This window comes from Pinus tabuliformis, chromosome 5_2 (genome assembly GCF_031772625.1).
Source record: "Pinus tabuliformis cultivar Carrire ecotype Pingquan chromosome 5_2, CPIR1, whole genome shotgun sequence".
NCBI classification, from domain to species: domain Eukaryota; kingdom Viridiplantae; phylum Streptophyta; class Pinopsida; order Pinales; family Pinaceae; genus Pinus; species Pinus tabuliformis.
Window position 1 is genome coordinate 318,127,138 of NC_142306.1, and position 72,089 is coordinate 318,199,226.

Genomic DNA, 72,089 nt, shown 5'->3' on the forward strand with positions numbered 1-72,089 from the left:
AGCAATTTATGGTTCCTCCACTTAGAACCGTCACTTGACACTCTGGTGCTGAATCTGGGAAGCAATTCAAGTCCTTGGCTATCTTACAATTAATAAAATTATGGGTACTACCTGAATCAATCAACACTATTACCTTTTTCTTCTTGATATGTCCTTCTATCTTTACCATTTGAGGAGTGGTAATTCCGACGAATGCATTACAAGATATGGTCAGATTCATTTCTTCTTTCTCTGGGGGTGGTTCCTGGTGAGTATCATTTTCTTTTGATGTTTCTTGATACTTTTCTTCCTGATATTTCACGGTTTGAACCTTCTTCTTCTTGATATGTCCTTATATCTTGAGAGTTTGGGGAGTGGTAATTTCTTCAAATGCTTTACAAGATATGGTCGGATTCATTTCTTGATGCTCGATGTGATCTTTCACTTCTTGAACATTTTTGTTCTTGATATGTCCTTCTATCTTGATAGTTTGAGGAGTGGTAATTATGGCCAATGCATTGCAAGATATGATTGGATTCATTTCTTATTTCTCAATGTGATCTTTCACTTTTTCAACCTTTTTCTTCTTGATATGTCCTATCTTGAGAGTTTGAGGAGTGGTAATTCTTTGCAATGCTTTACAAGATATGGTTGGATTCATTTATTCTTTCTCTGGGGTTTGGTCCTGGTGTATATCCTCTTCTTTTTATGTTTCTTGATCCTTTTCTTCCTCCTCTTCATACTCTATGTAAAATAATTTATTCTTAGCACACTTATGACCCTTAGTGCATTTGCTATCACAATTGTAACAAAGCCCTTTTTCTCTTTTTTCTTCCAATTGTTGTGTTGTAACCCTTGTAGGTTGTGGAAGGCTAGGAGAAACAACACTTCCATCTTTATAGTTGTGAGGGGTAGACTTCCTTGTTGCCATAATTTTACTTTCCACTATGTAACAAAGCTCTTTTACTCTTTCCACTTGTTGTGGTGTTGCTCTTTGTATCCTCATATTGTGCTATCATTTCCTCCGTGAAAATTGACCACGTAATAAGTGGTTTACAAGAACAAAACCTTTATACCATAAAAATTGATCCGGTTCTAAATATGAAGATGCAATACATACCTTTTGTAACAGTGGTACACCATGTAGATCAAAATATTGCTCCATCTGAAGTATCAAATTTATCGGATCCTTGCCATCAAAATTCCTCATATTGCCTTTTCTTGATTTTAGGAGCTTGATCTTGAAACGACTATAACTCTGTAATTTCGGTTCTTCCAGTTCTAAAATTGCGACCTGCAGTAGCCCTCTGTGTCCTCTTTCTAATGCCACCAGTCTGATCGAATTTAGATTCTCCAAGAAAGAGTTATGCACAATCTCCCAAGATGACTTGATTATATACCTTTTCAGAAGAGCGAACTTGTATGAAGTGCCACGTGTCACTTTGTTAACCTTAGGATTTGAAAAATATACACAGGAAACTACAATCTGTCCTCTTTCTGCAACTTCTTACGAAATTTCAATCTGATGCTCAAAACAAAAGTTATGACGATTTTCCCCAGGTCACCTGTTTGGCATGTAATTCAGGAATCTGCAAAAAGGCCAACTTCCGCAGATCATATCTCCGCAAATGTAGCATGAAAAGATTTGAAATTCGGACCCAAGCTTCAGAACGATTTCAACCCAAATGGTGCTCATCCGAAGTTCGATAATTTTTACCGCTTGGACTAAAATGTATAAATTGTATATTATTTTATTTATTGTAAATAAATTAGTAATTAGTTGTAAATATTGAGTCTTGGCTAATTTTTACTAATTAATTCATTTTTTGCTAATGGTCCTACAAAATCACCATAGCCAAATTGTAGAACAATTAAAATTATGGGGTTTTTGGATTTTGTAACTCTATGATTAAATCAAAACTTTAAAGAAATTACGAGATCTGAAATCACTAAATTGCAATGTGGCTGTAGTTTATGGGTAGGTCCCACTCCATGTGGTCCTCCTCTCCCACTTCACAACATACCTTGACTCATTTTCGGCACATGTTTTATTCGATGGATTTTATATTGCAATATCATAACCTTAGGACGGTTGAATATCAGAAGCACATAACAAAAAACTTATGATATTCTATATCTCTGATGCTTGATATTATTAAAATCTCTTATGCCACCTTGAGACCTCATGACTCTTTCAAAAAACCTCCGATATTTTAAAATGTCGATATCCATACTCTCTCATATATCGAGACCTCAAAGAATAGTTATATCATAACTTTAATTTAATGAACCTTTGATATCCCAATTCTCCGATGCTCCAATATCGATTCGAGGTGTGAAGGGGCTAAAACACGGTGATTATTTTTTGAAAAAGGTTAAGTGTTTATGCAAGGAGTAATTGTATAAACTTGATGTTGTGGGTTTGTTTAATAAAAGGGCTTCTCTTTAATACCTCCACTTCATAATATGTAATAAAGCCTCCCACTTATCCATCATGGCCCATTCGTTGGGACCAAAAAAATCCACTCAAGGCCCCTTCGTTGGGACCAATAGCCACTCATTACTTGACACAAGCCCCATTGGTTATTTTTTTATTTTTAATTTATTTTTAATTAATTCGTTTAGTTTTGATAATTTGTAATTAATAATTTTTTTTTTTTATTAATCTATAATTAAATTAATTTGTAATTTATGTAAAGTTTTTAGTTAATTGTATATAACTAATTAATTTTATAATTGTAATTAAATAATAATTGTACAGTTAAACTTGATTATAAATTTTAAATAAATTTTCCAATTTTGGCCTAGGCAGATATTTTTTACAGAATTCTAGAAATTTTAACACTTCAACTTTGGAGGCTCATAAGTTGAGTTTTACTTGGCCAAATGAGGCCCATCATGACTTGTTAGATAGATAAAATAATGGAGAATATCTCTAAAGTGGTTGCATAACCAGATCCAGTCATTAACCGAATCTAAAATTTAGCAAAAAATTAAGCTCCGAATTTATAACTAAAACTAATTTTCTGAGTTTAGTTTTTGCATTTTCATTTGCCCAAAGCCTCTATTGATTGCAGATCCATTCAATTCTATTCTATTTGACCAACGAGATATTCACAAGGATCAAAGGGAAGCTTTGATTTATTTTTATTTATTTCTTTAATTAAATTTGATTGGAGAAGATTGGTATTTTGAGATTTGGCATTTTTGATTTTGATTTTCAATTTAATTTACTTTTGATTGGTTGTTGGTAGGCGAGAAGTTGGGAAGATGAGGAAGAGAAGATTTGAAACAATGGAATTTCTCCAGCAAAAAAAGAAAAGGAATTTTGGCCAATCAAAATTATTAGAGAAAATATGTTTCTCCCACAACTCTCTCATTTTGGTTTTCATTTTGTAATTATAAATATGAATTTCAGAGAAGGAACAAAGGGTTCCTCTTCTCTGCACCTAAGGAATTTTGAAGCACTATTCTAAGGGATTTCTAGCTGTAGATGAGGGGAGAAAACTCAGACCTGGGTTATTGAGATTTGTGTTTTTCAATTCTAGACTTTTTATTGGGAAAAGAGCTTGCACTATTGCATCTCTTTCTTTTAATGGCAAGGCTTATGATTTGAGAAAGATTTTTGGAGATTGAATCAAGGAACAAAGCAAGATACAAGATTTTAATCAATTTGTATTTTAAATACTATTATTTTTAATGCAAATTTCATATTTTTTAATGACAGATCTGTGTAAAATGTTTTTCATGTTGAGCACTATTTTTTAATGTGAAGATGAAGGTCTTTTGAATTAGCTATCTAGTTCATTAGCTTTGTAGATCTGTTGTTAATTTTCTCTTTTGCTCTTATACTCAAATCATATTTCTGAGTAACTATTTACTCAGAAATCTGCTATCTAAATTCGATTTAATTACCATTGACATTAAGTGAATTATTTCCTAATGTTATTGGTTAATCATTCACCGTTAATAGGTTTGACAAAGCATGTTTTGGTAATTATAATATCAACCAGTACAACTATTTCATTATTAAGATATTCACCTAAAACCAGGCATGTTAAAATCTCAATCATTTAATTACTTTCCTCTCGGTTGGGGTAGATTTACATATTCCTAATAGAGATAGGCTTAGGATTTCTTGCCTTTTTCTTACATTCTAGGATTATTTTGCATTTAGATTAATCATTACATTTCTAGAAGTCCTCTTATCAAAGAGGCAAACCTTAGTTGTGACTTGGCTGAGCCCTAGATCAGCTTAAAGATCGCTTCCTTGCCTGAGCCCTAGATCAGCTTAAAGATCACTTCCTTGCCTGAGCTCAGCAAGAGAGATGATCTGATGTGTCTTCTCTATTGGTAAGTAAAAGACATATTTTAAGTGAACAAAGATAGAGAGAAGGTAACTAGACCTAGTTTAACTAGTTGGAACCACCATTTGAAATAGAAAAGGAGCTACTTTAAGTTCTCGACTGGGTGGTCTCCCTTATAATGTTGAATGGTCATTTCGAGCCATCAACAAATCTTACAGACATAAGTTGTGTGAAGCAAGGATTACTATTTAAAAAAAAACTAATACCCTTGCATGAGGTGGTAGAAATGCGAGTGGAAATATTTCAGTCAAAGAATTCTATCATTATATCTCTGGTAGCCCCTAGACTAGCCCTTTCGAGGATTATAATATCCTGATGTGGAAGTGGGATGCTCCCTTGAATCTTAAATGCTTCTCCTGGTTGACCCTCTTTAACTGCATTCTCACCTAAAAAAACTTGATGAAAATGGGCCTAATTGGCTTGGGTAGATACCAACTGTGTGGTGCTGCCTTTGAAGATTGAGTACATTTGTTCCTAAATTTCCCTTTTGCCAGTGAAATTTGGGGGAGAGTTGCTGATATGATGCAAATTATGGTGGACAGGGATTGGTCTTCCATTATTTCTTATCTTAGATACTAGCCAACGAAGTATAGAACCTACAGAGCAGTCCCTTTGTATGTGTTCTAGGGGATCTGGCAAACTAGAAATGCAACTATTTTTCAGGGAAAAATTCCAGATGTTTCCTCCACAAGTCTTAGAATTTCTAGTCATTTTATTGAGACTAGCCCTTGGGTACCTAGGACCTTCCAACCCCCTGCATATTTGAAGGAATCGGGAAATTCTTATCCAGTTGGATTCTTTGATGGTGCCTCAAATGAAGACAACTGTGGATGTGGAGCACTCATCAAGCTATGCCCCAATTGCGAATACAATTTTCTATTGGCATGGAGGAGAGGGGACTAATTATTGGGCAGATATTGTATCTATGTGGGGGATCCTACAATGTGATAATTGGCTTGCAATTAACTCCATCAAGATTATTGGGGACTCAAAATTGGTAATTGAGTGGGTGCAGGGAAAGAACTCCCTTGAGGCCCCCCTCCTTCATCACTGGATGGAGAACATGCTGCATCTTATTCCTCCTTTTGGTGATATCTCTTTTGTTCATGTGTACTACGAACAAAACATGGTGGAATATGTCCTGTCCAAACGTGGTGTTTCCTCAGATAGAAGGATGTTTTTTAATTTTTTCTTGACGATTCTGTCATTGAGTTGGGCTCCTTCAAACTCTAATTCAGATATCTCCTTTATATGGTTTTTTGACCTTTTGTAAGCTTTGCGCTACTGTTCCTCTTTTTTTCTGCCCTCTGGATAGTTTCAGACAAGATTTTCTTGGCCTATAAGCTACACAAAGAACTCATTGGCCTATTTTGGTTTTGTGTTCCTCCAGATGTATTAGTTTGTTCCCACTCGATATGATGTCTGAACAAGGATCTTTATCCTCCCAAGTTGTATGAAAATCCTCTTTACATTAATTAAGGTAGTTATGTTTTTTTCTCTTGAAAATAAAATAAAATAAACCATATTTAGAGTTAGAATAATACACGTTTGTTAGATAAATTACTGATTGGTTGCTGCAAAGTCCAGGTTCTTCCATGGAAAAATTGTAACCCAGATTTTCAAGTGAATTGGGATCTAACTCTTCCCAAGGTAGTTGCTTTTAAAAACAAAAAAGATTTTTTTATTTATGGTGGATAAGTTGACCAAAATGGAATCATATTTTATCAACATCCTCTTTTCTATTGCAAATGTCAAGAATGTTTTAGAATTTTACTAATACCAAAGAAGTTGGTCAATTAATTAATTGTTATCCATATAATTCCAAATTATTCCAAAATCTACAATAGAGACAAGTCCAACACCAAGGTGATGAGATTCAAAATATCTAGTCTAACACCAGGATGGCTTCTCATCCAGGGATACCTTGACATTACTATACACTCTCTATTGGCGCAAGGGATGCCCTGGGGATTTGCGGCTTGTCCTCTATGTTCTAGAGTTTTTCCCTGCGTGTCGGGGATGTCACTATGATGCCCTCCATCCTTAGCAATGAATTGTAGAACATTGATACAATGTTTATGGTTTTAGAGTCCAATATTCAATGCTTTTGCAAAAAAAATGTTCAATTAGTTATCATCATAAAAATAAATGTGAATTTTAACGAAATACAAAAACCTACCTAACTTAATCACTAAATTTTTTTATTTTATCTTTTAGTTAAAATGATTTTATTTTTATTTTATTTTTTAGTTAAAATAAGATAATAATTTGTTGAAATTGTAAATTTAAACTTGTATAATTTGTAAAAAAAAATACATTTTAAATAACAAAAAAATTGCAATCTCACTAATAATTAAATCTCACAATTTAAATTAAAAAACTAAAATATCTAATTACTCCACCCAACTACACACTTAACTCGAGAGATTTCAATGCACCCAAAAATATTTCAATCATTAAATATGAATTTTAAAGGAATTGGAGATATTTCAATCAATGATTGAAATATGAATTTTAAAGGACTTCGAGATATTTCAATCCATGATTGAAAGATGAAATCATGAATTTTAAAAGACTTCGAGATATTTCAATCAAAAGGTGTTGGAGATGATTGAAATATGAATTTTAAATGACTTGGAGATATTTCAATCAAAAGGACTGGGGAGATAATTAATGTTGATGTAGGTTGATGCTTTTGTTGTCAACTTCAATTCTACGTACCAAAATGAATAGGGAAAACAACACAACTTCAATTATACGTACCAAAATGAATAGGGAAAACAACACAACTTCAATTCTACATTCCAAAATCAATAGGAAAAACCAAGAAAGGAAGTTGATGTAATGGAACACGTCATATTAACAACTTCACAAGAAACGACAAACTCTTTTAAATCAACGAGAACTGCCAAAGCCATGACGACATTAGTCTTGGACATTATTGTTGCTCCGACTGCACTACTGTGCTCACCCAAAGATAATCCTTGGAAGATGTTTTAAGCCCTTAAATAATTTAAGGCTTGACTTCCTCAAAGCTTATCTAAAAAGCTATCAAGTTACATGCTACGCATCAAGTTACATGCTACGTATCATCAAAGTTCAAAAGAAAAACTCAACCAGAGGTGATTTATGGATTCAACTTCAAACAATTTTGAACAAAAGACATGTGGCTCCAAAACAAGTTGAGTGCCGTGTTAGTTCTTTGTATCTGGTCGTGGTCATGAACAGGCCACGACTGGTTCTCACATACACTGTCTCGCGGGATTCATTTTCTTGTTGGGAGCTCTTGAAGTGGTCCATAACTTCCTTTAAGTTCTCTACCACGTTCATAGGGCAGTTGGAATGTTCCCCATGATCAACTAAAGTTGTGGAACACTTGACACGTAGCCACCGATCGCTTGATGGAAGCTTGGCTATAAAGACTTCAGTTTGGTCCCTAAACTCACCACTCAATTCCCTTTAGTCTTGCACCATAAAAACAGAGTGAGTAGAGTTTTGGAAGTGCCGAAACGAGAGAGAGAAACAATGGCAGAGTGTGAGCAAGTATCAATGGCCGGAGGTACGATTTCTTGGGCATTAAAGTTTTCAATTCTTTTTAAGTGTTTATTCCACATTATAGAATCGTTATTATGCTAACATTTGGTATCAGAGCCCATTTTATCTCTGCCTTGGTGTTTATGAACGACGTTTTGTCTCTGTTTGTCTCCGTGTTATTATGCTCTGTTTCATTAAGTTTTGAATTAGAAATCATGTAGAAACTATTTTCGGAGGTTTTATGCGTGCGGCCCAGATGGCCCAACCCTCTTTCTTTCCTTACATAAAAATTGAAGAGGTATTTCGTAGGGACTCGAACCAGCCCCCTAAATCAGGTTATGAAGGCACGCATTGAGCCATTGAGCCATCAATTTGGCTCAATGCCATATTTTTGAGAATTTTCTGAATTAAGAAATTTATTTGGAAATATGTCTAATTTTTGCTCAATTTTTATGCTTATAATATTTATTTGGTTTAATTATATTTATTTGGATAATTGTTGTGCAAATTTATTAACTATGCTTATATTTAATTTGCATGAACTGATTATTTCTGCTCTAATTAATACATGCTATTTTGGATGATTATACGAGACCCATCGTTGAATGTTATACATGAATATTATAGTTTTATTTAAGCAATTTATAATTATTCTCATATCAAGTTACCTTTTATGCATAAAAGAAATAATGTCTAGTGATCCATATAATTTTTAATTGATTAGAGAATAGCCATAACATCTCTAACTAAATAATATTATATATTATGATTGATTAGGATCACATAAAGATTATTTAAACATTAATTGTAGTTAATTATAGTTAATATAATAAAATTGTTCCCAAAGGAATTTTTATTATATTTATATAACTAATTAGGATAAAATATCAAATTATTCATAACTTACCCACAAGAATTATGAATAGTTTTATCATAAAGTTTAATCTAAGATAGAATTTATATCAAATTATAATCATAATATACCCTTTAGAATTATGAATTAAGTGAATAATTTGATAAATTCTATCATAAAGAATAATTGAATCTGCTTGAATTAAAAATTTAGCCCACAGACAATTTTTATGTCATTAGATTCAATTTTAAGCATGATTTACATTGGTAAGGCATGGAATTTTATTTAGGCCTCAATTTTAACATAAACATGTAATCTTTAATTTTATGCAGTTGTACAACCTACAAATTTCTCTGATATTCGTTGTGATATCCCTGAACTTAAGGGAGATAACTATAAGGTCTGGAAGGAGAGAGTTCTCCTTCATTTAGGGTGGATGGACATAGACTATGCTATTAGGAAAGATGAACCACCGACACTCACTGATACCAGCATTGCAGCAGACATCACACTTTATGAACGATGGGAGCGATCTAATCGCCTAAGCATGATGTTCATTAAGACTAAAATTTCTGCTGGTATTCGTGGTTCTGTTGATTAGCATGAAAAGGTTCGAGACTTGCTGAAAGCCATTGATGATCAATTCGTCACTTCAGACAAGGCACTAGCAAGCACCCTAATCATGAAGTTCTCATCCCTAAGGCTCACCAGTGTGAAAGGTGTGCGCGAGCACATCATGCAAATGAGGGACACTGTGGCTCAATTGAAGAAACTCGAGGTTGAAATATCGGAGTCCTTCCTGGTGCACTACATCCTAAACACCCTTCCGCACCAATACGGACCCTTCAAAATCTCATACAACACACATAAGAATAAATGGTCAATTAATGAACTCATGACCATGTGTGTTCAAGAGGAAGGGAGACTGGTGATGGAACTGGGAGAAAGTGCAATGTTGGCAATGCGTGGAAAGGACAAATCTCAAGCCAATCAGAAAGGGAAAGGTAAAGTACCTCCCCAAGTTGATATCAAGAAGGATTCCAAGTGTTTCTTCTGTAAAAAGAAGGGACACATGAAGTTTACAGAAGAGACACATGAAGAAGGAATGCGCAAAATTTCAAAAATGGCTTGCGGACAAAGGTAATCCAACCTCGTTTGTTTGTTATGAATCTAATATGGTTAATGTCAATATTAACACCTGGTGGATTGATTCTGGATCAACAATCCACATTTCGAATTCCTTGCAGGGTTTGCAAAACCTAAGGAAGCCAGTGGGAAGTGAGCAAAGCATCTTATCAGGAAACAAGATGGGATCGAATGTGGAAGCTATAGGAACATGCTATTTAACTTTAAGTAGTGGCTTTGTTTTAGAATTAGAAAAGACCTTTTATGTTCCAAGTTTTTCTAGAAACTTGATTTTAGTTTCAAGGCTTGTACCTTTTGGATATTCCTTTAACATTTCAGAAACATCTTTCAGTTTATTTTATAAATCTGATTGTGTTGGAAACGGTACTTTGTCTGATGGTCTTTACTGCATTAATTTACAAAACAATGTCACTTATGATTCAATTCATGTTCACACTGGCACTAAAAGATGTGTTATTAATGACGATTCCTCTAAATTATGGCATTGGAGATTAGGTCATATCTCCATAGAAATAATTAAAAGATTAGTAAATGAAGGGGTACTTAATACTCTAGATTTTACTGAATTTGAGACTTGTGTGGACTGCATAAAGGGAAAGCAGACCAACAAGTCAAAGAAAGGTGCCAATAGGAGTTTGGACATATTAGAGATCATCCATATTGATATATGTAGTCCAGACATGGACTCACATGGTCAGAGATACTTCATCTCTTTTATAGTTGATTACTCACGATATATGTATCTCTACATGCTTCATAACAAGAACGAAGCATCAGATGCCTTTAAGATCTTTAAGGCTGAAGTAGAGAAACAATGCAACAAGCAAATTAAGATCGTGAGATCAGATAGAGGTGGAGAATATTATGGTAGATACACAGAGGATGGACAAGCACCTGGGCCATTTGCAAAATTTCTTCAAGAGCATGGGATTGTTTCCCAATACACCATGCCTAGTTCACCCGGCCAGAATGGTGTAGCAGAAAGAAGAAACCGAACATTATTGGACATGGTGCAGAGTATGCTTAGCAGCTCCAATATTCCTAAATCCTTGTGGGCTGAAGCACTTAAGACAACAATGTATATATTAAACCGAGTTCCAACCAAGGCTATTCCTAAAGTGCCATTTGAATTATGGAAAGGTTCGAAACTGAGTTTGCGACATATGCACGTTTGGGGATGCTCGTCTGAAGTGAGAATTTATAATCCACAAGAGAAGAAGCTGGATCCAAGGACCATTAGTGGGTATTTCATTGGATATGCTGAAAGGTCTAAAGATTACAGATTTTATTGTCCATCTCACAACACTAGGATTGTGGAATCAAGAAATGTAAAGTTTCTTGAAAATGACTTGATCAGTGGGAGCGGTCAAACCAAGAACATAGTTTCTGAGAAGGATATTTCAGAATCTCAACCTTCCACCTCAAGTGATAGATTGGTTATTGTTCATAGCACCCCTCAAGTACAAAATGGTGTTGAACAACCAATCGTTGAAGTTCCACAAGCTGCTGACGACATTCCAGTAGATCAGGTAGTTCAAGAGTTTCCAAGAACTTTTGAACAACGAGTTGAACCACATACTTCTCAAGAAGATGATGGTACAACATTAAGAAGATCTATTAGACCAAAGAGATTAGCAATTCCTAATGATTATGTTGTGTATCTGCAAGAATCTGACTACAACATTGGAGCCGAAAATGATCCCGAGTCCTTTTCACAAACCATGAGTTGCAAAGAATCAGAATTATGGTACGATGCCATGAAGGAAGAGATGAATTCTATAAAGATTGATGAATTCTGGGATATTTTTGAGTTTCCTAATGGTGCGAAAGCCATTGGATGTAAATGGGTCTTTAAGACAAAGAAAGACTCATTGGGCAACATTGAGAGATACAAGGCAAGACTTGTTGCTAAGGGATTCACTCAGAAAGAAGGAATCGATTACACAAAGATTTTCTCTCCTGTATCTAAGAAAGATTCCTTGCGCGTTATTTTGGCATTAGTAGCCCATTTTGACTTGGAGTTGCAACAAATGGATGTGAAAACGACATTTCTCAATGGAGATCTAGAGGAGGAGGTTTACATGAAACAACATGAAGGATTCCCATCTAGTGATGGTGAGCAATTGGTTTGCAAGCTCAAGAAATCCTTATACGGTTTAAAACAAGCATCTCGCCAATGGTATTTGAAATTCCATAATGTAATTTCTTCATTCGATTTTGTAGAAAACATTATGGATCAATGTATATACCAGAAATTCAATGGGAGTAAAATCTGTTTTCTTGTTTTATATGTGGATGACATTTTGCTAGCAACCAATGATAAGGGTTTGCTGCATGAGGTGAAACAATTCTTCTCTAAAAATTTCGATATGAAGGATATGGGTGAGGCAACTTATGTCATTGGCATTAAGATCCATAGAGACAGATTTCGAGGCATCTTGGGTCTGTCTCAAGAAACCTATATTAATAAAGTTTTAGAGAGATTTCAGATGAAGGATTGTTCACCAAGTGTAGCTCCCATTGTGAAGGGTGATAGGTTCAATTTGAACCAATTCCTGAAGAACGACTTTGAAAGGGAACAAATGAAGAACATTCCATATGCTTCTGTTTTCGGAAGCCTAATGTATGCTTAGGTCTGCACAAGACCTGACATTGCATTTGTTGTGGGAATGTTGGGACGATATCAGAGTGATCTAGGTTTAGACCACTGGAGAGCTGCAAAGAAAGTAATGAGGTATCTTCAAGGAACCAAAGACTACATGCTTATGTATAAATGGATGGACAACTTGGAAGTAATTGGCTACTCAGATTCTGATTTTGCTGGATGTGTTGATTCACGCAAATCAACATCAGGATACATCTTTATGATGGCCGGTGGAGCTGTATCATGGAGGAGTGCCAAGCAAACCTTAACTGCCACTTCCACTATGGAAGCTGAGTTCTTCTCCTATTTTGAGGCTACTTTACATCGTGTATGGCTTAAGAGTTTCATTTCTGGGCTTAGAATTATGGATTCTATCTCTAAGCCATTGAGAATGTATTGCGACAATTCAGTGGCTGTTTTTATGGCTAAAAGCAAAAAAAGTGGGAGTCGAAGTAAACACATCGACATTAAGTATTTAGCTATAAGGGAACGTTTTAAAGAAAAGAAAGTGGTCAATGAGCACATCAGCACTGAGTTGATGATCGTTGATCCTTTGACTAAGGGCATGCCACCGTTGAAATTCAAGGATGATGTAGTGAATATGGGACTTGGTTCCATTATGTAGTTTCTCATTGTATGGACAATGTTATGAAATTCTTAATTATTGTGATGTTTTTCTCATATTTATGTGCACCTTAATTTGATTTGAGAAAATTCATCTGTGTAGGACCAAGAATAAACATAGGGTTTATTCATTAAGAAATTGTTGCCACATAAATTATAATAGAAATAAATACATAGTAATACATGGAAGATAATACTCGTCATTAGAGGACTTATCGCCATGATTCATGTCTTTATTACTTAATACAAATTATCTATGGGTTTTAAGATGAGACGTTAGATTAGAAGTATGGACCAAGTGGGAGAATGTTAGTTCCCTGTATCTGGTCGCGGCCATGAACAAGCCATGACCGGTTCTCACGAAAACCGTCTCGTGCGATTCCTTTTCTTGTTCGAAGCTCTTGAAGTGGTCCATAACTTCCCTTAAGTTCTCTACCACGTTCATAGGTCAGTTGGAACGTTCCCCATGATCAACTAAATTTGTGGAACACTTGACACGTAGCCACTGATTGCTTGATGGAAGCTTGGCTATAAATACTTCGGTTTAGTCCCCAAACTCACCACTCAATTCCCTTCAGTCTTACACCATCAAAACATAGTGAGTAGATGGAAGTGCCAAAAAAGAGAGAGAAATAGTGGCAGAGTGTGAGCAAGTATCAGATGGTCGGAGGTATGATTTCTTGGGCATTAAAGTTTTTGATTCTTTTTTAAGTGTTTATTCTGCATTATAGAATCGTTATTATGCTAACATGCCCATGTTACCAAGAAAGGAAGCTCTGATTTGTGAAACATGTTGAAATTTGGTTGATCTGCACAGAGTCCTTTAGGATGAAGAAGGTAAACATTGATCGAGCACTGATTGATAGAGTATTTGCCATCGGTAGTTTATAATGAAAGAAAACGATTTTCTCTCAGTTTTCTCATATTAAACTTCATTATGGCAATTATGTTTTTGTCCTCATGCTTGTGTCAACAAAGCCAGACCTGGTTGGGGATCTATCCATTTCCATGCGAGGACTATTCTAAAACCCTATCTATTTTGTTATTTGATATTGTTTGTGTATGATATATAATGCATGGTTATACGAGGTTAGTTAAAATGATTTTTAATTTGATATGATTTATATGTTAGAGTAGTTCAGGTAAATTTAACATTATTGGCTGGATTGAAGGTTCTGTAATACATCGTTTTTGCTAGTGGTATTCTCATGTTATTTGATATTGTTTGTGTATTATATATATAATTCATGGTTATATGAGGTTATTTAAAATTATTTTTAATTTGATATGATTTATATGTTAGAGTAGTCAGGGTGAATTTAACGTTATTGGTTGGATTGAAGGTTCTGTAATACATGGTTTTTGCTAGTGGTATTCTCATGTTATGTAACTTATTTAAAGGCATGATGAATTTGGGCCATTGTACAGACATAGGTAGAAGAAGGAGTCTGTAAAAATGTCAAAGAGTTTGTTGTTGATGACATAATAAAGGCTTGTTGCTCATAACATAATAAATGCCTAGCCATTTCTCAATGGACATAATCCATATTGGCTGAACCACTTAAATTTTGTCTCATTCATTATAATTTATGATTATGCGTACCTATTATATTTTTATTTCTTTCTCCTTTTATAACATTGGTATTAGAGATGGTAAGTTTGGAAAGTGGCATGGGCACTTCTTATATAATGGATAATGAGTTGTTATAAGTGGTAGAGGTAGATATACTACTTGGATATGCAAAGAAATGCATAGATGGAAATAGATGGGAAGATTTACTAGTTGGATATTTTAATCTACAAAGAGGAGGTGCAACCCTAAGTGAGTAAAGTAAGGGCCTATATAAAAATGGTAGAAATGATGATTAATGGCCACTGCGAGGTCATTGCTACGGATGGTGGTGGCTAAGGTTGAAGAAAAGAGACTAGAAGCAACATTATAGGAGCACTGAGTAGTGGTGTGGGAAAGCACCTTGAATCCCAAGATTTAGAACTTGATGAAATGTTGCTACTAAGAAGTTGAGAGTTGAGAAAAGTAGTTTAATGGTTATTAGGATGGATTTGTGTAACATTAGTTTTGAGAGCTAGGCTAATGAGAGATCTCACGGATTTAGTGAATCCAAATGATGCTGGAAGACAAATAGATGAGACGAGCATAGTAGATTATTAGAAGTGGAGGTTAAGGAGTATGTGAAAATTATGGGTCCACACACTTTGAAGATATAGTGAAAGAGGCGTCTCTCAGCTCCATGGATGAAAGAACATAGACGAAGTTAATAGTGCTAAGGCTTAGTGAAAGAGTCAACATGATGTGGAGAGTGGTAGTAGTGCATGAACACTCTAGGGTGTTTGGTCTAAGTTATAACACCTACCCATAGGTAGTGTAGTAGCATAGAATGTGATTCTTATCTTGCATAGAGAGGATGGAGGATCAAGTTGTGGAATGAAGAGGGTGGTAAGTATACTCATATGCTATCTTGATATTAGTTTATGTTAAGACCTATTATTTAGGCATATATGTTGCAGTGTGGTGGTACATGGAGTTATGTATGGTCAAGTTATGGAATGAATCACTTAAATATGTAGCAGGGTGGTATATGTACTCATATGCTAGTTTGAAGGGGGTGAATGTGAGATCTGAAATGTAAGATGATTGATGAACCATGTACAAGAAAAGTATCCTAGAAAACTTATGGATACAATGATTGGTTATCCACGTATTCTAGTGGATGATGACTTTTTTATATGGGCTTCAAGAAATATATTGGGACCAAGTTTATCTCCTCAAGTCAATTTTAAGGGAAGTTAATCTTCTCATCTCAAGTTTAAGGAGGGGATTGTTAGGGTAGTTAGGGTAAAATTAACTCAGTCATAGAGTCAATTTACAATTGGAAATTTTAGACTCGAAGTTTTAGTAACCCATGGTTTTGACATGGTATTCTCATGTTATGTAACCTATTTAAAGACATGATGAATCCGCATTGTAATATGCTTGTGGGTATTGTGAGAACATGGTTAAAAGGAGAGATTGTAAGACATAACCCAGATTGAGTGAACCAATTAAATTTTGTTTCATGTAAAAAAATTTTGTTTTTTGTAAAGCTTGGTAGGATCTTCTGTTTTTTATTTATAAAATACAAGTTTACACCACAGAGATGAGATAGGTGGCCTCATCTTTCCCAGTGGGAAACCAAGTCTGTTGGCCACCTATCCTCGTTATAAGCCATCCAAAAATAATATAGTTTCAAGTGATCAACCCAAGCTATATATACATCTATATCATGATATGAGTCTAAGTTTCTGTCTATCATAAGCATACATCAGTAAAAGTAAATGTTATCCGCTAAAAACCAAAAGACATTCTAGAACCTGACTATTCCTTCTGATCCTCTGAGGCTGAGTCCACCGAGGCGGGTCTTCGGTTGAGTCTCCTGGTGCATCTGCCAGCTCGATAATACAAGGGATATGCCTTTGAATATGATCTAGGCGAATGTCCTACTTGCACAACTGGAACTGGATGGTCTGCAGGTCTTTCTTGTAGTTTGGCATGTCCTGGAGGGTCATTGCCATCCCCATTGATAGTTGCTCCATGGCCTTCCCCAGAAGGCTCTTCATGAGCCAATACAAGTATAAAGTCTGCTTAAATTGTGTGAGTCTTCCCCTAGTATTCCCTAGGTCCGGGATTACCTCACGCCAGGCCTCCATTTCCTCTTCGGAATCTGCCTCCTCTTTTATCTGTTCCTCCCAATCTTCTAAGATCTTGCGGATGCCTGCATTTGTCCCTACCCTATACGTTGTTTCTGCTTCACTGATGAGCCTTTCTACCAGCTTTCTTCCATGCCTGGGTTCCGAGGTGCCTAGGTCAGCTGCACGAGGCAACTCCCTTCCCCTTCTGCCTCGTCCTCTTCCATGGGCTGGTCTAGCCATTTCTTCTGTTGTGCGAACCTGTTCACACACAATTCAGATTAGATCACAAAATGTATGTCCCGGTCGTTCCACAATGCTGCCGCTTCCCCTCTCCTCACATTTCCAGCCACACTTGCCTCTGCCCCGATGCCCCTCTACCCAAGGCTGCGGTGCCTCTCCTCTGCCGGAATTATCAGTGCCACTCACCTACCAAGCATTAGCCTCTCCACCTTTTTGGTGTTTGCATCTCTCTCCTCTGCTCCCGGGGTAATGCCCTGGTGCCCAGTTCGAATGATACTTACGGTACTAACCGCCTGCCCATCGAGCCAGATAACCACTACACTCATTTTCCTCCCCTTCCCTCGCCCCTCTGTCCTATGCATTTTCCACTCCTCTCTGCCATTCCCAATTACCTTCCCTCGCACTTGCTTGTCTACATGCTCCCCTCCCTCACTGGTAATCTGGCTGGCCAGCTTAATTGCAGGTGGTTCCTCATGGTCCCGTCCTTGATGGTCTCTCTCGTTGCTAGTTACTGGTTCGAACCCAGTTCCCTTCCCTCCCAGCATGCCGAGGTCTCTCCCACCTATTCCCCTATTCCCCTCCCTGGTCTGATCTCTCATTCCCCCGCCATGGAAACACACAGAAAGCATTGCAATAGATGAGTAGAGCCAGATAACATACCCAGTGTTGATGCGAAGGTGACTTTGCTGGTCTCTGCACTGGTATGCCTCGTCGTTTCTCCGTCTCCCCTCAACAACTATGCTCTCCCCATCACCCTTCCTACCTTCATAATCCCCTTCCTTCATTCTCTATCCCATCCATCCTCCTGTCCTGTCCTTCCCACCTCCGTCACTACCCTAGCACTGACTGCCACTTCTCCATTGCCCTTTGTACATTGTCATGCGGGAGGCCACCGCACCCATCGCCATGAGCGTGTGGGATGCGGTGGAATGTACCCGACCCTTAGTTGTCCTGACAACCATCTCTGTCATACGTCCTCAGGCACCCACCCCGATCGAAGGATGTAAAATTGTTTTTACTTATGGTTATGTAGGCCTATTATTATTTTTATTTCTCTATTTTTAATAATATTAGGGTATATCATGGATGATAATATTATATTTGGTACTAGAATAAAAGGGTATAAATTATTATTGTTATTATTTTTTCTAAATATATATATTTTTTTAAAACTTACATTTGAAAAGATTAATTTTTTTATAAATATATGATAAATTTAGAATTATTTATTTTAATATAATTCTAATTTTAATATTCATATTATTTATGTATATATCAATTATATTTATCTATTAATTTTTAAATTCTCACTTATAGGAAAAAAATTTCAGTAATCTTTAACTACATTACTAAAAAGATTATATTATTATTGTAATAAGTAATTCTATAGGTATACTCCATTACAATTTCATATTTACATTATATTGGCTTTTCCATATAGACCTATACTATGTTATTATTATTTATTAATTTTTTTTACTATAGTATGGAAATCTATTTTCCTTATTCAAAATCTCTTTAAAATATAGTAATTTTAGCTATTATAGTTTATTCTACTCTAAGTATTTGCAATAGTTAATATCCATAGAAGATATTTTTTGTGATTGATCTGGAGACTTTCACAGTGGCTAGGGTTTCGATCTAGCTAGACATCCCTCATCTGTTGTGTGAATCTCCCTTAGATGTCCACTCTATGTTTGTCACAATCTCTGAATAATAACAAACATTTGTGCCATAATGGAGAAGGTCATTTCCCTTGTAGGAATGACAACTGGTTTTGCAATTTTTTCTTCTCAAGAAGATCAAACCAAAATTTTTAATAGTGCCATGTTGAAACCAAGATCTGCTCTTTTGATAGTTCAAGAAGCTTGTGCCTTTAATGTTCCCTTGGAGGAGGAAGCCTTTAGCTTTGATTTTTTTTTCTAGATCAAGGTTTGGTCTGTAGATCTAACGGGTTTTGTCTGCGGTTTATTGATCTCCAGAAGTGGATTTTGATTCATTAAAACCTTTATTGCATGATGATCCAAATATTTACCCTATTGTTCCAGGTTTTGTTGTTGTTGTTGTATTTGATAAAATTAAGAATAATGAGATTATTTGTGATTTTGTGCACTAGTTTTGGGGTAGTGTTGGTCTCTTCATGTAGCCATGGACTCCTACTTTTGATGCATTTATGACGTCCATCTTCATACCTCTAGTTTGGGTAAGGATCTTGAACCTTCCCTTGCATCTTTGGAATCACTCATTGTTAAATTATATTAGAAATGAAATACGGAAATTTTATTGCAGTAGTTTAGAAACTGATTTTTTTTAAGACCACTTATGCTCGAATATGCGTGTAGATGGATTTTAATAAGGGTTTTCCTACCGAGATAAATCTAACACGTGTAGATGGATTTCAATAAGGGTTTTCCTACCGAGATAAATTTAATGACTCTAGACTATGTATGAGTTTAGAAGCTTGATTATGAAAATGTTTCATTTTGATGTTGAGCATGTTATGAAATAGGGCATGTGATGAAAAATTGCCCCAAGCGATTACAAAATAAAAGAGTGCGGAAAAGTAGTCAGAGGCCGAAATGGTGGGAAGAAACTTAGAGTGAGCATTATACAATATACAAAGAAGAAGAGACCTAGAATAAGGAAAGAGCAAAAGACAACTACAAAAATGTTCTTGTTAAAAAAAATTCATCGAAAAAAACAAAAATTAGTTAAGAAAAAATGCATGTCAAAAATCCTTAAAACTCAACAACAAAGAAAACCCATATTCGAAAAACAGTTATAAAAGCTGAAACCCCATCTAAATCCTCAGAATTTAAGACCAGAGAAATAATTTCTTAAATTTTTTTTATTAGACTTTAAATATTATTATTTATATATTATTAATATAATAAAACTACTTATAACATATAATTTTATATAATTTTGCGCATGTTCATTTTAATAGATAATCTATTTAAAATTTATATATAATTAATATAATAAAACTACTTATAACATATACTTTTCATTTTGATTTATTTTAGTATATAATCTATTTTCTTTTAAAGGATATTTAATGTGATTAATATAATATATATTTTTTATTTCAATTTCATTTTAATATATAATCTATTTTCTTTTAAAGGATATTTAATGTAATTAATATAATATATTGAATATGATAGGTTATTATATATATTTTTAGAAATTATAAGATTTTATTTTTAATTTTGAATTATTAAGTATAGAGATCAAATCTATTTAGGTGTCAATTTTTTTTTAGAGTGTAAAATTTGAAGAAATATTTGTATTTGAAGAGATTTGATCCTTTTAGATATTTGATAAATATAGAGTTGTCATGGATCTACGCTGGTTATATTCATATATATTCCATGTGTTAACTCTATGGTGAGTATGAAAGGACATATGTCAATTCCATGGTTAATATGGAAGGAATTACACATTTCATTACTTTTGAGCAACACACTAATAACATGTTTTAACCCTAAAATTTGTTTTTTATCATTTGCACTATATAATATATACATAGTTAACATTAAAATATTTTACCCCACGTGGACATTAAAATATTTTATTTATAGGTGACATTGTCCACATTAAAATATTTTTTTCCTATTAGTAAGTTGAGGGATTATTTTTTCAAACTTCTTGTGATAGTTTGATTCCCCCAAATGTGGCTCGCATCCTCACTCTTCCCCATGAGATTTGAACCTACGACCCCACACAAACCAATTGGTTTACACCTCATGGGTATTAGTAAATTAAGGGATATAGAAAGCATATATCCATGGAATAACTTTGTATTAAGAATTAAATAAATTACACATCTTTCTCTAAAATAATTTTATTTAAAATAAGCATTTACATATTTTATTTATGGTCTATTATTTTTTTTTTTGAAATTTCACTTTCTCTCTCTAAATATATATGTAGTTGATATTTAAATATATTAATTAAGATGGAAATTCAAATATTTTTATTGAAAATCAATGTTGAAATATTTTTAAATATTAAGAGAAATGCATATCTTTTTTTATACTAAAAGGCAATTTTTTTTTTTTTTTGTACATTCAATTACTTCATCTCTATATATGTAAAGTTGATATAAAACTATATTACTTAATATGAATATTGAAATATTTGATTTATGGTTAACATTGAACTTTTTGTTATTAACACACACATTATAAATAACGCACACTAAAAATACGTTGGATATATTCTTTTATAAAGTTAAGTCAATCACATGGTGAATGGCCACTTGCATGTTTGTACCACATTTAACGAATTACATAAAATAAAAAAATAGTAATAACAAAAAAAAAAAATATGGCGGCAAATAAAATATCTCAATTTCACCTTAATTCACATAATAATTAAAAGTAAACAAATTTTAATTTATTTATATATTTGCCATTAAAATATTTTATTATTTATATTTATATATATATATATATATATATATATTTGAATATCTCAACTAAACAATTACATATTTCCTTTGTAATAAGTTTTAATATCAATAATTTCAACTCCATATTGAATAGTAAAAGAGTTATATTTCTTCAAATAAATCTTCGGCTCTAATACCATGTTAAAATTTACAAGATAGGATCATGCTCGATGTGAAAAGCTGGCGAAGGGAAGAGCTAGGGTTTTCAGGCGTCTGCAGGAGTAGAAATCCATGGAAGGGCACAAAGGGGGGAGCTCCACTCCCTCCTATAGGCAGGCAGTAGCTAGCCGAGGCAAGAAACCATTAGAGAGTGTCAGAGGTCCTTCAGGAGAAGGGATAAGGAACATGGAAAAGGAGCAAGAATCTAACAAGTCAAGGGAGAATAACAGCAATAAAGAAAATGAGGAAGAAGACAAGGAACAGGGAGCAAAAAACAAAGCACAAAAGGGGCCATGTAAACCCAAAGCTGAGGTCACACCCAGAGTAGTTTTAAATGATCTAGCTCTGCAGGCGCACAGGGAACACATGGGGACATATGCTATCATTTGTAAATTCATGGGATTATGGCCCACTAAAAAGGCCTTACAGTCATGGATTAAATACAACTGGAAACCAAAAGGAAGCATTGACCTACATCTTGGGTCAAAGGGTTTCTTCACTGTGGTCTTCACAAATATTGAGGATAAAGATAGGGTGTTTGAAGGAGGGCCCTACTTCTATGCAGCAGCAGGCCTGTACATGCGACCGTGGATGATGAATTTTGTCCCTGAGCGAGAAACTTTCACTTCGGTCCCAGTCTGGGTAAGACTCTACTCTCTACCTCTTGATTACTGGCAACCGGAATCGTTATCTGCCATAGGAAACAAATTAGGGCGTTTTGTCAAAACTTCTGAGGCCACCAAAAGGGGAAAGTACACTTCCTTTGCACGAATATGTGTGGAGATGGATCTCTCTGGAGCTCTACCGGATGAGGTCATCTTGGAAGTTTTTGATGAAGAATGGGTGCAAATAGTAGACTATGAACACATTCCTTTCAGATGTCAGAGATGCCATGAGCATGGGCACCTATTTAGAGACTGCCCTCTCAGTAAAATAGAGAACAGAAGTAAAGTGACCACAATGAAAGATACTGAAGGCTTTCACAAAGTGGTTCATAGAGGAAAAGGGGGCAAGAGGGGGCCAAAGCAACATCAAACAGAAGGGCAACAGGCTAATCTGAATAAGTTCCAAGTACTCGAAGAAGAAGAAGAAATAACAAAAGAAGATCAGGTAATGGAGGGAAGCCCAATGGAGAAGGAGAAAGAAGAAGACAGAGTACAAACACAGGATATTAACAAACAGAAAGAGACTATGTTGAGCGATGTAGAACTGGAGATGGACCAAGAAATGACCCAGAGTGAGATGGAAATGGAGGATCATGAACTACAGGAGATTCTTGATAGGGAACACTTAGATCTGGAAGGGTTCTTGAAACAGGGGACCATGAGGGGGGTAGACTCTTTACCGCCAGAAGAGTTCAATAGAGTACAACAGTTGTTCCTATGGAAAACTTAGGATATAGGGCTGGACAGGCAGGGAAAAATGAAAGGCAGGGCAACGAAGGTGTGAAAACTATGAAAATCACACCTGGATTAGCACCCAGAAACCTAGGTAAGAAGAGAGGTAGGAAAAAGTAGAACGAGTTATTGATGGAATGTGGAAAGCTAATGATAGATTCAGGTAAGATGAAAGATCTAACCAGCTACTCCTTTACGAATCTTTAATAATGAAGTTTACATCTTGGAATATCAGAGGTCTAGGTAGTAAAAGGAAACAAAGAATTCTTAAGAACAGAATGAAACAAGAAGCTCCGGATATGATCTTTATCCAGGAAACTAAATGTTCCATTCAGAAAATAAAAGAAATTCACAACAAATGGCTCAATAGATTTGAGTTTCTAGAAGTCAAAGCAGATAACACAGCAGGGGGCATACTTACTCTTTGGAACCCCCAAAAGATTGGCATAATAGATGCTGAGGCATCTAGAAATTATTTGTCAGTGGTTATACAGCCGGTGGGAGATAGGGAGACCTATCTGGTCACAAATGTATATGACCCTCAAAGAATGGATGATAAACTCTGGTTACTAGATTCTCTTATGGAGCTTAGAGACAGACATGTAGATGTACCATGGATCTTGTGTGGGGACTTCAACATGATCAAATCACTTTCAGAGAAAAAGGGGGAACCAGAACATTAAGCAGAGACTCCACAGCTTTTCAAACTTTTATAGATAATATGAAGCTTGTTGATACTGACATGAGTAATGGTCTCTTCACTTGGAACAATAAAAGAGGAGGAGAATCTCAAGTAGCCTCAAAGTTAGACAGATTCATAATCTCAGAGGACCTTATGCTCAACAACAAGGAAATGATAGCGAGAATTCTCCCCTTTGGAGGTTCGGACCATTGGCCTGTTCAACTTGAGGTTCAGGGCATTGGTACCCCCAAGAACAGACCTTTCAGATTTGAGAATATCTAGCTCACACACCCCGACTTCATCAGTAACATTACAAAGTGGTGGACAGAAGATTTGCATATTCAGGGTACAAGTATGTTCCAACTACACAAAAGACTAAAGCACATCAAGCTAAGACTTAAAGATTGGAACAAGAATGAATTTGGCAATATTTTTGCAGCTAAAAAAGCTGTTGAAGATAAAATGCGGGAACTCAATCAAACCCTTATCTCAGAGGGCTTTGATAAAGATAGAAATGACCAAGTCACCAAACACCATCAAGACTGGGAGAATTTATGTAAACAAGAGGAAATATTTTGGAGACAAAAATCCAGAGTTCAATGGCTGAAAGAAGGGGAGCGTAACACTGGTTTTTTCCACAGATCAACCATAGCGAACAGATCTCATAATAGGATCTCTTTGATCAAGGATGAGGGTGGTCATCTTCTTAACTCCCATGAAGATATAGAAAATGTGTTAGTTCAACACTTTCATGGAATAGCACAGGAAACCATTTCAGATAGAGAGCATTTTATCAGGGATTTAACCGGGCATATTCCTAGACTGGTTACTAGAGAGGATAATTTCAATCTCAATAGGCCAGTGACAGAAGAGGAGGTTAGTGAGGTCATCAAAGAAATGCAGAATGGTAAAGCGCCAGGCCCTGATGGTTTCAATGTGGATTTCTTTAAAGCTTGTTGGAATATAGTTAAACAAGATATTCTGAAAGTAGTGGAAGATTCCAGGTTGAATAGAACTATTTTGAAGGTGCTCAATACTTCCTTCATCTCCCTGATCCCCAAACAGGACAATGCTCAGACTCCAGACAGGTTTAGACCCATAGCCTTGTGCAATGTGGTTTACAAGATCATATCCAAGGTTGTTGCTAACAGACTCAAACCACTTCTTCCTACTCTAGTTTCTGTAGAGCAATCTGGTTATGTGGAAGGTAGACAAATTCTCAATAACATCATTCAAGCGCATGAGGTGGTGCACTCATTGACAAGCAATAGGAAGGCTGGTATGATTATGCAATTGGACCTAGCCAAAGCTTATGATAAGCTGAATTGGTCCTATATAAGGAGGGTCCTTATTGCTTTTGGGTTTGACCATAACTGGGTTAGATGGGTCATGGCCCTGGTAACTTCTTCCAGCTTTTCAATTCTGGTTAATGGTTCTCCTTCCAAGACTTTTACTCCTTCTAGAGGCCTCAGGCAGGGTGATCCGCTCTCTCCCTTTCTCTTCATCCTCATGATGGAAGGTCTGGGTCGGTCTATCAAGCATGCGAAAGAAGTTGGTAATATCAAAGGCCTCCAACTTTCAGAGACTGGTCAGGCTTTGACCCATCAACAATTTGTTGATGATACTATGTTGCAGGGAATCCCCACAGTCAAAGAAGCTCTAGCGTACAAACATATCCTCTCTGACTTTGCCATGGCTATAGGTATGGAAGTTAATCTCTCCAAATCTAAGATTTTTTTCTTTAACACCAATATAGCTATTCAGAAAAATATCTCCAGGATTCTAGGCTTTCAAAGGGATGTCCTTCCCTCCAAATATTTGGGAGTTCCTCTTACTGATAAGCCTTTGCACAAGGGAATTTGGGAGCCAGTGATTAATAAGATGCAGGATAAAATCAGGAAATGGACCTTTAGATCTTTAAACCTAGCTGGTTGGTTAGTGCTTACAAAAGCTGTTCTCCAATCAATCCCCATCTTCATGTTATCAGCCCTTCCAGCTCCAAAAGGAGTTTTACAACTTTTTAGAACCATTCAAAGAGACTTTCTTTGGGGTAAGGGGGAGGAAAGAAAGAAATGGGCCTTGGTAGCTTGGGAGAAGATCTGCAAACCCAAAAATTATGGGGGTCTTGGACTAGATGATCCGGAAGTACTAAGTAAAGTTTTAGGGGCAAAATTATGGTGGCGTTGGGTGAAAGACCCAAAGGCATAGTGGGCTAGAATCTAGAAAGAAAAATATGCCAGCAATTGGCAAGATAATGATCTAATAAGGATGTCTGGCATTATAAAGGGCTCACACATATGGAATAAGGCCTGGGGGAATAGAGGATTAGTTCAAAAAAACAGCTTCTGGGAAATCAGAGAGGGTGATCTTGCTTTGTTTTGGGAGGAAAAATGGCAACAAGAACCTACACTGTTAAGAGAGAACCTTCTGGACCTCAAGAAAGAAACAGATACCAAAAGGTTATTCAAGGTAAAATATTTTTGGGATCAAACCAACAGTGAAGGAAAATGGAGAACTTGGAAGAATTTGGATCACAGGGAAGACAACCCACTGAAAGCCAAAGCAGAGGCACTTCTGAGAATATTGGAACAAAGGAAAATTTTAGTGATAGGGGGGCATGACCAACTTAGATGGGGCAACAACAATGCAGGCACCTTCAATCTTAAGGAGGCAAAACACATACTCCTTGAGCTGGTTTCCAATGATTCGGACAGGGTTTGGCAGAACATATGGAAACATCAAGGATGGATGAAGATTAAACTCTTCCTGTGGTTGGTTCATCATAGGAAAATTTTGACTTGGGATAACATTCAGAGGAGGGGTGTTCTGGGCCCTTCCAGATGCTAGCTCTGTGAAGCCCAAGAGGAAACAATGGAGCACCTTCTCAATGATTCATTTTCACCTCTTGGTTGTGGGATACATTTGCCACTATCTTCCAACAGACAGATAGGGACAAAGGAAGTATTATCAATACCCTAATCAATTGGAGAAGCAACTTCTCTGATTTTGAACTTCTAAGCTCTGCCTGGGCTTTAACACCAAGCTTCATAATTTGGACTGTCTGGAAAGAAAGGAACAACAGAATCTTCAAGAATGAAAAATGTTCCTCCCAACGCCTTTTTGAGCAAATCTTAAGACAACTTAAGGAGACGGTAAGTACCATAGTGCGAACTTTCCCTAAAAATCCACCTTCAGAAGCTAAAACACAGATTCTTCGCAAGTTAGGTATGCAGGGGCTTATTCCACAGGGCCTGGACAGGAAGGTTTTGAAAATGGATACTAAGCAGGATTATTGGCATCCTCCCCCTCAGGGTTTTTTGAAGTACAACATTGATGGGGCATCCAAAGATAACCCGGGTATTGCTGGCTGTGGAGGGGTGTTAAGAGATGAAAATGGCAGTCTCCTTTTTATTTTTCATTGCCATTTGGGAAGAGCCACTAACAATATGGCAGAGTTAATGGCTCTGGAGCAATGTTTGGAATTCCTGAAGCAGGATAATCTCCAAAATGTTATTGTAGAAGCCAATTCTGAGTTAATCATAAACTCGGTCAAAAGAATCAGCTATGGCACGGAGCCGGAAAAAGTCTCAAAACAATGGAGGCTGCTCCAGGTCTTTCAAAGGATTCAACTTCATCTCCGTGGTCTACACACTGTGAGTTTTAACCATGTGCGAAGGACCGCAAACAAATTGGCGGACATCTTGGCCAATCAAGGTGTACTCTGTAACAATAGCAGGGTTGCGATGAATTGGCTTGAGATGCCTCTGAATAGATTAAAGGCGCAATGTCACGACCAGGCGGATGAGGATATAATGGTGTTTTGAAACAAAGACACAGAGGCGGGGTCGAGTTGATTTGGATTCTTTATGCAGGGTTTTTTCAGAAGCAAGAATATTCTGGGGATTCAAGGCACTGTCGGCCTCCCCAACCCTCGACAGTATGAACACAGAAGTTTCAGATCGGAGTTGCTGAGCAGATACAGTTCTGCGGATAATCAGCCGAAAAGATGGATTTTCATTCTGCACGGGTACATGCGTTCGCGGAGAAGTGATGGTAAGTGGCGGAGAAGTGATGGTAAGTGGGGCTAGAATTCCGGCTTTCCTGGCAGCCTAAAAACCCCCGTCTTCCTTTTTGTGGATGCAATACCGCTCGGGAGGTGGTTTATCATCCATCACAAGCCTTTCACGCGGGAAGTGGTTTTGCGGAGTTGGGAGCGATTCCACTCACCAAGCAACACGTGGCATTGTACGGGGCAGGAATACCGCCCTCATCGCGTGCTAATCTTCGGTATGTTAGGCCCGCACGATATGCACCTCGGCCGTCGGATCATGCAAGACAGATCAATGGTCAGGAACAATCGAGCATGATGGCGTTGTTCCCCTTCCAGACCCGAAATCCTTTTAGTGGTGTCCCTAATTCCGCTTCGGGTCCGTTTCTAATTTTTAATTTGTTTGTTATCTCCGGCTCGAACGGTTTCGGCTTGGTTTGTATTTTGAGGTAATGGTAGTTTTTTTGTTTTGGGGACCGAGGCTCAGTGTTTAAGCCTAGGCTGTAAGCGGTTGGTTTTTTCTTTGGCCCAAAATTCCTTTGGGAATGTTGTATATTATGTAAGTTGTTTATAGTTATAATGAAATTGAAAGTTCGACTCTTGCTTCAGCAAAAAAAAAAAAGAGTTATATATCTTCTTATAATGTAATAAATAAATAAAAATTATAAATTAAAAGAATTACATATCTTCTTATAATATAATAATAATAAAATTAAAAATTTATATTTTCAATTAATTTATTCCTTTATATAAAATTGATGTAAAATTAAAATATTTTATTTATTTTACATAAATATTTTTATATTAAAAATATTATTTATAATATCTTAATATAAATATAAATATTACTTTTTGATTTTAAATATAATATTATAGCAACACCTACCTTTACCAAACTGGAAAGCATCTCCAAACACGTACTATGAAAAAAACCAAAAGATACTTTCTCCACGTTACTTTCAATTTCTCAGCCCTCGTTTGATTCTGTAACATAGGAAGCATCGGGCCACAATCCACTAAAGTGTGCCACACGTGTAACTAACCAAAAAGCAGCCGGTTAAAAAGAAATGTGCGACGACGACAAGTCACTAAACAGAAACAAAGGGAAAAAACAAATGGTGGAAGGTGAGAATAAAGTTGTTCATCATAAGGATCACCATGAAGAGAACAAAGTAAAGCATCGGGAACGACAATATGAATATGAATATGAATATGAAGACACAGAAATTAAAGCAAAAAGTATAATTAGGAAGAAGAATAACACAAAAATATACGGATGACATCTTATCTAATTATTAAATTTGAATATATATAAGTAATAAGTTGAGAAGAAAAAAGTTATTCAGTTATTCAGAAATACTAATAGATAAAAATAGATATTTAGAGATTTGACAAATGAGAAATCAACTGATTCAGGAGCAAGCTGCTGGAAAAGCTAGTGGCACAATAAACATCAAATTCACAAACACTACAATGGAAACAGTAAAATAATTCACTAGTTTCACCACAGCGGCAGTGTACACAGCGAGAAATCTTACCACTTCGATAAATTAGATAATTTGATTTATGGGCACACATTATTAATAAAGTAGGTATCTTCGATAAGTGATCATTAAAGAAGGTAAATGGTCAGTTATGCTCGTGAATTAAGAGAGAATATATATAAAATAATTATTATTATAAAAGCCGATGTAAATGTTGATGTCCATCTGTATAATGCGAGGTGCTTACTTTATAATCATAATAAAAAAACAAAATGAAATGATTATATCTGAGTTGCTTAGTTTATAGCAATAATAAAACTTATATAATGTGGGTTTCTTATTTTAAATTCATAATAAAAGTATAGATAAATGTAAAAAAAAAATTGAAAGCGAATATATCACCATAATAATAATAAGGAAAATCTAAATCGTGTTTAGAAAAATGTATTAAAAATACAATTAAATAATTATCAGATGTGAATTGCTTACCTTATAATTACAGTAGAAGTATAAATAGATGTAAAAAAATAAAACTAATTTTTGTGAAGTGAATATATCACCATAATAAAAAAGAAATCCCAAACCTTGCTATGTTCTTAACTCTTAAGACAATGCCTGAGAACCAATTTAAGCGAAGACTGGATTTTGGGATTGAACCAAGAGATTTATCACAATTTTTTCCATATTTTGTAAATGGATGAAAATAATGATATCACTCAAAGTTTCATTTTCCATGGATGAGTTTAGCTTCATATATACATAAGCAAAGGGTTAAGCGGAAAACCAATTAGTGGGAAGATTGCTGGCTAGTTAATATTAAATAAGTTGTATCTTTTACAAAAGATTAAGGGTTATTGAGAGCAACATTGGACCATGGTGGATTAACTTGGATGGCTTGTGACAAATGCTCGAGAGTAAATTAGAATATTTAATTGAGGAGTTATAGAGTTGTAGAGTTTCAATTGTCATGGAAAGAGTGGATAAATTTATCGAAATTGTCAACAATGGCTTGCCAAGACAGTGAAAATAGGATGATTCTAAAGGATCCAAGTCTCGTCCAATCACTCATTTGTTCTTGTAAATGTGGTGTGGGGCCCAAGGGCAAGTCTTGGACAAATTTTGTGAAATATATACCCTTAATAACTTCTCAAGTAAGCATTCCAAATAGAACAACTTACTATTCACATTAGGATAAGGGGAAATATCACAATTTTACTTTATTATCAAGATTCCTCGATAGTGAATGAAGTTGATCTCCCATGGAAATAAAGAATTATGAAGTGCATGAAAATATTTTCTAAGAATCAAAATGAGTTACCACAAAATTGAGAACTACTGATCAATTAAGGGTGCACTCAAAAGAAGACAGAGAAAGAATGATGCAACCACCTTGATAACTACAATCAAATCTAAATGTTAGAGAAAAGCTCCATTCTAACTAAAATTGATAGAATTAGCTAGAGGCACTAAAAACCATAGTGATTCTCTCTAAGTTTATTGTTGTAAATCCTTATATTAGTGTACAATGTAGAGTATAGACCTTGGAAGTTTCTCACTCCAATTTTAATGTAAACAACTTAGCAAGCTTAGCAAACAATCATATTTTCATGTTTTTTAAAGATTATAAAATGGCAAGAGACCACTAATCTCAAGGGGTTGGATGTATAATAGCATCTAAAGATATCTTTTGAAATATTTGAAAAATATAAGAGAAACTAACATTTAAATACTAGGCAATGTAGTTTAATTTTCATACATTTACTATATGAGAAATATTGAGAGTTTAAATGTAATTAGCTATTAGGCTACTTGATGGTTCAACCTATTGTAAGTGTATAATTACACCTTTATGTATGTGATTTTTTTCTTTGTATAACTTAATATTATTAATAAAGTATAAGTTTCTCAATTTATCCGAAACTTTATGTAGGAGCATTTTGGTGGGTTTTTTTTTTTTTTAAGATCTAGAGGAATTAGTGAATCATCAAGATCACTTAGGTGAGGCCTATGTTCAAAGCCAACTTTCCATCACTAGAAAAAATTAGAAATACAAGGTATACTTACCCTTACATTATGGATGACTAGTATGCCTCACCCAAGGGGCACTTAGGGGGATTGGAAGTAGGTGTCTTCTAACATAGAGCTATGCAAACGGCCAACAACATTAACAAAAATTAGTTGAATAACAATTAGTTGAGCTAACCCCTTGAACATATCAAAATTTTTTATAAACTTAAAAATAATAATGTAATATTTAATAAAAATAATACTAAAAAAGTTGTGAGAATTGTGATCCCCTAATGATGGACTCACCTTGAAGTCCGAAACATTAGTTTAAAAACGCAAACAAGTTTTCCACATATTTTTTAATTAAAAAAACATTAATAAAAGATTAAAAACCTTTACCTTATACAATATGTGCTTAAAACTAATAATCTATCTTTTTACAATAAATAAAATAAAAAATTTAACATAGGAAAAAATAACTTCTAAAAACTCAAATTATTTTCCCATAAATTCTAAATCCGATGGAGAGAGGAGCCAAAGTGCTTAGGATTTCAAAAAATATGTTGTTTCAAAAAGGTTTTGCCGTAATTTTCAAAGAAAAGTGACCCTTGAAGTAAGTTGGGTTCAAAACCTTAGAAGACATTTATGAAAAATTCAAGGGTTGATCCTTTAGTATGCAGTTTTTGTATGGACCTCGGGTGTGTCTGGTGCATGTCTAGTCCTTTTTTCTTTTAAAGTAATTTTTCATTGGTGGTATTTGTGAGCTCTGTGCCGTGTCAAAAGATTTTTAGGGTTTCATTTATTATAACTGAAGTTTCAAAGACATCAACGAGGGTTGGCGATTCTGTTTTCTATTGCTCGTGGTTGTGTCGTTAGTCGATAATTTATTTTCACAACCCTCGGTGCACTTCTGGCGCAAATATAAGATTTTCCTTAAGATCAATCTTCTTGGGGGTCTTGCGAACATTAAGCCTTTTATTAAGGCAACAAAAAAGGGTTATATTTTCAGATTTTCGTCTGTAGTGCCTGAGGAGCATTGAGAGCATTGATACTTTGGTGGTGTTGATGCAGGAAAAGTCCCCTTTTTAAGGATATCCGTATTTTTTTCCCCTTTTTGGTAGATGCTTGTATTTTTATCCACTAAGCATGGTGGATGACCCCAAATTGCAAGAATTTGGGGTTTGGTTTGTAGGTGAGGCCCATTGGCCTCTCTGCTTGCCTTCTTGTTTGACAAAGAGTTCAAACATTAGCAGTGTCCCTTGCCATGGGCTTGAGAGGGGAGGCTATTATTTTCTAGCTAAGATTTTAGAGTGAATAAGCTTCCTTAGGTTTTCTTTAAGGAATATGGAGTGGGAGGAACGGGGAAAGCTCCAAAATGTACGGGGGGAAAGGAAAAGAAAAAAACACGTGTAGAATTCTTTCAAGGCTCTTTTCGCAATGAAAGAACTAACCCTGGGGTTTCATGAAAACTTAGATAGGGTCAAATATCTAACTCAATGTGCCCTTGTTAGTAAGTTTGGCTACATCTCCTTGTCACATAAGAAAACTCTATCATGGGTGAAGGCGACCAAGAAACCTTTGTTGGGGTACACCCCGGTTGTGAGCATTTTTGTTCATTAGTGGGTACATTTTCATTTTCTGGATAAATCTAAGCTTGATCTTATTCCTAAAAATTCTTGGGTGTTAGGTAGAGGCACCTTGTGGCTTCAGTGTTGACACCCTACCTTTTGTTTGAGTACAGATCAACAACCTCGTCGAAACCGTTGGGTCATGATGTTGGGGTTCCCTTTTGAGCTCTAGTCTAAGGAGGTTTTCATTAGCATTACAAATTCTCTTGGAAGATTTTTGTATCTTGAGGAGGTTTCATTGATATTAGTGGAGAAAAGGATGGCTTGGGTTCTCATGGAGATGGATGTTTTAGAGGGGCTCCTTGGGGTGCTGAAAATCAGGTGGAAGAAAAAATATATAATCCAAACCATGGATTACTAGAATACTCCTTTCATGTGTCTAAATTGTAGAAGAGTGGGGCACTTAATTAGTTCATGTTTGGCTCCACCATGACAGGGAATTCAGATTAATAATCTTAACCAGGACATAATGAAATCTAAAGTATCCAAATTGGGGTACCACTTAGGGCTCTGTCAGATCTTAAACATCTTTCCTCCCCACTCTTCAGTGTCACAAAGAAAAAGAGGTTGGACTTGGACCCAAAGTAAATTTTGATAGTTGGTGTCAGTGAGAAGACAGGACCTCAAAATCTCGATTCATCTTGTTTGGTGGAGGATGTGGTATGGATGGAAGGTATTAAGGCTCGAGAGGATGCTACCTAACAATGATTAGATGCAGTGCTTCATTCTCAAGGTTTTGTTGGATTCGATAATAATAAAGTCTTGGAGGTCAACCAATCAAACACGGATCCTCATGTTTCCTCTTGCATGGACGAAATACCATTGGAAGATTCCTCTCTCTGGCCTGATTTCCCTTCTAGTAAGTCTCTTCCATCTTCCCCGTCTCTTATTCAATATTCGTCTCCTAAGGATAATGATTGAACAATAAGAACATAAAACATGTTCTTCTATCTCTAACTTAATGCACCTCAAAATACTCCTTTCATTTCTTCCATCAAACCTTCAATGTATGATTATGATTCGACAAAGGAACCCTGTAGAAATCTCCCTATAAATCAAGATGAGGTTTTTTATTAAACCCCTTATCAAAATCCTATTCTAAGAAAAAATGGTTGTGCTATGAATTCCATATTTCATTAAAACCTTGAGATTTGCTCCTCACGTTCGACCAATAACCTGGTCGAGCCCCTTCAAAAACCCTTTGATAAAAATTGCCTTGATCTCAATTCATCCCCTATTCCTCCTCTGGTGGCCCATTTTGAAAGCCCCTATGTCACCTCTAATCCTTTCTTTCATTCCTTAGTCCCATCTTATAAGGATGTTTTAAACATGACTCCGTTTCTAGTGTTTTTTGGAATAACCCCTCTTGAACTCCCTCTGTAGGAACCTCTCTCCCATTTTCAAACATAACTATCAAAAAAAAAAAAAAAATTGGCAAGAGGGGTTCCTCTCAAGGGGCCGTTTAGGGTGGCCTTAGTGAGATTTTTGTTTCCTATAAGGTAACTAAAGCTAGAGCCATTTTAGCACAAAATCCCTCTATGGCCCCTTCCAAATGGTTATTATGTCTCTCAAGATAAGGGGTATTGGAGGTGCTCACAAATTCCACTCCCTTAAAGGACTGGTTGAACTTCATCGTCCCACCATTATATTGCTTGAAGAGACCATGGTCATGGGGGAGAGGGTTAGGGAGGCCTTTAGGCATCTTATTTTTGGGTTCCTTTCTTTTTCTATTGATTGTACCATGCCCCAGGACCAATGCTAAAAACCCTGCTCCTAGGCACTCCATCAATGGATCAGATGCCCAACTAAGACAAAGTGTGCCTTCAAGGATGTAGTATCCTCATAGTATTTGAGGAGGACTACATTCCTTAAGAGAATTCGGGTCACTGCAGTAATAGGGCGAGGGTATAATTCCCTCTCCCTCTCTTTGGCCTACCATGGTCAGACCATATTGTATGGGTCCGCCATTTGCTCCTTCTCCTGTTGTTGCTCCCTCTGTTGACGTATCTACTACATGATTGACATATAAAATACACCACCCTCATACATAAAATACACATTATTTTTATTAAATGAAAAATGTATTTATAAATATGGAAACATAACTTTATATTAAAAGAATCATCGATGCACCCAAAACACAGTCATGCATCCGCTCCAGTGCGCTTTCAAACATAACTGCACTAGCATCATTGTGCACATACGTATGCCACACCATTGTTGGTTCACAAATTTAAATTTTCATCGTGGTGCGTCACACTTATGCACCTGTGCGCATGTATAACATTTTTGCACCAGTACAAAACATTTAGGTTATCGAACGCACCGAGCTATAGCTATATTTTTAAATATTATTTTTGCGGTGCATTTGGTAAATATAAATGCACCAGGCGTAATGCAATGAGGCATAATTTATAGCTTTCTCGGTGTGTTTTCATTTATGAAATACACTACAACAATAGCAATGAGTTATATTCACGCACCAAACTACGATGCACCTTGTAAATTTATAGGGTGCACCGCTATCAGTGTGAACCGAACATATCGAGCGCATCGTGCAAGGGCATTTTTTTTTCAAAAGCAATGGAAATTTTAAGCTAATTTGCAATTCTAATCTGCTAAAAAATTAAATTAGAGAGAAACATAGACATTACCTGGACATTTGCTTGTCAAGGAGGCATTATTGACACATAATGGAGAATTTTTTTTTTTACCACGGTTTGAAAAAATTGGAAAGTCAGGTAGTGAGCATGTTATGAAAGGATGGTGAGAAAGAGAAGCATCGACATCAGGGCACTTACATGAGGCAAGAGTGGCACCGATGCTTTAGAACTCTCCATCACTATAGATGGTAAAAATGAAATTTACAGCTGGGAGGGTTTTTTTATTTAACCCTCCTTCGATGCATTACTATAACCGCAGTGGTGCAAAAGATATCCAAGAGCACCATTTTTTTTAAAATTAAAATATCTATAATGGTGCTTTTTTAAAGACGAGATGGGGCGTTCTAATATAGGTACCGCACTGGTGCTTCGTTTGACTATAACACCACCCTTTTTCTAAAAATTAAAAACTCCCTAGTGGTGCTCTTTAGAAGATGCCTCGGGAATTTTAGTACATTTACCACACCGGTGCATCGTTGGAAAATAACACCGCATTTTTTTGAAATTTAAAAAATATAATGGTGCTCCTTCTTAGTATGCACCAGAGAATTTTACTACATGAAGGGCACCAATGTTCCGGGTGTATATAGCACCAATTTTTTTTAAAGTAACATTTTTCTAGTGCTATCGATTTTTCAAGCACCAATGCATTGTGTTATTTAGCACATCATGTTTTTTATTTTATAAAAATATATTTTCCATGGTGCATCATGTTCTATGCGACATCAGTGCTTATATGTATATTAAAGCACTGGTGCATTTATAGATTGTAGATGCATCGTCCAAAAAACATATGCTAAAACATATGCCCACCCACTTCCGCTAGTGACCTCCTCTATAAAGGTCTTTTCCTTGTAGTGCGATGTTGGAAAGTTGTTCTGCCATAATGTTAATTTTCTAGTCCATCTTCCCGATCTCATCCATTTGGAAATGGGTCTCATGCTATGCATTCATATTTTCTTGTAAGACTCTACCCATGACTACCTTGATCTAGGAATAAATGTTGACAACTTGTAGATATCTGGTTTGTTGGGTATGGGTGCAATTAGTGTTGAGAAACCAATTACCAACTTGGTCCAACAATTAAACGTTTGATATATATCTATGCCTAAGATCAGCTTCCTCCTCTACATAAACAATTTCCCTTTAAGCTTTAGGAGGAATGCAATTGAAGAACCTGATTACGACCACCTTGTAGCTCATCGGGCTCAATAAACTAAGGGTGGCTCAATACTGCACTTAACCCTACAACTCCCTCCTCCATGATTGTATGCACCACTTCCATCACTATGACGACCCCTAGGCATTGTGGTTGAACCCTTTGCAACCAACAAGTAATAAGAAAATGAATAGAGAGAATAACAACCTGAAACTATAGAGAGCTCACTTCCATTGAGGGAAATTGGAGAGCACACTTTAATCACGATATTTTGGTGACGAGGAAAGGTATAAATGACCTAAAACCATATTGCACTAGAGAAGAATCAATGGTTGAGAATTGGGTGATGTAAACATGGAGAGTCATGACTCTGTTCACTTGTCGAAGACTAGGCTAGAGAATTAAACTCACGACTAAATGATGCTAATTTGGAGAATAGAGGCACTCAATCAATTGTAACACTGTTAACAGGGGAGGTGAGGGTCACTCCCTTGAAGGGTTAACAATGGGCCCAAGCTTTATGGATGTAGTAATCTGACCACTAATCGATTAATAATAGGGCCAAGATTTATAGATGCAGTAACCCGATCAACAATTGAAACAACCATGATATAACCAAAGAGAAAAATAATCAATAGTGAGCCAAAGAGCTTGAAACATGAAGCACCTATCGGTATAAGACAACAATGGAAAAATCAACCAGCTACCGTAGCATTGTTCACCCGAAAAAAGAAACCAGAGGGACACTAACCATAAAATCAGTCAACCCTTATAAAGACTAAGCATATCACAATTCAAACTAAAAATCTAAAAATGATGGAATATGTACTCACGTAGAGACTATTGTGATATGGAAACTTGCTTTCCCATCAGACCTTTCCAATTTTCAAAGGATTCACAAACTACTCAATATGAAAATGCTTTGCCTTATTATTTTAAGCATGTTGACGCCATCATCAGCACCCTTGAACCTCAAAACCATTATGACCATTATTTGCAATGAGATGGGAATCCTTCCTCATTATTGCACCACAAATCTCACATGTGATTGACATATTTAGCTCCCATGGTGCCCATATGACCCTTTTTACAAATCGAACTCCTCATGAATTGTTCTACTCCAAAAATGACCTAGAAACACCCAAATCTTAATCATGAGTTGATAGACACCTTGATCATCTATCACCTAATATTTTATGAGATAATGCATGTTTAATGCCCACCCAATGTGAGGGGATCAACAACCCAACTCTAATGATACAATCTATAATGCAATGAATGAACACAACTCATTAAATTAATGAAATTAATCCCTGAGAGAATTAAACACTTAAGAAGCACAAGGATTAGCTAAGGGCATTTCATGGCCATTAGATCATAACCTAATCGACCCTAGACCCACCTTCAAAAATTCAAGTATGTAATTTGTGCCAATACACATTCACTAATAAAAAATTAATAAACATTCAGTAATAAAAACTTATTATGGAGCACTATAGATCAATACATATCAACTTTAGAATCACCATTTATACATTTCACAATTCAAAACTACTTAATTGATTAGTGTGAATACTCCCTCTTTGAGTATCTTGAGTTTAGGTATTAACATTATGTCATAAACTAAGTTTTATGTTTGTTGGCACATGTTCTATTGTTCTTCTACAATATATCTATTGTATTTATTGTTTATAGGTTTATAAGTTTTTATAGAAAAAGGAAGAGGAAATGATCTTGCCCTCATCTAATAAGGACAAAAAGGCTACTTAATAGGGGTGCCCAATTGCAATAACCCATCGTAAATGAGGAGATAAACTAGGTTTTTGTTTGAGAGAATTTATATACAAATGTTAAAAAACGTAACGAGGTAAAGGATGAAAGTACCCCTCCACTTTCAACTATAGTACAAGATGCAATTTCAACCCAAAAAAACTGAAGCGATTAGAAACTTGAAAAAAAGGAATATAATGAAAAAAATTAATGACGTTAAATTAAATAAATATTTGATAAATATCAATTTTATGAAATATTTTATACTAATATTCTTTAATAAATACCAAAAAAGAGAGTAATCAAGCGACTCACCCTAATAGAATATGTGGAATTATTAAACTTTCACAATCCATAAATCCAATCTCTCAAGAAAAATGATGATCCAGATCAATACCAAAGTTGGGGATCACACTCTTATTTGTCCCGATGGAAATGTTAAACCATAAGAAATCCCAAACAGGCATACAGATTATTACGGCGAAGGGTTTTTTTAAGGGGAAGTTGGTCTGACGACTTTCGTCGTCTGTCCAAACCCAATATAACTCTGCCACGTATCTTTACTTTGTTTTTTTTATTTATTTTTTCATGTAATAAACAACATGATGTTTTGTCTTGCACATCCATGTGTTATTCAGATTTAGCCGTAATACATGGAGAATACACACTTATACATTTTAGGGTTCATTTTCTTGGTGATTTTGGGCCCTGATTTGCTCAGGTCCGTTCTCAAATTGAAGCTAGTGATTGCAAAAATTCAAATTTACTCACCACATTAACAAAGTTGTGAGACTTCTCCCGCAAGTTGGGTTAGAGTCTAGCTCAATGCTTGTTAATTTGGCACCTATATTCAATTTCGAAGAATAAAATCCCTCTCCCTCTCTCTGGCCTTCAATGGTCATACCATATTGTATGGGTCCGTCATTTGCTCATTCTCTTGTTGTCGCTCCCTCTGTTGACGTCTCTACTACATGATTGACATATAAAATACATCACCCTCATACATAAAATACACATTATTTTTATTAAATGAAAAATGTATTTATAAATATGGAAACATAACTTTATATTAAAAAAAATTTGTCAATGCGCCCAAAACATAGTCATGCACCCGCTCCAGTGCGCTTTCAAACATAATTGAACTGGAATCATTGCGCATATATGTATGACACACCGCTGTTGGTTCACAAATTTAAATTTTCATCGTGATGCGTCACACTTATGCACCGGTCCTCATGTATAACATTTTTGCACTAGTACAAAACATTCAAGTTATCGAACGCACCGAGCTATAGCTATATTTTTAACTATTATTTTTGCGGTGCGTTTGGTAAATATAAATGCACTTGGCGTGATGCACTAAGGTATAATTTATAGCTTTCTCGGTGTGTTTTCATTTATGAAATACACTACAACAATAGCAATGAGTTATGTTCATGCACCTAACTGCGGTGCACCCTGTAAATTTATAGGGTGCACCGCTATTAGTGTGAGCCGAACATATCGAGCGCATCGTGTAGGGACATTTTTTTTTCAAAAGAAATGGAATTTTAAAGCTAATTTGCAATTCTAATCTGCTAAAAAATTAAATTAGAGAGAAACATAGACATAACTTGGACACTTGCTTGTCGAGGAGGCATTATTGACACGTAATGGAGATTTTTTTCTTTTACCACTGTTTGAAAAAATTGGAAATTCAGGCAGTGAACAAGTTATGAAAGGATGGTGAGAAAGAGAATTACCGATGTCAGGGCGCTTGCATGAGGCAAAAGTGGCATCGATGCTTTAGATCTCTCCAACACTATAAATGGTAAAAAATGAAATTTACGGTTGGGAGGGTTTTTTAATTTAACTCTCCTTCGATGCATTACTATAATCGCAATGGTGCAGAAGATATCCAAGAGCACCACTTTTTTTTTAAATTAAAATATCTATAATGGTGCTTTTTTTAAGACGAGACGAAGCATTCTAATACAAGTACCGCATTGGTGCTTCGTTTGACTATAGCACCGCTCTTTTTCTAAAAATTAAAAACTTCCAAGTGGTGCTCTTTAGAATATGCCCCAGGGCGTTTTAGTACATTTATCACACTGGTGCATCGTTGTAAAATAACACCGCATTTTTTTGAAATTTAAAAACTATAATGGTGCTTCTTCTTGGTATGCACCGGGGCATTTTACTACATGAAGGGCACCAATGTTGCAGGTGTATATAACACCATTTTTTTAAAAGGTAACATCTTTCTGGTGCTATTGATTATTCAAGCACCAATGTGTTGTGTTATTTAGCGCACCATGTTTTTTTATTTTATAAAAATAAATTTTCCATGGTGCACCATGTTCTATGCGACATCAATTCTTATATGGATAGTAAAGCACTGGTGCATTTGTAGATTGTAGACACATCGTCCAAAAAACATTTGCTAAAACATATGCCCACCAACTTTCGCTAGTGACCTCCTCTACAAACAGATTTTTGGGTTATTTTTATAGGGGATTTCGCAAAAACCTCCTTTAGAAGGTCTTTTCCTTGTAGTGCGATGTTGGAAATTTGTTCTACCATAATGTTAATTTTCTAGTCCATCTTCCCGATCTCATCCATTTGGAAATGGGTCTCATGCTATGCATTCATATTTTCTTGTAAGACTCTACCCATGACTACCTTAATCTATGAATAAATGTTGACAACTTGTAGATATCTGGTTTGTTGGGTATGGGTGCAACTAGTGTTGAGAACCTAATTCCCAACTTGGTCCAACAATTCAACGTTTGATATATATCTATGCCTAAGATGAGCTTCCTCCTCTACATAAACAATTTCCCTTTACACTTTAGGAGGGATGCAATTGAAGAACCTGATTACGACCTCCTTAGTAGCTCATCAGGCTCAAGAAACTAAGGGTGGCTCAATACTACACTTACCCCTACAAATCCCTCCTCCATGATTTCATGCACCCCTTGCATCACTATGACGACCCCTAGGCATTGTGGTTGAACCCTTCGCAACCAAAAAGTAATAAGAAAATGAATAGAGAGAATAACAACCTAAAACTATAGAGAGCTCACTTCCATTGAGGGAACTTGGAGAGCACACTTTAAGTTGGTGATGTGGAAAGGTAGAATTGACCTAAAACCATATTGCACTAGAGAGGAATCAATGGTTGAGAATTGAGTGATGTACACATGGAGAGTCGTGACTCTCTTCTCCTGTCGAAGACTAGGATAGAGAATTAAACTCGCGACTAGATGACACTAATTTGGAGAATAGATGCACTCAATCAATTGTAACACTATTAATAGGGGAGGTGAGGGTCACTCCCTTGAAGGGTTAACAATGGGCCCAAGCTTTATGGATATAGTAACCCGACCACTAATCGATTAATAGTGGGGACAAGATTTATAGATGCAGTAACTCGATCAACAATTGAAATGATCATGATATAACCAAAGAGAAAAATGATCAATAGTAAGCCAAATAGCTTGAAACATGAAGCACCTATTAGTACGAGACAACAGTGGAAAAATCAACCAGCTACCATAGCATTTTTCAGCCAAAAAAAGAAACCAAAGGGACACTAACCATAAAATAAAACAACCCTTATAAAGACTAAGCATATCACAATTCAAAATAAAAATGATGGAAGATGTACTCACGTAGACACTGTTGTGATATGGAAACTTGCTTTCCCATCACACCTTTCCAATTTTCAAAGGATTCACAAACTAGTCAATATGAAAACGCTCTGCCTTATTATTTTAATCATGTTGATGCCATCATCGCCACCCTCGAACCTCAAGACCACTATGACCATTATTTGCAATGCGATGGGTATCCTTCCTCATTATTGCACCACAAATATCACATGTGATTGACATATTTAGCTCCCATGGTGCGCATATGACCCTTTTTACAAATCGAACTCCTCACGAATTGCTCTACTCCAAAAATGACCTAGAAAAACCCAAACCTTAATCATGAGTTGACAGACACCTTGATCATCTATCACCCAATATTTTATGAGCTAATGCACGTTTAAAGCCCACCCAATGTGAGGGGATCAAAAACCCAACTCTAACGATACAATCTATAATGCAATGAATGAACACAACTCATTAAATTAATCAAATCAATCCCTGAGAGCATTAAACACTTAAGAAGAACAAGGATTAGCTAAGGGTATTTCATGGCCATTAGATCATAATCTAATTAACCCTAGACCCACATTCAAAAATTCAAGTATGCAATTTGTGCCAAAAAAATGAATAAACATTCACTAATAAAAACTTATTATGGAGGTGCGGCTTTGCAACCTAGGGTTTTGGCTCGTCTCTGCAATGGCGCATTCTGAATTTTCTCAGACTCCTCTTAACGATCGCCTTCCTCCCAGTGACAGCAGATTGTTGTTATACCCTGATCTGCAATGGCTTTCCCCCAGGGGGGGCTTCAATGCCTTCCCCCTCATTAGAAAGCGATCCTCAAGCGATGAATACGACCAGGCCTTCGGGACCAGAACAGGACGACACAGACAAATGGGACCCCATGATGCAAGAAACGACAAAAGATTCCACTATGCAGTCTGACAAAAGCAATGAAGAACAAGAGGGAAAGTCCAAGCAACAGGAAACGCCAAAGATTACCTCAGCGACATGTAGACCCATAGCAGCTGAAAGACCCAAAATAGCACTTCCCAGCCACAGAATCAATGGTCAGATCCAATACATGAAGGACCATGCGCTCATTGGAAAATTCATTGGATTCTGGCCGACGAAAAAAGCTCTGCAAGGATGGATCTCTGCCAAATGGAAACCCAAGGGACAGGTTACCCTGCAACTAGGACCAAAAGAGTTTTTCACGGCAATTTTTATTTGCATCGAAGATCGGAACAGGGTCATGGATGAAGGTCCCTACTTCTTCAACTTTGCTGGTCTATATTTAAGGGCATGGAGAGAGAGATTCAACCCTGACAAGGAGGATCTCAGTTGGGCGCCAGTACGGATCAGGATGTACTAGCTCCCATTGGAATATTGGGATGAAGAATTGCTCAGAGACATTGGTAAGGGGCTGGGAGAGTTCATCGAAATTGCTGAAGAAATGAAATTGCGTAGATATACCTCTTGCGCTCGCATTTGTGTCTTCATGCGCCTAGATAAAGCCCTTCCGGACTCGGTAAGTCTCTTCCATGATGACTGTGAATGGATTCAACCCTTAGATTTTGAACATGTTCCCTTTCGCTGTCGTAAGTGCCATGCCCTTGGGCATCTTTTCAGAGATTGCCCTCTAAATGCCAAACCTCAAGCCTCTGAACCCTCAGGCAAGGCGGACCATGAGGGCTTCACTAAGGTTGCAAACTGTAAAAGATCGCATAAAAAACCTTCCTCTAGAAAAAAATCCCAGCAGGACGCTGCTTCCATCCCCTCCACGAGCAACAGCTTTGAGGTTCTTGCCAAAGCTTCGGTAGACCCACCCCAGAACTCTGTGCCAATCCCACCATTGATCATCCCTTCCCCTCCGGCCCCTCTTTCTGCCTCCTCTCCCACTCCCCTGCCTCCAAAAGTCTTCATTGGAACTCCTAAGGTGACTCAAAAGAACCCTGAAGGGAAATCCAATGAAATGGATGTTGATGGTCTCCCCAGCCAAACTATGCACTTAGCTCTCACCTCAGCGGAAAGCAATCAAACGCAACACATGGATGAAGAGCCATAAAGCATATATTTGGGCGGATTAGACATTTTTGAGTTGGAACAAGTATGCAGAAAGAAGGAATATGATAAGATTCAAGCACATTAGCTCAGTACTTTGGAAGTTATCATATCCAGGGCCTATCAACAACAACAACTGGGAATACAACTGGGCATTCAATTGGATGGTTGCTTCCTCCCTAAAGACTCCAAAAACGTGGAATAAAGACAGATCTCCAGAGAACTATTGCCATAGGGAAAATCATGGTTGACTCAGGCAGATATGCTAAATTGACAAAGTATTACAATCCCACCACTAACAGTGAATCATGAAGCTCACTTCATGGAATTTAAGAGGGCTCAATAGCCCCGGGAAACTCAGAATGATAAAAAATATGATAAAGCAGGAGCAACCCCAGATATTTTTTTTGCAGGAAACAAAATGTAACAGTAACACCCTGGGAAACATCCTCTCAAAAGCATGGCCAGGTTGTCAATCGGTTGCAGTGGACGCTTCGGGCGCCTCCGGAGGACTGGCAATTGCCTGGAACATGCAAGCTATAATGCTTTCAGATTTCCATGCCTCCCATCACATTATACAGGCAACGTTTCATATAATCGGCACCAACATTCATGGTCATCTCACAAATGTTTACTTTCCACAGGAAGCAGCCAACAAAATCGCTCTTCTAGACACAATAGAAGCACTTAACTTCAATAGAGTCCATCCTTTATGGATCATTGGAGGAGACTTCAATATGATCACCAAGTTAGAGGAAAAGAAGGGAGGTCGAGCGAAGCTGGAACAGGAAAATTACCACTTCAAAGAATTTATCCAAAACAACTTGTTAATAGATATGCAATCGTCCAATGGAATGCACACTTGGAGCAATCAGAGGGCTGGGCGGCAACAAATTGCTTCAAAACTCGATAGATTCCTCATCTCTGATAACGCAGTGCATCTCGGCGGCGACCTCTCAGCATCTATTCTTCCATATTCTGGCTCCGACCACTGGCCGATCTCTCTCCAATGGCAAAGGCCAGGCAACTCAACCAGACGTCCATTCCGATTCGAGGCATTTTGGCTCTCCCATCCCGCCTTCAACGATCTCATCAAATCCACTTGGAACAACTTCCCAGCACTAGAAGGATAAAAAATGTTCCAGTTTCAATAGAAACTCAAATTCTTGAAAGCCCAAATCAAACATTGGAATCAAGAGACTTTTGGCAACATCTTTAAGGCTCAACAAGATCTAAACAAAGAAATGAGAGATCTCCAGCAACAGATAATCACAGAGGGATACAAGGACGAAACTTTGGAACTAGAAAGGCACATTCACAATCAATTGGAGGAGAGGAGAAAGCAGGAAGAAATTCTTTGGAAGCAGAAATCTAGGATTCGATGGCCGAAAGAAGGTGAAAGGAACACTAAATTCTTCCACAGAACTACAATTCAAAGAAGAATGCACAATACCATCTCTTTCATACAAAATCAAAGAGGGGAAAGAGTGGAAAACCATGCAGAGATTGAACATGAACTCATCAGTCACTTCTAGGAGGTCCTTCAAGAACCCCAAATTGATAGACGACCAAATATAGAAAAGATCACTCAAAATGTGCCAAGAATTATTATAGAAGAACACAACCATCTCCTTCTTCGACCTGTAACGCCTCAGGAGGTGGATCAGGCTATGAACCAGCTTAAGGAAGGCAAAGCTCCTGGTCCGGATGGCTTCACCACTACTTTCTTCCACTCTTTCTGGGATCTTATAAAAGAGGAAGTGTGGCAAGTGGTGGAGGAATCGCACACTCTTCATTGGCTGCTACCCTCTCTTAATTCAACTTTTATCACCCTCATACCCAAAGAAGAGAGCACCCTCACTCCGGACAAATTTCGCCCTATTGCTCTTTGCAATGTTATATACAAGGTTATATCTAAAGTCATTGCCAACAGGTTGAAGCCGCTTCTGCCCTTGCTCATATCGGCTGAACAATCCGGATACGTTGAAGGACAAAAAATCTTGGACAGAATTATCCTCACTCATGAGATCATACATTCCCTCAAGAACACCAAACAGGCAGGTATGATTCTCAAGATTGACCTTTCCAAAGCTTTTGATAAGTTAAGTTGGACTTATATACAAAAAATGTTAAATGCCTTTGGTTTTTCACCAATGTGGGTTCGCTGGATTCAGAGTTTAATTTCTACAACCTTCTTCTCAATCCTCATAAATGGCATTCCCTCTCGACCTTTCAGTCCCTCCAGAGGCATCAGGCAAGGAGATCCCCTATCCCCATTCCTTTTCGTTCTAATGGCTGAAGGTCTGGGTCACCATATCAAGCAAGCCCTTCTCTCCCAGCATCTCAAAGGAATATCCATTCACAATTCTCCAGCCATCACTCATCAACAATTCGTTGATGACAACATGCTATTCGGGTACCCTTCTGTTCAGGAAGCCTCCATCTTTAAATCCCTCTTGAATGATTTCTCTGATGCCTCAGGAACAAGCATAAATAAGGAAAAATCGCAGATTTTCTTTTTTCACACCCCTCCTATTACTCAACATGCTATTGCCCGCATTCTCGGCTTCTCCATAGCCTCCCTGCCTTCCAAATACCTGGGTGCCCCCCTTATAGACTCTGCAATCAAGCACGCCTCCTGGCGTATGCTCCTTGAGAAACTTGAATCTCGTCTCACTTTATGGACTCACAGAACTCTGAACATAGCTAGTATATTAGTGCTAATCAAAGCTGTGCTTCAGGCAATGCCTCTCTATCTCTTCTCAATCCTGGCAGCGCCTAAATGGGTCCTTAAAAAAATCAGAGCTCTGCAGCGTGATTTTCTCTGGGGTGCATCTGGCACAAATCACAAATGGGCCCTAGTCAAATGGACCACAGCATGCAAGCCAAAAGAAAAAGGGGGCATAGGTCTGCGAGATCCTAATCATAGTCACGAAATCATGGGTGCAAAAATATGGTGGCAATGGCTCTCTACACCCAATAAGCCTTGGGTAGCCATCTGGACAGCCAAATACGCCAATCACAGACCAATGGAGGAGCTTATTAGATTCACTCCTATTGAAAAAGGATCGCTAATTTGGAACGCTGTTAGACAACACTTCTTGTTGATCCAACAACACAACTTTTGGGAAATTAGAAACGGCAGCACTGCACGATTCTGGACGGACACCTGGAATCAGCTCCCAAAGCTCAATGGCATCCTCAGCCCGCCTCCTTGCCAAGAATGGGAGGAGCAACAAAAGGAATCCGTTAAGCAACAGTGGATTCCGAAGACAGAACAAGGGTATAAACAATGGAAGCAGATCGACAGGTTGATCAGAAATGCAGATAACTAGACTAAAGAGGTCTTGGAGAGTGAGCTCCAAAAACGTCACATTAGATATTCCGAAGGCAAAGATATCTTGAGATGGGGATATACCCCTAGAGGCTCCTTCACCACCAAAGAGGAATACAAAATTATATGCAAAGACTCAACGCCTCTTGATCCTATCTGGGGAAGAATCTGGGCTCTGAGTATTTGGCCCAAAGTATCCTTATTTCTCTAGCTCACTGGGCACCGGAAAATCCTAACCTGGGACAATTTAAGGAAAAGAAACATTCATGGGCCCTCCATTTGTCCCAATTGTCATTCTCAGAGGAATGGCTTCAACATCTCCTGGACTCCTGTACACTGGCCAACCAACTGTGGGAGAAGGCCAACTTCTGTTGCCAAAGAAAATGCCGAGTGTCTGAGGATATTATCAACTCCATTCGCCATTGGCACCAAAGCCCTTATAAAAGCGCACTTATCAACCAATTATGGAGAATAATACCCGGCCTTCTCCTATGGACAATATGGAAAGAAAGGAACAAGCGTATTTTCAAAGACCAAAGCACTCCTTTAGAAATCATTTGGGGCAACTTCTGTCTCAATCTGAAAGAGACCTTGGCGCTTCAATCTTGGCTTCTGGATGACTTCCCCACGCTGGCAAATGAGGCAGCCATTTGGGAAAACTGGAACATACAACTCCCTCAAGGAACTCCCACTCTCAGACCTTCAGAAAGCATAAACATCAGAAAGCACTTATGGTCCCCCCCTCCAAGGCATAGTTTCAAACTCAACTTTGATGGAGCATCTAAGGGCAACCCCGGCAAAGCGGGATTTGGCGGCATTTTCAGAGATCATAAGGGTTCGCCTCTCCTTATTTACTTCGGCACCATTGGATGGGACACGAATAACTCGGCTGAGCTGGAGGGTCTCTGGCAAGGAATACTCCTTTCCCAACAACATGGCTTCCATCCTCTGGAGATAGAAGGTGACTCCCTAATCCTCATCAACTTGGCCAACCAACTTCTCAATGGGGCTCATGCGCATAAAATTGCCAACAGTTGGAGACTTGAAGCCAAACTGGATGCCATAGAAAAATCGCTCAACACCAACTGAGCAATCATATTCAATCATGTTAAGCGAGAAGGCAACAAGGTCGCTGACCTACTGGCCAACCTAGGAGTGGAAAATGGGCATTCTCTTCTCACTGGAGCTCTAGACATAATTCAGAATTATGATCAAGAATAGGAATGCAAAATTTTGGTCCAAAAGGATGCAGCTCCCCCGGATGCGGGTGCCATGCCAGGGTGTTAATGTGATGGGACAGGGGTGGGGCGAGGTGGGACGACAGTTGTCTGCCCTATACCACACAGATAATCGCCAAATGAAGGAATAACCTCAGCATTTGGGGATCGCAGGGTTCCCTAGCTTCACCTCAAGTGGCTTTGATCCTCCCAGCCTGTCCTCCGATATGTCTATCGCCTCCGCACGCTGTGGACTACACTGGAACTTGGCTCTATTTAATGCCATAGTAATGGCGGGTGCTATTCGAGGCACGACTGAGGGAGATAAATCTAGGCTCAGCCATGGGATTGCTAAGGAGCCTTTGTTGCTTTGTCAGTCTGGTTATGGTCTGTATGGTGCTGGCTCTAGTGGATTGAAAGGGGCGACTAAGCTGGAGCTAGGCTCTGGTAATCCTGAGGAGCTACCTCCGTCTATTCCGTGGTTTCTCTCTAGAGCCTCTGGCCCTCGTTTGGATGACTATTTGATTCGCCCATGCTCTGTCATGTGGTTGTTAGGCTTGTTTTTCATAGCGGCACTGCTGTTTTCATTATGCCCCGTCTTCGCCATAAAATGAGGTGCCGTAGGGGTACTCCTCGGCGTGCGCCCTCCAGCCCGTCCTCCAATTCTCCCTCCCTCTACAGTGAATTCATAGCAGGTCATTACCCTCGCACTCACAGTGGGATAGGGCGTCTTCATCTGCCCAACCATTACCCTGAGCCCTGTTCTCCAGACTCCACGTCTTCTCCCTCATTTGGCTCTGCGATTTCCACCTTCGATTGCTCTCTGAATCGTCCAAGGATTACAACTCACATTTCAGTGTTCTTTCATGAGGAAGCCTAGGTGGGAGAGTCTAGCTCACATCAGGAGGTCCCTGGCTCTGTCTCTGCGCCGAATCTGTTCTCTTTGCAGGCTTCGGAGGTTCAAGCTCACAATGCTCTTGATGTGGTGATGGTGCTGACGGATCCTGGTCCTTCTGAAACTGAAGCTGCTTGTGCAAGGGATCTACCTGATTTTGGTTGGTGCAGAATTGTGGAAGAGCCTCCTGATGATTAGCTCGCTCTCTGTTGCTTTTGTTTCATGTCATGCAGCCCATAATAGTGGGAAAATTTTTGTTCAAGCTGATTCGTGGGTTCATCTTTGCACTATGGTTCAAAATCCAAGTTTTTGTGAATTTCTATAAGTTCTGTAATATCAAGAAGGCCAACACTTGTTCCCCTGCGTGGGATTTGATAACTGGTTCTCGACTAAGTTCTTTGTCATGGGCAGTGTTTCTGATATTCTCTGCCTCTCCTTCAGGGCAGTTGTTTTTTACTTCGGTCAAGATGTAATTTTACCCCTTTAATGTTAATAGAGTAATATTATTTAGAAAAAAAAAAAAAAAAAACAAAAAAAAAAACAAAAAAAAAAAAAAAAAAAAAAAAAACAAAAAAACAAAAACAAAAAACTTATTATGGAGCACTATAGATCAACACATATCAACTTTAGGATCACCATTTATACATTTCACAATTCCAAAGTACTTAGTTGATTAGAATGAATACTCCCTAAAGAGTATCTTGAGTTTAGGTATTAACATTATGTCATAAACTAAGTTTTATGTTTGTTGGCACATGTTTCTATTTTTCTTCTACAATATATCTATTGTATTTGTTATATATATGTTCATAAGTTTTTATAGCAAAAGCAAGAGGAAATGATCTTGAACTTATCTAATGAAGGCAAGAAGACTAGTGACTAAGGGTACCCAATTGCAATAACCTACCGTAGATGGGGAGATAAACTAGATTTTTGTTTAAGAAAATTTATATACAAATGTTGAAAAACTTAATGAGCAAAGGATGAAAGTACCCCTCCACCTCCACTCTCAACTATAGTAAAAGATGCAATTTCAAAAAAAACAAATACTAATGCGATCAAAAAATTGAAAAAAAAAAGAATATAATGAAGAAAATGAATGACGTTGAATTAAATAAATATTGGATAAAGATCAATTTTATGAAATATTTTATACTAATGTTCTTTAATAAATACCAAAAAAACAAAAGTAATCAAGTGGCTCACCCTCATAGAATATGTGGAATTATTAAACTTTCATAATCCATAAATCCAATCTCTCAAGAAAAATGATGCTCCAAATCAATACCAAAGTTGGGGATCACACTCTTATTTGTCCCAATGGAAATCTTAAACCATAAAAAAATCCCAAACGGGCATACAAATTATTATAGCGAAGGGTTTTTAAGGGGAAGTCAGTCTGACGATTTTCGTCGTCTGTCCAAACCCAATAAAACTATGCCACGTATCTGCACTTTGTTTTTAATTTATTTTTCCGTGTAATAAATAGCATGATGTTTTGTCTTGCACGTCCATGTGTTATTTAGATTTAACATAGGCAGTTGTCTATAATGTGACTTTTTGGAAGCCTTTCTGGTGGGTTTTTCCGGTCAAAATCTGGTAGCAATTTATTGGAATCGCAAGTTTGATAGCTAGTTTCTGCACAATCAAAGCATCTCAGGGGTTTTCGAGGGTGCTGAATCCAAATATGCAGTTAAAAAACCATTTTAACTGCAACAAATCAAGATTTAACCTCAATTTCTTCCGCCGGATTCCGTCACCGGAATCTCCAAAAAGTCGCATTATAGACAACTCCTTTAACATAGCCGTAATACATGAGAAAACACTCAAATACCTTTCAGGGTTCAGTTTCTCGGTGATTCTGGGGCCTGTTTTGCTAGGATCCGTGCAGAGGATGAATGAAGAAGTCGAACGTCAAATGATGATTTCACTTAAACAGAGTGACGTTATGGATATAAATTTATGTTAATCAATGGTTGTGCAAATTCACAACAATAGGCAGGAAATGGAACATGCAACCTATTTTATTTTCAGTGTTATGTAAAATATAAGGTGGAGCTAGTGGTTTTTTTTCTATAAAGTGAGGATATTTTTGGAAAAAAAACATTGGAATATGTCAACACAAATTTTGACTAGCACAATTATATTAGTAAATGTGGTTGATAGATGTTGAAGGCATCATTTCCTACCATTTATATGTCAAAACATCTTTTGTAAATGAGGCCAATCAATTTTTGAGTTTTGAAAAACCTGTTGCTTCATATTTACTATGACATATCCGTACCAAATTATTATGATGTAAGTATGATGATAAGTAAATGTAGTCATTATGTTCTTTTCTTACAAACCAATGTTTTTGCATTTGTTTCCAAATAATTGTTTGCAGTTTCACAATTTTAAACAACCTACCACTTCAAATTTTGCATGACATATCCATATCTCTTCATAGTTTCTTTCTACTTTTTACAAATCCAAAATATAGAGAAAAAAACAACATGGATGTCAATAAAATTAAATTCCCTGTTGTAACCACCCCATCCCACATTTACCTGCTTTTACAAGCTCTCCCAAGTAAACATAAGTTGAGAGTTACTATGACATGACCCAACATCCCAGTTTTAGTTATGGAAGTGGGGTCTAATAACCATAAGCTTACTAAAACCTCTCAGGGCCACTAGATCACCTAGGTGTAAGACAAAAAACATTAGTAATCAGAACCTGAGTTGAAACTTCCTTTTAACTGAGCTCACAATAGCTGCACACATAACATGTTGTGAGTGCAGTTGGAAAGCTCCAGCTGCACGCACAAACCTCCCTTTGTGTAGTTGCAGTCGAAATTTCTCAGTTCCATGCATGCTGTTAGAGCCTAGATTGACCTCAGGCTGAAGGGAGGCAATCCTAGGATAACCACAAACCAAGCTTAACCTGGTAGCTAGCCCTACCAGGTCGGGAGAGGGTTCTCTCCTTGTCAATCTCAGTTGATTACTGAATCAAATATAGATTTTAGGCTAGGTATAGTAGCTCTAGGTTTTTTGGTTGATTTTATGGTTTTGTTGCTGGATCAAATAGAGCAAGCAGCTTTGGGTCCAAGAAATCAAGTCAAAATTGCAGGGTGTTCTGTGGGGCGAGGTAGGTAAGTGTTTTGGCACTTGGAATTAAGTGAGATGGTAGGTCTAAGACTGGTGAGGAGCTGAGGAGGGAATGCAAGGATCATGAGTCCTCTTCAGACAGCTGAAAACATCAAAAACTAAATGTATTCCTAAGGCAGAGCACTGTTACCAATGTATTCCACCTATCTATCTTGATTTCATTTAGTTAAGAAGAATGAAATAGATTTTGGCACATATAACACATGAGAAAAACTAATTACAGAAGGAGAGACAATGAAAAAACACATTACCACAAGAATCCCACAAAAATAGCTGCAAACCCTGGTTTATTTCCTTGCCAAACTGTTGTAGAGATGTACAATATAGCTCAGAGCATCCACAAGAGTCCAACCTTTACAAATGAGGAACAAAATACATAATATAGACATGAAAACCACCTATGCTAGCCATCATGGGTTGAATCCAAGAGATAATGGACTGTTTCAACCATATCTAAACTAGGAACATGAATATAGGCGGTGGAACAACTTGCCTCTAAAACCATGGAAATTGATTCATTCACCCCCAAACCACTTCTAAATGATGAATCTACCTTCTAAGGTCATTTTACATTTACATTTACATGGCATAGCATCATTTTCAATCATAAATTTATCCAAAATGAGAGAAAAAGTCAACTTGTAGAAAAACTAGGCGAAATTTGGATTTTTGAGCAAATTGGTTCTATGCGTAGCACCACCTATCCTATGCGTAGCATCAATTCTCAGCTGATTTTGGAGGCCTTCCCTTAGCCAAATTGAGCCCAAGGTAGCTCGTTGGAAAGGTATGTCTGTCTAGTTTCTGGTACATTTTGAATTTTTGCATTTGGAGGTCATTTGCCCCCTCAAAATTGGAATCTCCCAAGACTGATTCCTGTGTGTCCAAAAAGAGGCAGAGAGGGCATTTTTTGATGGTTTTTTGACCTTTATGTGACCAAGATTTTCTCCAAAATTGCTGAAACTTTCAGGGATTCATGTACTCATCATGTTGAATCTGAATATACAAGCCATTCCTCCAAAAAGTCTCCCAGTCAAAAGTGTAGCGCCGATGGCACTATGCACCTATTGCAATTTTTTGTGTTGGAAAATTTCAAAATTTCAAAACGACAAAAACTCACCAAAACTTGCCCAGATTTGGCACAAGGCACTCTCATTAGTTGCTTTTATGGGCTAGTGAGGCTTCAGCCAAGATTTTTAGCTTGTCTTGCTCCTTTTTGCTCCTCAAGGCCTTCCTCAACCTAGCCTTAAGATTCCTGATTCTCGTATTGCAAATTTTGTTTTTGAGTCATATAATGATATGACATGTGCCGAAGCATTCTATTGTCCCTGTTGGCCTTGTTGATTAGTACCTCAAGATGCATGTTGACCCTCTCAAGCCAAGTTTCCCGGTCATGTTCACTCTCTTGCTCAATGGAAGTCAAAGAGACATGGTCCTCTTTGTCATTTTGCCTCTTCAGTTTCAACATTTCAAGCTCCCTTAGGCTTTGCTTATCCTCCAACTGTTTGTTCTCTTTTTTGTTCATCATTTATATCATCCTCATGCATCTTCTTTTTGCCTTGCTTTGTTGCTTATATCTCTCCATGGAACTATCACTGAGTGTCTCTTCCTCATAGTCATATTCACTGTCCCTCTCCATTATTGTACTGTTGTTTGTCTTTATGGTAAATGAGGAGTGATGGATTGGTGAGTAAGGGTATGATGAGTATGAAGAGATTTTAGATAGGAAAGTCAGTGAGGGTGCACAAGAATGGGATAGTGGTGTGGGGAATAAGTAAGGTTAATGAATGGTGTAGGGTTTGGGAGTAATGGTAGGTTTTGGGTATATGAGTATAGGGTTTGGGAGTAATGGTAAGTTTTGGGAGTATTGTAGGAAAAAGTTTAGGGAGGGGACTATGTATGGGAGGATGAGTTGTAGGGAAACAATGAAAGAAGATATGGGACAACAGCAGTAATGATTGTATTGGATAGACAACAAAAATTAGGGTTTAATGTTTAGAGAGATAACACAACCCAAAAATTAATGTAACAACTCTTGTCTGCAAGGAAAGTGGTACTACTTACTTGCAAATGGAAGAATTTGGGTGTTTTGCAGCAATTGGATGAATTTTGCAGCAATCTGTGGCTCAGATGATAGGTGCGTAGCACACTTCCCAGGTGCATAGCGCCTATCCTGTGCGTAGTGCCCGTTCAAAAATGCACAGTGGAGAAAGCCCAGGTGCATAGCGCCGATTCTATGCGTAGCACCAGGCAATTTTTCTCCAAAACACAACAAACTGCTTCTCTTTGCTCACTAACACCTTAAATCACGATTTTGCTCATAAACTTCAACTTCAAACAATGAATTAACTTGAGAATGAAATGGCTTTTATGTGGCTTGGGCACTTTTTAATTTTTCACTCTACAAAACCCACTTTATAATGTCCTTTGGCTTTTTTCAAATGCTCTGTTTTTTGGATGCTTGGCTTTTTGCTTAAAATTGATGAACTAATGCTTGATGATCTTTGCTTTTGCAGTGGCATGTCTTTGGAAATATCAGCAGGTGACCAGGAGCAACATGAGACTTCTTAATTACATATGAGAAATGATGAAATTACATGAAAATTACAATTAAAAAACAATGCTCTGTTTTCACCTCAAACTGGTTTTGAGGTGAAAAACTTATTAAATTTGCAAATTATGAAAGTTAAAGTTGCCTGATGGTTATTGTCTTCCTCATGTATCTGCTTACCCTTATTGGTCAATGGTTACTGAAAATTTGACATGGTGAAACCCTAATACCTAATGAAACTGAAAACCTAAGACCTAAAACCTATTTTATGAAATAAACTGAAAAGGAAACTGGACCTGAACCATTGATTGAATCACACATAAAAAAATGGTCAGCAGATATGTGTCATGAAGGAAAAAATTGAAATGTTCCTACCATTAGTTGATCCATGACCTAATGGAATGCAACTCATTGTGAATGGGACTCCTAATATGAATGCAAAAGAGTGAATTTTGATCACTGATGGCAGTGTGAAGACATTGACACTAACACATGCAACCACGAAATCAGTGCCACATTTTCAGGGCTAGCCTATAGGCCACTGCCCAAAACAACCCAAAACTTTCCATAATCAAGTTTAAGGTGATGACAAGTTTATATGATAAGTACTAAGGCTAGATCTTACTCAGAAGTTGTTAACACATGAGAAACATTTCGTCAAAAACATGGTAAACATAGTAACTATAGGTCATGAATGCATATTTGTTCAATCACTCCTTAACTTTATTAAGGAATCATTAAGAAGGCCTAATTCCCTCTCAAACAAGCTGCAACAATACTTGTTATCCCATGCATTCACATAATCATTCAATAACTTATCAAATCATGAATATGATCCATAACAAGAGCACATAATTTAACCAGGCCTATAACCAACATATAACCGGAATGATTCTATGAAAAACCAATTATAAATCAACATAATAACCAATAAATGTGCTCATTGATCACAATAAGAAAATAACTCATATTAACATATGCAAATGCCAACCAAGTTAGGGACTTCCACATAACACCCGACCATAGATTGGGTTGAACCAAATATTTTTCAACCAATCACACCCGTGCCATATTCCAAGCATGAATGTGGGATCTCATGGGATAAATAAAAATAGAATCAACTAGGGGTTCCAATGGCCAAACCATCTCAACCCTCAACCATAGCGGTTTCACCTAAACCGTTCCAGAAGTCACTAACATCAAACAAGCTTGGATGCCTCCAACTTTCTTCACCATACCTAAAGGAATTTTCCTATATTCACCCATCCATCAAGAGTTCTAGGAAAAATCCTGTCTCCGCCCTTGACCCTTGGGAATTTTCCTGAGACCACCTCATCAGGATCCAAAGTTTGTTGGTCATTCAAAGCTTAAACCAAAACAAGGAACCCACAACACCATGGTTATCCAGGAAATGGCAAGGAAAGGCTTAAAACCACTGTCAATCCTGGCAAATCCCATGCCAATGAATACAAAACAACCAAATAATCAAATGCATGTACCATGCATTCGAACATAACAATGAAATCACACATGCAACCTGTTACATGCAATGTCTTCCTGTTGTAGCTTCTCTTCCAACCCTTCCTTGTGCTCCCTTGCTTTCCTTTGCTTGCTTGTGTCCAAGTGCTTTCTCTCTCTTCTCTTAGAGCTCTATTTCTGAAAGTGATCAAAGGCAGAGCAAAAGTTGTCAATTATTTCTCATATGCCTTTTTATCATTGATGTCTGATGTCTCTTCCTTTTCTTTTTCTATTTTTCTTATTTTCTCTCTAATTTCCCTTGCATGCATATTTGTGTCTCTTCATCTTCATTTTCTCCTATTTTCATTTATTTCTCATATTAAATTGCCATTTATTGCCTCTTTGCATTTGCCAATGTTTTTGCCAATTTCCATAGCCATTAATTAACCACAAGTGATGCCCAATATAGTATTTTCCTCTCCATTCAACTTGAAATACATGTCCCATGACCTTGGTGTAATTTATTTAGACAAAAAGTCACCCCTGGGTTGTTACACCTATACCTTAGTCTCCAATTTGCATTGTACCAGCTCTAGCTCACACTTCATGCGACATGCCAATACCCACCAATTGCAATGTGTGGATACTTCATGCGAAATTATACCTTGTAAATTTCACTGAATCCTCCTTTGCCAAGCATGTTGTTTCTATCAAAGTACCTAGTCGAATCTTTGAGAACCTTGTAACCAAAAGAGACTTGCCCAAAATTCCCCCTTGAATCTAAATTATTATGTGTGCACAGCATCACAACAATTATGTGTGCACAACATCACAACAATAGCTGTATTTAGAACAATTTAATATAACTAAGTTATTAAAAAAATTTAAAAAAAAATGGCAGAATTCAACATGGAAGTTATAATGCAATCATATATAATGACCTGTTGTAACATAGCTTTTCCACTGTACACGTCAATGGAATACCAAGTACAACATCACAATTAGAGTTGTTTCAACAACGGTTCCCAATACTATAGACACTATTTTTGATGTTGTTTTACTGAAAGGATGTGTCGAATTCCCAAAGAACAATGTCAAAGGGTGTGGCAAATTCGTCGATTTGGGTGGCACTATCAAATTTTCTGGTGCCACTGTGAAATTCCTTGATCTGAGCGGTCTCATCAAATTCTTCGAGACTGCCATTAAAACGAATCAATACTCTCTAACATCCAAAAACCCACTGCAACACCAACGAGAATGGCTAGACCATGTAATTGTAATGCTCTAGCTCTGTGCACAAGGATAGGTAGAGGACAATGGTTGGAATCAAAGAGCACAAACTGTCGTTTCAAAAACAATTGAAACCGATGTTGTTGAAGAAGTTGAAATAAACGATAGCAGATTGGAACGACAACCACATTTCATTTTTTAATAAATTATAACGCCATGTTTCATGAATGACTTTATAAACTTTTTAATGAATTATAGATAGGAGCATACCAAAGAAACTAAAAAACTATTCACATACATTCTATACTATCCATTGGATCACGTATTATATGAAGAATATTCCCATATTACCAAATCTTGGCCATTCATAATTTAAAAATTTAAAATTCCTTGTAAGAACCCCAAGTTAAAGTTTCATGTAATAAAGGATAATAAAGGAAAAAATAAGACTAAGGTCATGGGACATGTATTCCAAGCTGAATGTTTGGAAAATAATTTAGTGGGCATCACTTATGGTTTATTAATGGCTATGTAAATTTGCAAAGGCAAAGAGATGGTAATTGGCATTTGATTATGAGAAATAAAAGAAAATAGGAGAAAAGGAAGGTGAAGAGACACAAATATGCATGCTAAGGAAATTAGAAGGAGAATGAAAGAAAAGACACCAACGATAAAAAGGCATCAAAGAAAAAATTCACAGTTTTTTTGTTAGTTTTGGCTTTGGATCGTTTTAGGAGAGGGAGAGCTCTAAGAGGAGACATAAAGAAAACAAGCAAAAGAAAGCAAAGTAAGGAAAACGAAAAGCAAAGGAAAGTGAAGGAAAGCAAGGAGAAGTTTAGATCAACAGCTTCAACAGGAAGATCTTGTAGGTAATAGGTTGCATGTGTGATTTCCTTGTTGGGATGTGAATGCATGGTACATGCATTTACTTAATTGGTTCATTTTCTATCATTGGCATGGTTTTTTCTAGTTTGATAGTGGTTTCAGCCTTGCCTTGCCATTTCCTCAACATCCATGGTGTGATGAGATTCATTCTTGTTTGAACTTTGGATTTCCGAAAGGTTTTGGAAACGAGTGAGGTGGTCTTAAGAAAATTCCCATGGTTTTGGGGTGGAGATGGTTTTCTCCGGGAATCCTTCGACAAGTGGGTGGAGATAAGAAAATTCCTCAAGGTACGGTGAAGAAATTTTGAGGCATCCAAGCTTAGTTTGGTTTTGTGATCTTGGGACCGGTTTAGGTGAGATCACAGTAGCTTGAGGGTGGAGGTGGTTTAACCTCTAGAGTCCATAGTTGATTATGTCTTGGTTTATCCCATGATATCCCACATTCATGCTTGAAATATGGAACGAGGGTGATTGGATAAAATAAAGATTTAATTCAGCCTAATCTATGGTCGCATGGTACGTGGAAGTCTCTGACTTGGTTGGATTTTGCATAAGTTAATAAGAGTTATTTTCTTATTGTGATCTATGAGCACTTGTACTTTTTATTATGTGGATTTTATGGCTGATTTGTCATGGTTAATATTCTGGTTATATGTTGGTTATAAGCATGGTTCTATGATGTGCTCTAACTATGACTCTTGTTCATGATTTAGTAAATATTTGAATGGTTGATGAATGCATGGGTTAACACGTGTTGTTGCAACTACTTGAGAGGACATTAGACCTTCTTGGTGATTATTAGATGAAGTTCAGAGATTTAAGATCAGATATGCATTCATGACCTGTAACTTATATGTTTACCATATGTTTGATGAAATGTCTAATGTGTACTAGGCAATATAGGTCAAGTTCTTGCTTCAATTTTGAATGTTTGGCATTGTTATCACCTTAATCATGATTTTGGAAAGTTACAAGCAATCTTGGGCAATGGCTTGGAGGCTTGCCTAAAAGAGTGGCACAGATCTTGAAACCACATGCACTAAACTAGAGAAATTGAGTCATAACCTCATAGAGGCAAGCTTGTGGGTGCAGTTGAAGCCTCATAACTACACACATGTAGGGTTATGGATGCAACTAGAGTATTAAGTCACTGAAAAAGGTTTCCAACTCATGGATTGATCACTTGGGGTGGTTACCTAGCTCCTGAGTGGTTTGTAGTCCCTAATAGATATTATGAGGTTTTCAATTTGTAGGCCTCACTTCCATCACTAGAGTTTGGAGGTTGGTTCATGTCATAGTAGCACTTAGTTCACATTTACCCTTGAGAGCATGTAAAAGTCTGTAAAGGTGGCAGGGGCGGATACATTCCTCAAGTCCAATTCCATTATAGATCATGTCTTTGGTGTAATTACAAATTTATTCTTTTCGTGTGGAATTAGACAATGATTAAATTTCCATTGTGTTACTAAAAACTTTGTAGTGGCTCACACTTTTTTTATCACCTGCCTTATAATTTGAAAAAAACAAAAAAATATATTTTTAATTTGTTGATGTAGTTTTTTATGATGTTTAGGTTGGTTTGGAGATCTTCAGATATACTGTAGAATATTATTTTAATTAAAATTTAATATTTTGAGAGTTTATGATAATTGGGAAAAAAGTTAAAGTTGCTTTATGATTTTTCTATTTTGATTATGTTAATATAAACATTTCATTTAGGTTGTAAAAGTAATGTGTGATTATTAATTTTTTTTTTTTTTAATATTTGTTGTGTTTTTCTATTTTCATTTTTATTTTATTGTAATTGTTGTTATTTATTTTGAAAATTTTAAATAGAGTAAACGTATATTTTTTAATAAAATTATTAGTTATATATATATATATATATATATATATATATATATATATATATATATATATATTCTGAGAAAAAACACCTTAATTTTTATTAGGGAAATAAAATTTACATTTTGTAGAGACACATACTCTATATGTATGATTTAAAGAGCATAACAAGCAAAAAAAAAAATGATCGTTTTATGACTTAGAACCAGAAAGTACAAGTCTAAAATGGAACTATTGGTGAGCATGCATATATATATATATATATATATATATATATATATATATATATATATATGTATATGTATGTATGATAATCAATAGAAACAAAAAGTAAGACTCTGAAAGAGTTATGAAAACTGTGACGATCATTCTATGGAGGGTCCCTGATGATTGGACAAGAGTATCCAAAAATGGTGTGAGAAAATATGAGTCATTGGTACCGTGGAGTCCTCTCTCAGATGCCAAAGACCCTGATCTAGATCTCAATCTGATTTTGATAGTCTATCAACATCCTAGTTGACATGAAAAAGAAACAAATGAGTTTTTTTTAGTTGAAGAGCATCATGGAAAGGATGAGCAGGATATATATTTTGTTAGGATTGAACACAATTCATCCAATGAATCACAAGTATAGAATCACCTTCTCTGTAGCAAAACTAAGAAGAAGTATTTTGTAGTTTTGCATTTTAATTGTATTAATTTCTATAGGATTATAATAATATATTTATTATTTGCTCCTTGAGAGTGGTTCAATTTGTGAACTTGTGTTATATAGTATTATGTAACCTATGAGATTTAAGGTTCAAATTGTGTGTAAATCAAATTGTTGGGAAAAAAAATTGCTATTTTATTGTAATTAATATCTCATTAACTTATACCAGATTTAATTTAAAAAATGAATATATATTAATAATGATATTTTGTTATTTATTATTAATTAATATTATTGGTTGCAATAATTCTTTTAATTGTATTATCAATTACTATCATTAGTTAACATATATGGACTCCTCATTATTATTATTTAATAAAATCACATTAAAATTTATAAAAAAAAATAGATTTAATTGAATTCAAAAATTCAAATTATTTGAAATTATTTATTTATATTTCGTTTCTATTGCACCTTATTATTAAATTTTGTAAATTGTTGTTCTATTTTTGATAATGTATATATTATTAGTCTCAATTAAAGTTAACATAGCCTTATGTTCAAATTTATTTAACTATCTACCTAATAATTATTGACAATTAAATTAAAATTCTGAAAATCCTATTCAAAAATAAACATACCTATCTACATAATTAAAGCATGTGTTAATCTCCATTATTTATTTTAACCAAAAAATTGTGACTTAAGGACGGAGCTCTGGAGGCGATTTTCAAAAACTCCTCCCGCGCTTGCCTGGTTCTGCTATCCAGGCCCTGCCTGGCAGGGCTGCCGCCAGCCCGCTGCCCTTCTCTCTCCTGCGCGCTCTGCTCTCACCCTCGGGCCTCCTGCCCGGCCCTGCGTTGGGGCCCATACCTCTGCTCTCGTCCCTTTTGCGCTGGCTTCTCAGTCTTGAATGGCTGGGAACGCCCCCCCCCCTCCAGATCCAGAGAACCATGAAGAACTGTTCGCATCTTTGATCCCTGACAATGCTTCTACAAGAACTCGTCCCTCAGTATCTAAGTTTGTCAAAAAACTGGATGAAATCCCCGAGGTTTCTCTCCCTCCATCCTTGCCAAGGAAATCAACAATCACCCTCGCTGAAAGAGGTCTCGTAGGACAGTTCACTGGTCTTTGGCCTTCTCCAAGATCAGTCCAAAAATGGGTGGAGCGCAACTGGAACGCAATGACCCAAGGGAAAATAGCCATCAGATTTTGTGGAAGGGGCTATTACACATTTATCTTTGAAACAAAAGAGGACAGGAATCTCATATTCAGAAACGGCCCTTACTTTATGGATTCAAGAGGCCTCTATCTGAACAGATGGACTCCAGACTTCGATCCGGAAATGGACATCCCAAATGCAGTACCGGTATGGGTCCGCCTCCCACATCTACCGCTCCATTGTTGGGGGGATGAATCAGTAAAGGCAATAGGGAACGCAGTCGGCAAATACATCGACAGATCTGAGCCAAGGGAGAACATGCATGCGTGCGCCAGGATTTGCGTAGAAGTAGATCTCGGGAAAGGCTTGCCGGAAGCCATCAAGATCAAGGTCGATCAATGGACGCACATCCAACAGCTGGACTACGAGCAACTACCCTTCAAATGCAAGGTATGTCATGAATATGGACATTTCGCAAATAGATGTAGCAAGTCAAAACTAAATGAACCCATTGAAAATGAAGAATCTACGGACGGCCTCTGGAAACAAGTAAAAAAGAAAAAACCCTCCTCCTCTCAAGGGCCTAGTTCTAAGCCCGCCCCGGAAACCCTCCCCCCTCCTCCGCCTCCTCCCATCAGCTCAGCTCCCTCCTTTCCCTCCACCTCCAACCCCTTTGAATCTCTGGAAGTTGAAGACCCCTCTTCCCCTCCCCCTTCCCCCCGCGACAACTCATTAGCTGTCATCTCCTCGCCCTCGATCCCTCTGCCCTCTCCCCCTCCAACAATAGAGAGAATACTCACCAGAAATAAACTGAAAGAAACCAGTCTTCCCTCAGATCCACCAAGAAAGGCAGGTAGAAAGTCAAATAAAGAACTCAGAGATGAGGCAGCAGCGAAAGAGATGGCTACTGGAGCACAACAACCAATGGATTCCTATCTAGATAGGCAAAAAGGAAGCGGGGAAAAAACAAAGGAGAGGAGCGGGACTCATCCAAAATCTGGTAAATGATGAATCTGGTCTCTTGGAACTGTAGGGGGATGGGCTCCTCCTCAAAAATAAATGCAGTCCGTGACTTAATAAATCAGGAGCAGCCAGACTTCGTCCTTATCCAGGAGACCAAAATCTCAGACCAAGATTTTCAAAAACAAGTCAAAAGATTCAAAAATTTCGAAGGTTACTCAATAGGTTCAGAAGGTGCCTCAGGAGGCATAGGAACACTCTGGAACAAGAATAAATGGGATCACATCAACCTCCAATCTTGCAATTGGTGGATAAGAACAGAACTAAAAAACAAAGTCTCCCAAGAAGTTTTCAACATATACAACATCTACGCTCCAAATCATTATCGGGATAAAGCAACCTGCTGGGACTCATTATCCTTAGACTTACAGTCCTCTCATGACAGGAGTATAATTCTGGGAGGAGACTTGAATTTAATAAGAAATGTGGATGAAAAGCTTGGAGGAAACTTCCATGCGGATCCTTCAAGAGAGGCGCTGGAGGCTATAATCCAGACCTATAATCTCATTGACATACCCCCCTTCAACGGGAAATATACATGGAGTAACAAAAGAACAGGCTGCCACAATATCAAAGAGAGATTAGATAGATTTCTCGTGCAGGAAAGAATCGCAGCAAGCTTCTCTTCTATTAAGAGCAAAATTATTCAATCTACGGCCTCTGATCACAAACCTGTGGTGATGAATTTGGAAAAAGGGAGAAACTTGGGGCCTCTCCCCTTCAAGTACAATAAAATCTGGGACTTTAAAGAAGATTTTCGTTCCCTCATACAAAAACAGTGGGCCAAGGAAGTATTGGGATCACCTCATTACATCTGGGAAACCAAATTAAAATCCCTAAGAGCAATCATTAAACAGTGGGCTAAGGAAAACGCAGCAATGGTGAAGAGGAAAAAAGTGGATCTCTATACGCAGATGGAGCAGTGGAATAAAGAAAAGGAGAACAGCCAATTCACAAATGAAGATATAATCCATGAAAATGAAATGTACAGGGAGCTATATAAACAAAATAGAGCTGAGGAAGAGGAACAAAGGCAGAAATTGAGGTGCCTGTGGTTGAGGGCTGGAGACAAAAATACCTCTTTCTTCCATAACAACATAAAGCTCAGGCGCGCCGGAAATCAGATTGATAAAATAGAGGCAGAAGGGAAAGAGTTCAGTGACCAAGAAGAAATTAAAGAGGCAGCTTTTAATCATTTTAAATCTCTTCTTACAGCAGTCCCTCAGCAGTCGGACAGCTCTGACTTTCTCAGCGTTGTAGAGAGTAAAATCTCAGACTCTCAAAATAGAGATCTGGATCAGGATGTCACAAAAGAGGAAATCAGGTCCGCAACTTTCAGTATGCAACAGGATAAGGCCCCGGGCCCTGATGGTTTCACGGTGGCCTTTTACCGAAATCATTGGGACACAATCAAAAAAGACTTTGTGCGGATGGTTAAAAATGTCTTTAAAAATCACAAGATGGGAGAAAACACCAAATCCTCACACCTTGCTCTCATCCCTAAGGACGTGAACCCTCGTTCCTTTGACCGCTTCCGGCCAATCTCCCTTTGTAACGTCTCTTACAAGATCGTCACCAAAATTCTTGCCAATAGGCTCAAAAAGCTCCTTCCTCACTTAATCTCAGAGAATCAAGGGGGATTTGTTCCCCACAGGCAAATCACAGATAATGTCATACTTATTCAAGAGGCAATACACAGCAGCATCAGCAGGAAGGAACGAGGCATGATAATCAAACTCGACATGGCAAATGCATTCGATAGAGTCGACCACCATTTCCTAACAGCAGTTCTCAAGAAATTCGGGATCTCAAAAAATTTTACAAGCATCATCTCTGGATGCATCTCCAATCCTTGGACTGCTCCTCTGATTAATGGCCGCCCAAGCAGGTACTTTAGAAGCTCCAGGGGATTGAGGCAAGGCTGCCCTCTCTCTCCCTTCCTATACATCATTATGGCGGAAACTTTGAGCATTCACTTAGAAAATCTCCGCAAGCAAAAAGAGATCATTGGAATTGGTATAGAAAGAGGGACTAAAGAAATCAACCATTCGCTCTTTGCGGATGATACCCTTCTCATTGGGGGAGCCTCAAGTCTAATGGCAAAAAGATTCAAGAAAGTCTTGGACGCCTTCCTAGCAGCCTCAGGAGGGATGCTGAATAATAAAAAATGCAAGATTTATACCTGGAATGTCTCTGACCAAATCAGGCAAAGAATCTCCTTGATACTAGACATCCCAGTGCAAAGGAATTGGAGTTACTTCTCTTATCTAGGTCTGCCTTTAGCCAAAGAAACAGTCAAGGCTGAGATTTGGGCCAAGCATATAGAAAAGATGAGAGGTCTCCTTCAAAGTTGGGGAGTTTCTTGGCTAAATCTGGCTGGTAGAATGACCCTTATAAAGGCTATCCTCTCTGCTCTCCCCATCTACCAGTATGCGGTCACTTTGGCTCCCGCTAGTATACATAAGCACATGGAACTATTAATGAGAAGCTTCCTCTGGCAGGGGGGAAAGCAAGAGTCTAAAAAATTTAGCCTGGTCAAATGGGACCAAGTCATTCTTCCCTATGATAAGGGTGGACTAGCCATTAAAATCCCGAGCCTCTCCAACCGTGCTATGGGCTTTAAACTGATTTGGAGAATCCTCACCGGCAAAGGCTCTTGGTGGGTGGAGGTTTTGAAAAGGAAATACCTAAATGGACCAAATTCTAATCTCCTTTCCGAAATAATAGCTGAAAGATCTTGCACCCCTGTTTGGAAGCTCATTAAAAAAGTCCTCCCACAATTCAGAGAGAACATTTCTAAAGTGCCTGGAAACGGCAAGGAGATCAATATTTGGACTGATAGAATCATGGGCGCCAAACCAAGAAACCTCCTCCAAAATCTCAGGCCTCTGCAAATTTGGATGGAAGCTAAAAATTTAACCTCCTTGTACGATATTTCAATATGGGACCAAAACATCTGGCAGAGCTGGAAGGACCTTCAAATTCCCAATGAACTCAGAGATCTATGGCTCAATCTTAAGGTCTCTCTCACAGGCGCCGCTCCCACCAACATAGGGGCTGAAGACAGGTACATCTGGGAGCCAAGTGGAGGAAAATTCACTGTCAAAGAGGGTTACAAATTTCTCCAGGCATCCACTTCAACAGCCAAATGGAACCTCTACACAACTGTATGGAAATCAGAGTGCATACCAAAGGTCAAACACTTCAATTGGACCCTCCTCAAAGGAAAGGTGCTCACAGCTGAAAACCTAAGGAAAAGAGGGATCTTGGGGCCCTCAATATGTTGCTTCTGTCGCGCTGAGGAGGAGAGTAGTCATCATCTTTTCTTCCACTGCCCCCTCGCCCAAAGCTGCTGGACTCAGATTGTCAGACCAATGGAAATCGAAGAGACCTTTGATCAGCTATCCTCTCTCCAAAAAAACTGGGCAAAATGTTACCCTTTCCCTAAGAAAGGTAAAAACAATATTATCCGTTTGTGGAAATGCATTCCAGCTACTCTTAGTTGGCAAATCTGGCTAGCTAGGAATAACTGTATTTTCAATAACAAGAAGCCCAATCCTGCCCGTATTCTGGCAAAAACTACAACGCTCATATCTGAAACAATAAGTGCAAACTTGGTCGCTCCTCCAGATCAATCAAGCTGGCACAAAGAAGAGATGGAATGGTACAACAAATTCTGCATCACCTACAACAACAATCAACTAGCTCATCCCAAAACATGCACGAGAAGAATCCACTGGAAGCTCAGAGGCACAAAGGAAGAAGTAAGTCAATGGATTCTAGACCAGAATCGCCCCACTTTGCATTTCGACGGTGCCTCCAAAAATAACCCGGGGGAAGCTGGAGCAGGGGGCATTATAAAGGATAGTCAAGGCAAAATTCTAGTAAGCTATGAATGGGGATTGGGCCAAATGTCCAATAATTTGGCAGAAGCTTACAACCTTTACTTAGGCACCATCATCCTGAACAGGCTGAGAATTAGGAATCCAATCATACTGGGAGACTCGGCCATCGTTATTGCAGCTATGGTGTCGGGGACAGATTTTAAAAAAGAGGCCCTTAATAATGTAAAGCTCAGGATTGCGGATAACATCAGAGAAATGGGGGACACAATCTTCAAACATGTCCTAAGAGACAACAACACAGAAGCGGATCACTATGCCACTAAGGCATCCAACAGACAGATCGGTCAAGTTAGGGAAAATGACTCCATATATGAAAAACCAATCCCGTAGTTGGCTTAGCTGCCTTTCAAACACTCTAACCAGTCATATCAGTATATTCCCGACCTCTTGTCTCATCATTCTCCACATCTCCTCTTGTGCTCTCTGGCCAAACTCAGTCAAGTCGCACGCAGTCTGTCATGTCTTGAACTCTGATCCTCCCTTCTTCATGTTTACCAATCAATCACTCTGGACCGATCACAGGATCTCGATCTCCCAGTTTTCACGTGACTCTCTCACGCAGAATTTAGGTAGGAGTCTTTTCAAAATCTCCATAGACTGCTACAAAGATCTTAAGTCTGATCCCAAGCCCGGCCAGATCACCGAGCTTTCGTCGTCCTCTCTGCTAGCTCATCCTACCACTCCGCTTTATATACCCATGAACCCCTCTCTCTACAAGCACATCAGAAACTCGTTCTTACACTCGCAGGAGAGTAAAGGTTCTATATTTGGTAATCAGTTCAAGAAGTTCTGCAGCAAGCGAGGCCGCCAACAGTTCAACACAGTCGTGAGATCGCCTTCTAAAGCTTCCAGGGGTTCCTTCAGCAATCTCCAAGCTTGGACACTCGTTATCTGCTCGGTTGTTCCTCATCTGCGCGATTGTTTGGTATATCTCAGAGCCCGGTCTTCCTTTTTATGCGTGGTTTCTTCCCTGATCTGTTCCCTCTTCTTGGCATTCCCCTCCTTTTCTTCCGGTTCCCCTCTCCTTCTTTTCTATCCCAGCTCCTTATCCCTGCCCCTGCACTGCATCCCCTTCCCCAATAGCTCCCCTGATATGGCTGAGATTCCGGAAAACAGAGAGCATGCTGAGAATCCGGAACAAAGAGAGCAACCCGAGAATCCTCTGGACAGAGTGATTGCAAACAGCAGCTGCACGTTATGTAAAGCCCATTGCTTTATGATAGCAAGGTTCGTCAAACATTTCAATGAGCTCAAAGAGGACTTTCAGGCAGATAGCAGATCAAAGAGAAAGAAGTTGGAAAAACAAAAAGCAGAGATAGAAAGCCTGAAGGAAAAATGTAACCACATGGAGGAAGCAATCGCCCATATCAAATCCATCACTCAGAGTATGCAAGCTGAGACCTCAACCAGAGCTAGTGTTAAGAAAGAACCCCAGATTGATGACTCTGTCAATCAGCTTTAGCAATCTGCCTAATGACTAGTAAATTTTGTCTTCTCGCAGGTCTGTTTGTAAGGCTATACAACCGTTTTCTTTTTCAATCTGTTCTACTCAAGTTTTCCTATAAGAAGTCAGGGTCTGCGTACCCCTTTTGGACTTCTCCTTATCTATTTCTCCTTACATATGTAACAGGACTTGGCTCCCAGCAGTTTTTATAATATATAAGTACCCGATCATGTTAAAAAAAAAAAAATTGTGACTTAACATTGATTTTGAAAACTATTTACTTATAATAAAATCTTTACATTTATCTAAATATATTTAAATTTAAACATAGTTAATAATTTCAATTAACATGTTTTTAAATATTTTATTTATGAAATCCATTTATACATACAATTTAGCATAAAGTGCTATAAATTTATTTTGATTTTTGAAAAACATAAATCTAGTTACTTTAAAATATTTTTAGTTACAATAAAAATACTAAAATTTAATTAAAATTAATTAAATAAGCTACTTCCACTACTACCATAAAATATGCCTCATTTGCTGCCTAAGAATGACTTCCATGTAATTTTAACTTTCAAATGGAGTGATACCAATTTATTTAAATTTAATTTCAATTAACATGTTTTCAAATATTTTATTTATGAAATCCATTTATATATACAATTTTATGCTAGCATAAAGTGCTATAAATTTATTTTGATTTTTGAAAAATATAAATCTAGTTACCTTAAAATATTTATGATGGTGATGGTGAAGTAATAGTAGTAGTAGTTGTTGTTATTATTATTTACAATAAAAATACTAAACTTATATAAAATTAATTAAATAAGTTAGTTTCCCTACTACCAAATGATATGCCCCACATGCTGCCTAAGAATGACTTCCATGTAATTTTAACTTTCAAATGGAGTGATACCAATTTGATAGGTACTAAGCGTAGAATTAAGCAATCTCAAGAAATACAAAATTATGTTACTGTTATTATGAAAAATAAAATAGCTAAAAATTTGAGAAACAATATAGTTTAAAACTTGCTAGGAAAATTAAGACTTTATATATGATAAACTAAAGTCAAAATGTCATCTTATGAAATTAAAATATCATTTGATAATGGTTTTGATTCATTTTCAAAAAAATACGGTATATATTAAATTATTTAATTAGACCATAAGTTGAAAATCTTATTACAATTTTTGCACAATATAATGTCATATAATTATCTCAGAATAATTTATAGATATTATTAAATTATTAGTGAATAAATTTTAATTCCATACATTTACATATAATCTAAATTTAAATTTAACTTCTTCCTCTTACTATTAGCTCATTATTATACCGTAGATTTTCAATTTTTTTTGAACTAATGTCTGCTTCTTCTCCGAGTTATTTTTCTTATTTTCACATGGATGGATGGCCTTTTGCCACGTGGTAAACGTTGATCGATCGATCAACACACCTGGGAAAGATGAGCAGAAGTCTCTGCCATTGTCGGAGTAATTATGCTACCGAAATTATGTATGACTTTTGGAAAACTGCGTCGTTGTCTATCTGCCAGGGCGTTTTCTAACTATTCTACTTTTGCAATAATTTTGATGCACGAAATAATTGAACATTCTATATTTGATATTTAAAATGTATTTTTAAGATATAAATAAATTTAGCTTTTTTCGTACATATGGCTCTGAGATTTCTACTGAGTTTTTCGTAGATTCGCTTTACAATTATTATTTATTGGTTCTGGTTGAAGAAATTCTATAAAACTTTTAAAATAGTCTCCACGGAAAAGTTAAAACTATTAAACGGACAAGTTCTTTCTTATGATCGTTGGAAGAGAGATTCATATTGCACAGGCTGGAAGGTTCGGTTGTTAAAACAATAATCTTCCTCCATGGGCCACAGGGATCAATTCCTATTGCCACTCAAATCACTAGCTCTTTGGGTTCATTGGGTTCATTGAACGTTGTTTTTCCCACTCAAATCACTAGCTCTTTGGGTTCATTGAACCTTGTTTTCAGGGATCAATTCCTATTGCCACTCAAATCACTAGCTCTTTGGGTTCATTGAACGTTGTTTTTCCCACTCAAATCAGTAGCTCTTTGGGTTCATTGAACGTTGTTTTTTCCAAAATTTAACGTAGAAAAAATTTGGTACATAGAGGATTATAAAATTTTCTTATGTTTAAATTTTTTAGATGGTTTTTTTCGGTTTATTTTGCAGTTTTTAGATGGTTTTCTTTTGTTTATTTTGCAGTTTGAGAGTGTTCGTTCTCTCTCTTTTTTTTTTTTATAGAGAAAACAACAACTTCTAGAAAACTATAGCATTACAATGTTTTAAAAACAAGTAACTCAACAAGAAACCAAAAAAAGACATTTGAAGCAATAGATACATAGCATTCCAGCTGCAAGGGAGTAGGGAGTAACCCTTACTCAAAATATTCAAAATATTCTTTGCTGATTATAGTAGTCAAAAAACAATGTCCAGCCATGCCTCCCTAGAAAAGAAATGGAGAGAACCTTATGCAAAGGGGAAGCCACTGAGCCAATTATGGCACCCTGCCCCAGGGACGCATAATGAATAAGCCCACGCAGAACAAAAATTCCAGGATTAGAGAGCCAATCAACCCGGGAATTCTGCGCATGGCAGAAGTAGACAGAGTAAAAACAAATCTTCATAGAAGTGATCTTATCCATCCAGTGGCATAAATACGACACAACTAGCGAGAACTTCCACGCCGAGTCTATAGTCACCTTCTAATCTCCAATGATCACAATCTTCTCCACTCCAAGCCATAAAGCACATCTAAGGGCACCCCATAATGCCAACACCTCCACCCTCATATTGGTGCCCAAACCGCTAGACTAGAAAAAGTTGTAACTCCAGGAGGGGGAGATGGAGATGACAACTCCACAACCACACTTCTCGTCCATCGAAGTACTACCAAAGGAGCTGATAGAAAATGTCTACTCAAGGTGTTTGTAGGACCAACAATGCCTTGAACACTGACGTTTATGAAGGTCGATCTCCAAGAAGTGTGTAACAATTTTGAGGGAAGTGGCTATCAGATTAAGGGTCGTGTTATCAAAAATACAGGCATTCTGACAACACCAGATC